General features: G+C 41.9%; 2 protein-coding genes across 13 annotated transcripts; both read left to right on the top strand.

The window, feature by feature from the left end:
* The first annotated feature begins 7,151 nt into the window (after nucleotides 1-7,151).
* LOC110486901 lies at nucleotides 7,152-31,759 on the top strand. 11 transcript variants are annotated; one of them, XR_005035180.1, is made up of 13 exons: nucleotides 7,152-7,472; nucleotides 7,987-8,132; nucleotides 8,302-8,400; nucleotides 8,513-8,682; nucleotides 9,023-9,163; nucleotides 9,775-10,874; nucleotides 15,735-16,260; nucleotides 16,381-16,619; nucleotides 16,957-17,389; nucleotides 17,474-17,632; nucleotides 27,910-28,242; nucleotides 28,957-29,090; nucleotides 30,886-31,759. XR_005035180.1 is itself a non-coding variant. In XM_036938965.1 (4 exons), the coding sequence occupies exons 2-4, from the start codon at nucleotides 27,951-27,953 to the stop codon at nucleotides 30,994-30,996; spliced, it is 537 nt and encodes a 178-aa protein (XP_036794860.1). In that variant the 5' UTR covers nucleotides 17,958-18,423; nucleotides 27,910-27,950; the 3' UTR covers nucleotides 30,997-31,759. The 11 variants fall into 11 exon arrangements, 2 of the variants coding, with proteins under 2 accessions (XP_036794860.1, XP_036794859.1); XR_005035173.1 differs by adding an exon at nucleotides 17,919-18,423 and having other exon boundaries at nucleotides 7,154-7,472; nucleotides 8,051-8,132; nucleotides 8,302-8,682; XR_005035175.1 differs by having other exon boundaries at nucleotides 7,164-7,472; nucleotides 8,051-8,132; nucleotides 8,302-8,682; nucleotides 16,957-17,194; nucleotides 17,299-17,389.
* A 3,818-nt stretch (nucleotides 31,760-35,577) lies between these two features.
* Nucleotides 35,578-51,553, top strand: LOC110486897. Of its 2 annotated transcripts, none has more exons than XM_036938963.1 (5): nucleotides 35,578-35,728; nucleotides 35,813-35,971; nucleotides 47,745-48,077; nucleotides 48,788-48,921; nucleotides 50,681-51,553. In XM_036938963.1, exons 3-5 carry the CDS (start codon nucleotides 47,786-47,788, stop codon nucleotides 50,789-50,791), a joined length of 537 nt encoding a protein of 178 aa, XP_036794858.1. In that variant the 5' UTR covers nucleotides 35,578-35,728; nucleotides 35,813-35,971; nucleotides 47,745-47,785; the 3' UTR covers nucleotides 50,792-51,553. The 2 variants fall into 2 exon arrangements, with proteins under 2 accessions (XP_036794858.1, XP_036794857.1); XM_036938962.1 differs by lacking the exons at nucleotides 35,578-35,728; nucleotides 35,813-35,971 and adding exons at nucleotides 43,634-43,852; nucleotides 46,900-47,210.
* Nucleotides 51,554-60,948: the final 9,395 nt, after the last annotated feature.

Genomic DNA, 60,948 nt, shown 5'->3' with positions numbered 1-60,948 from the left:
TGAGTACTTGGTCTAGGCTAGCCTATATTTAATAAAAATTGCATTAGTCTTGATATATTTCCATGAATACACCTGGATTATTTGCCTGTGTTTAGGTCTGGATATTCATGAATTGCTCGTACTGTTTTCTGTGTTAATAGGCTTCAGGATGTTTACTTAGGCTGCTGTTTACCTAATGACAACACAATCTGGAAATTTGGTTGAGAAGTACCTCCTACATAATGGCCAAAAATCCAGTTGTTTTCAGCTTAACATTGATATAGACCTACATCTTGATCTTGCAGTACTATCTGAATGTTTAATTTAAATGTAATGGCACTATAGTCAATTAAAGCATCACTTATTGGCCATGTCCACGGTTTATGTCCCATTGCCAAAGCTAATGTAAAAGCATTAAAGCAGTCATTCAGCAGGGCCTGATAAACAGATGCAGAGCCATAATAAAGGAGACCTTGTTGAGTCACTGTGCCATTACTTCACAATGCTTTCTCCTCTCACTTCATTAACAAGCAGTGATATATTGACCAAGAATCATCCCTTTGTCTGGCTTTGTTCCTTCTAGTCATAGATGGCAGGTAGACCAATCTGTTGACTTCCCATTGTTTCTACTGTACAGTTGTTGCTCAGTGGGAGTTTGTATGGGACTGTAGCCTAGCTTAAATGTTGGCCAAAATGCCCTTTCGCTGAGTGGGGTATGTGGGTTAGCCTATGAGTTTTGGCTCAGCATTTGTCTGGATTAGCCTACATCCACTGGCTGCTTTGCTGCTTGGTCTGTTGGTATCTGTCTGAGACTGATAGGTAGGCCATCAGATTTGTTTGCATTAGTGGTTTTCCGCATTTTCTCATGTCATCTTGGCAAATAGTTCCTAGCAGCATTATGCTCAGTAAAAACATTGCCATACTGCATGTTAGTCACTCAGTTCCACTAAAACGGGAATGCACCACAAATCAAGATGGTAAAGCAAACTGTTACCAGCCTTCCACACCAGTCTTTAATCCATTTAGACCCATTCAACCAAATTGTAAAATCCGGCCAGTGAATCAATGAAATGTAAAGTGGAAACAACCCGTAAAGAAACTCATGTTTTTATTAGCACTTCTAGCATTGACACTCCATTAACTATCATTAGGCCTAACACTAGTCCCTATCACTGGTCTGCTTTACAGAACTCTAGTAGTGAGGTCATCTCCTCTGACTCATTTGTGAAGTCTGAGTCATCACTTATTAACTGGGTGTTGTTTCTCTCCGTAGGCGGGACGGCCAAGGGTACTCTGTGCGGAGAACCATCCGCCCCCCTTAGACGGTGCCAGCAGCCGCTCCTCTTCCCCAAAAACAATGAGACAGACGAGGTCATCACCTCCATCAACGTTCCTTTAGGGGTAAGGGTGAGGGGTCACTGACATTGACTTATGTCGGCCATTGTTTTATTCATAGATGTAATGTGTGTGTTTTCCACTGGTAAGACACTTGACTTGGTTTCTACAAGTCTGCTGTCATGGATGGTTTTCAGTGATTCTCAGTCCTGTGTTTTTGAACTGACTCAAATGCCATTGATAAAGTAAAATGCTGACTGTTATTATTCTCCATCTGACAGGTTGAGGAGTGCCAGCAGGCAAACAATGGTAAGTATCTCTGATTCCATTTTGAATGGCAGTATTTTAATATATGGTATTTATGTACAGTACCAGTCAAAAGTTTGGACACACCTATTCATTCAAGGGTTTTTCTTTATTTGTACTATTTTCTACATTGTAGAATAATAGGGAACACGTCAAAACTGTGAAATAACACATATGGAAACATGTAGTAACCAAAAATATGTTAAACAAATCCAAATATATTTAATATTTGAGATTCTTCAAAGTAGCCACCCTTTGCCTTGAAAGCTTTGCACACACTTGGCATTCTCTCAATCAGCGTCATGAGGTAGTCACCTGGAATGCATTTCAATTAACAGGTGTATCTTTCTAAAAGTTATTTTGTGGAATTTCTTTCCTTTATGTGTTTGAGCCAATCAGTTGTGTTGTGACAAGGTAGGGGTGGTATACAGAAGATGGCCCTATTTGGTAAAATACCAAGTCCATATTATGACAAGAACAGCTCAAATAAGCAAAGAGAAACGACAGTCCATTACTTTGACTGACCTTCATGTGTTAATCTGGAAAATTAAGAGCTTCTCCGCATGTGTGGTTCACAGCATGAAGCGTGGAGGCGCTTTGCTGCTGACACTGTCTGATTTATTTCAAATTCAAGGCACACTTAATCAGCATGGCTACCACAGAATTCTACAGCAATACGCCATCCCATCTGGTTTGTGCTTAGTGGGACTATCATTTGTTTTTCAACAGGACAATAACCCAACACACCTCCAGGCTGTGTAAGGGCTATTTGACCAAGAAGGAGAGTGATGGAGTGTTGCATCAGATGACCTAGCCTCCACAATCACTTGACCTCAACCCAATTGAGATGGTTTGGGATGAGTTGGACTGCGGAGTGAAGGAAAAGCAGCCAACAAGTGCTGAGCAGATGTGGGAACTCCTTCAAGACTGTTGGGAAAAGCATACCGGGTGAAGCTGGTTGAGAGAACGTCAAGTGTGCAACGCTGTCATCAAGGCAAAGGGTTGCTAATTTGAAGTATCTAAAACTCAGCAAAAAAAGAATTGTCCTCTCACTGTCAACGCATTTTTATTTTCAGCAAGCTTAACATGTAAATATTTGTATGAACATAAGATTCAACAACTGAGACACAAACTGAACAAGTTCCACAGACATGTGACTAACCTAAATTGAATAATGTGTCCCTGAAATAAAGGGGGCGTCAAAATTAACTGTCAGTACCAGCTGCATAAAGTACTGCAGTGCATCTCCTCATGGACTGCATCAGATTTGCCAGTTCTTGCTGTGAGATGTCATAACATGTAAATATTTGTATGAACAAAGATTCAACAACTGAGACACAAACTGAACAAGTTCCACAGACATGTGACTAACCTAAATTGAATAATGTGTCTCTGAAATAAAGTCAGTATCTGGTGTGGCCACCAGCTGCATAAAGTACTGCAGTGCATCTCCTCATGGACTGCATCAGATTTGCCAGTTCTTGCTGTGAGATGTTACCCCACTCTTCCACCAAGGCACCTGCAAGTTCCTGGACATTTCTGGGGGGAATGGCCCTAGCCCTCACCCTCCGATCCAATAGGTCCCAGACGTGCTCAATGGGATTGAGATCCGGGCTCTTCGCTGGCCATGGCAGGACACTAACATTCCGGTCTTGCAGGAAATAACGCACAGAATGAGCAGTATGTCTGGTGGCCTTGTCATGCTGGAGGGTCATGTCAGGATGAGCCTGCAGGAAGGGTACCACGTGAGGGAGGAGGATGTCTTCTCTGTAATGCACAGCGTAGAGATTGCCTGCAATGACGACAAGCTCAGTCCGATGATGCTGTGACACACCGTCCCAGACCATGACGGACTCTCCACCTCCAAATCGATCCCGCTCCAGAGTACAGGCCTCGGTGTAGTGCTCATTCCTTCGACGATAAACGCAAATCCGACCATCACCCCATGTGAGACAAAACCGCAGCTCGTCAGTGAAGAGCGCTTTTTGCCAGTCCTGTCTGGTCCAGCGACGGTGGGTTTGTGCCCATAGGTGACATTGTTGCCGGTGATGTCTGGTGAGGACCTGCCTTACAACAGGCCTACAAGCGCTCAGTCCAGCCTCTCTCAGCCTATTGAGGACAGTTTGAGCACTGATAGAGGGATTGTGCGTTCCTGGTGTAACTCGGGCAGTTGTTGTTGCCATCCTGTACCTGTCCCGCAGGTGTGATGTTCAGATTTACCGATCCTGTGCAGGTGTTGTTACACGTGGTCTGCCACTGCGAGGACGTTCAGCTGTCCGTCCTGTCTCCCTGTCGCGCTGTCTTAGGCGTCACAGTATGGACATTGCAATTTATTGCCCTGGCCACATCTGCAGGCCACATGCCTCCTTGCAGCATGCCTACGGCACTATCACGCAGATGAGCAGTGACCCTGGCCATCTTTCTTTTGGTGTTTTTCCAGAATCAGTAGAAAGGCCTCTTTAGTGTCCTAAGCTTTCATAACTGTGACCTTAATTTTCTTCCGTCTGTAAGCTGTTAGTGTTTTAACAAACGTTCCACAGGTGCATGTTCATGAATTGTTAATGGTTCATTGAACAAGCATGGGAAAGTGTTGTAACCATTTACAATTAAGATCTGTGAAGTTATTTGGATTTTTACAAATTATTTTTGAAAGACAGGGTCCTGAAAAATATACTTTTTAACTACATGATTTCATGTGCCATTTAATAGTTTGTCTTTACCATTACTATTTACTTTACTATAGTGAAAATAAAGGAACCCTTGAATGAGTAGGTGTGTTCAAACCTTTGACTGCTACTAAAATCATTTAGATTCCAATGATGAATCTCATTGAAGTCTTTTGAAGAGACACCACTTAAAAGAAGTCCCTACCAGACTGGAAGGAAAGATTCCACATTCCTCGTTCTCTCAGCTGTCTGTAAACAGCAGTGCATGACTCCCATTAGTTACAAATGGCCACAATGAATGGCATCATGGTCGACCGTGGCAGCTCTGATAATTCCAGCCTTTTTTAAACATGGTCATGTCTCTCCTTTTGTTTTCAACAATGACATTTGTCATACCTGGGAAGTTTGTCCTGACCTTGTTGATCTAACCAGGAGAAACTCTGGTGTCCCAGTTATACATCACATGACTCATAGAGGGCTTTTATTAAGGCTTTTTATTTTTAGGGAACACCTTGTAGTCACAACTCAGATTCTCTTTGATCCAGTTGTGCCCTTTCATAATGTCTGTGGTCAGTCATCTGTTCTGTAATGATATAATGCTGTTCCTATGAGGAGCAAGGATATTTATTAACTTCCAGGTGCTGCAAACATTAGTGATAGTGTGTTCTTTGGATAATGGAGGGTTAAGGCATTCCACTGTTATGGTCTTGTCTAAGCACTGTAGACGGGGGCTTGAAATGGTACTGGACTGGCAGCGGACCCTGGGAGGATCTTGTCTGATCCCTCCAAGTGTTTGACTGACACTGATGTTGTACAATTTTCAGGTGTAAAATGTAATCCAAGCAGTTTTCTGAAGGAAAAAACACAGCTTTATGTTCCTTGATACCAAAATAGGCTTAGAAACACTGTCTTAACACACTTTGCCTACGTGCTGCTGTAAGCCCCTACCGACTCCATACTGTAATGGCTCTCAGGAAATTTGACTTTGAGATTCTACTTCACTAATGGGCAATTGACAGCCTGTTTCTCCACCAGTGTGATTTCATTCCAGATGAGATTTGCCCCATGGAGGACTGTTGAGTTCAATTTATTGCATCTGCTTTGATTTGAGTTATGCTAGTACATTTATGCACATTTTACTGAAAGCAACACATTTTTCTGAATCTATCCCTTGCTATTGTTGATCTATCATTTGGAAAGTGGTAGCAGGACCCATCAGGTTATCCTTGCTACAACCAAAGTGCTACTGTTATCAGACATCCTATCAATTCAAGGTTTGGATGATATTTACACTGAACATAAATATAAACGCAACATGTCAAGTGTTTGTTTCATGACCTGAAATATAAAATCCCAGAAGTGTTCCATATGAAGAAATATCTTCTCTCATTGTGAACAACTTTGTTTACATCCCTTGTGAGCATTTCTCCTTTGACGAGAACCCATCCACCTGACAGGTGTAGCATATCAAGAAGCTGATTTAAACAGCCTGCTCATTACACAGGTGCACCTTGTGCTGGGGACAGTAAAAGGCCAGTTTTGTCACTATGCCTCAGATGTCTCAAGTTGAGGAAATCTCCACGAGCTGTAGCCAGATCATTTAATGGTAATTTCTCTACCATAAGCTGCCTCCAATGTCGTTTTAGGGAATGTGGCAGTGTCCAACCGCTGAGCATGTGTATGGTGTCTTGTGGGCAAGTGGTTTGCTGATGTCAATGTTGTGAACAATGTGCCCCATTTGTGGCGGCGAGGTTATGTTTTAGGCAGATAAGCTAAGGACAACGAACACAATTGTAATGCTTAGATGGCAAGATCCCAAGGCCCATTTCTTTTGAAGGTATCTGTGACCAACAGATGCATATCTGTTTTCCCAGATTAGGGCCTAAATAATATATTTAAATTGACTGATTTTAGGTCATATGAAATGTAACTCAGTATATTCTTTACAATTGTTTCATGCAGCATTTTATATTTTTGTTCAAGATATGTGTTTGTAGTGAGGAAGTGCTGTGCCTCTCTCCAGTCTAGCATGGCTAGATCATAGGCTGTGTTTACACAGGCAGCCCAATACTGATTTTATTCATTTTTTTATTACCACAATTGACCTTTTGGGCAATCAGATCTGCTCTCTTGCCAATAATTGGGCCAAAGATCAGTTCAGCTGCCTGTGTAAACGCAACCTGAGTCATATCATATGGATCAGATCTCTGATCAGTGGGCCAGGTAGTGATGACCCTGATAGTGTCGTCTCCTCTGTGTTGTGTGGTAAAGTTGACTGCCTCGAGGAACCTGAAGAGATGGAGGACCACAGCCCTCTGCCCCCTCGGGAGTTGCCGCCAACGCAGCCGCCCCCTCCGGCCGAAGAAACCCCCCAGGGGGCATGTCCAGCCTCATCCTGGGTTGAGGTCTGGTTTTGTTGGAACGTTTTTATTTTTGAAAGAATTGCCCCCATTTCCCCCTTCCCCACCTCAGTCCCACTGTTCTTCCCCACTGTCTGATACAATCCACCACGTCCCCTCTGAGCCATGGAATTTCCCCCCTACCTGCCAACCCCCTCATGTTTTTACTTTTTTTCTAATTAAAGAGAACCGTTGACAGAAGCACTTTATGTATCTCTTTTTCCCCTCCCCCCATTTCAGTCCATTCTGTAGTGTGCCTATATTTCGCCTGATGGAAAGGGCATGTTGGAAAGGGCACGTCTCATTCTCGCCCTGTTGTAAATTGTAAAGAAAAGTATTCAAAAAAGATTTGATGCGTGAATTTCTAAATACAATAAAGATTGATATGAATTTGTTCATTTTGCTCCTGGTTTAATTTTTATTGGAGGAAATATGTATTTTGTGGCTCTCAAATGTTTTTAGTTATGCATGTTATACCACATGGATAATTTACTGTAAGCCAACTATTTGAAGCCATAAGTGAAAGATCTGAGTAACAATTTGGTCAGCCTGTTTTTTACAGATAAATCCCATTTTACATGTTAAGACACTTCCAAAGCACTTTTATAATAATGTCCACATGGGGGGGCTGATACCGTCTGGAACACATTCGGCGTGGGAATGAGTTGCCCCCTCCTTCCCATTGCTGGGAACAGTCAAAACTAGGCTGAACCACAAAGTGAAAGTATTTTCTTAGCTCGTAAGATTTGCCACGAGGACTGGACTATAGGGAGATTGGAATCAAATTGTAAGTATTTTGTTTATTGCTGCTGTAACTTTTGGTCGTAACTGAACAGTCTAGAAAAACGCATGACACACCCACATGTTTGTAGAGGTGTTGACTAACAGTAAAATCACACTATATGCTCCCAAAAATTGAATGGGCCAACCCAAGAACAATAATTTCTGCAATGCAGTGTTTTTTTTTTTTAAACTCACTGTATTGCCTGTCTTAATTTGTTCTGTAATTTCGTTTTCTGCATTGTTGATTAGTGCCCGTAAGTAAGCGTGTCACTGTTAGTCGACAAGTATTATTTGACAAATAAAATGTGATTTTTGCCAAAACGTTGGTTGTTAGGTTTACTCTTTAAATTGTTGGGAGTGTATATAGTGTGAGACTTTATTTTTTGTACATTGACCCTGCTCGCTTTTAGTAAGCAAAAATAGCATGTTGAGGCAATGCTTGTATTAGTCAATGCATATTATTCAGGCTATCCACTGTTGCTCTCAGATTTTAATTTGGCTCAACCACTGATTGTCAGGTGTGAACCCTTTCCTGTGGAGAGACCACTGTTTCACAGAACCCCTGTTTGTTTTTCTACTAAGGAGAAAGGCCTTAACATGGCGTTGGTCTTCAGCTTGTCCACTCTCATGTTTCTCCTCATCACTGGGATGGAGACATCCAAAAGTAAGTCATTATGCAGGCACAATTTGTAGTACTTCTACCAACATAACTTCCAAAATGCTCACAACGAATGGTCTAGGAGTTTTGTTTTATCCAAACTACACTTGTCAGTTGTAACATTTTCTGTACTACAGTCCTGTTTAATTTTGTTTTCTATCTACTGCTTAAACAGGTCTAAGTCAGGGCCCAGAGTTGAAGCAGGTCGTCCAGGTGGACTCTGGGAAGGATGCAGTCCTAGAGTGCTCTGTGAACATCAGTGAGAAATCCACTGGTAATGTAAACATAGAGAAGGTCGTGTGGTGGAGGCTGGACCAGAATGGTCTTCACAAAGGTGGACCTGTGTTCAAATGCAACATATTCAATCAACAATCCTCCAATCCCAGGTTGCAGCTGAACCCAAAATATCAGCTTCCCATGCCACCTGCCAATGAGAAAGACAAAGTTGTGTCCCTGTTGGTCAAAGAAACCCAGCCTGAAGACGAGGGTCCGTATGAGTGTGTGGTGAACACTGACAGTGGAATCACACATTGTAACTTCATGCTGAAGGTCACAGGTAAGCTCACAGGTAACCTCACAGGTCAGCTCAAAGCTTTTGGACTCAAATGTTTATAGGTAGGGCCCTGAGTATTTCCCAGTCAGGAAAAACTAAGGGCTTTACACAGTTTTGAATTCAAAGTGCCTTCCTCACACCCTAACACTGACCATTTAGTATTCTCCTTTTTGCATCATGATTTCCACTGTGCAGAGGATCCATCAAGAATTCTTGCTTTTCTCACATTAACCTCTGTTAGTATCCAATATAAATTGACATACCCTACAAACATGACCTAATTGATTGCATACCTGAATGTGACGTGATTTTCATTTATAATGATTCTGATTTTGTGTGTTAGTGTTACAGTACGAGCCCAGCACTGAAAAGGAGATTCCAAAGAACAGTTACATGAGTGTGGCTGCTGTATGTGTGGTAGTAGGCTCTCTTGCCATTGGACTGCTGCTTCTCAAGCTGTTTCAAGCCAGAAGACTCAGACAAGGTGAGCACCCAGGGTCATGTCCATTAGGGCACACTGTTGCAAAACGCTTCAAGAAGTTATTAAGATAGTTCCTCCCCATTTCAGACTGCTTCTTTCCAGTTCATGCCTAGTGAACATGACCCTGCTTTTCACAGTCTCCACAGAAAGAATGTGTAGGTCTGGGAAGATTAGTTAAGTGCTTCCTGTCCTAGCTAAATGCCATGATATTTTTATTTGACTAGGCAAGTCAGTTAAGAACAAATTCTAACTGAAATTCTAACAAATAATAACTGAAAGGTTGCAAGATCGAATCCCCAAGCTGACAAGGTACAAATCTGTTGTTCTGCACCTGAACAGACAGTTAACCCACTGTTCCTAGGCCGTTATTGAAAATAAGAATTTGTTGACTTGCCTAGTTAAATAAAGGTTAAACATTTTTAAAATTCCGGGCATTCTCGTGGTTGGCAGGCTGCATCACATCCGGCTGTGATTGGTAGTCCCATAGGGCGGCGCACAATTGGCCCAGCGTCGTCCGGGGTAGGCCATCATTGTAAATACGAATTTGTTCTTAACTGACTTGCCTAGTTAAATTGAAAAAATAACAGTGTTCCTATTGTCCCCTGTGGAACCAGAGCCTCAGGATACAGCAGTCCCAGCAGAGCACAACCCCAGCACCAGGACAGGACCGTTTCCGTAGCGACAGATGTATTATCAGGGGTGCCATGGGCTCTCTTCTCTGTCGATGTCATGTCTGCTCTGTCTCTCACGTCACATCGCTAACTGAATGTGAATGCTTTGCCTGGAGGAGGGAGCAATCTGGCTCAACACTATTCTGTTCCCCCTCTGCAGGAGAAATGGAGTGCACGCATTGTCCTGCTACCAAGCTAATTGTTAGCAGCATTGTCTGTAGTTGTTAATCACACCAGACTATTCTTTCATAATTGTTTTATATATTGTAACTAAAACCTGATATGAAACAAATGCACATATTTAGTGGACATTGATTTGACAGTGAAGACACTAGTGTGATACAGTAGCAGTGTGTGAAATTGATCTTGACAGAACACCTTTACTTTGTGCATCACAATTTGAAGAAGTCATTTATTCAGAAGCCAATATTGTGTTTTAGTTCATTTGAGAGTTGCTTTAGTTGACAAATGCCATGTTTTTTATTGTTACAAAGTGGGATTCAAATTTATTTAATTGTCATTTTTTTGTAAACAATCTACATAAAATACTCTGTCAAAGTGGAAGAAAAAATAACACAAAAATACTGTAGCGACCCAAACAGCTGTGTTATGTATTATGCTGTTGGTTTTGTTGTACTTACCAGTACGCAGTGTTCGCGGGGTCCGACATGCCAGTCAATCTGCTATCTGCCAACCACTGCCTGGAATGTTCTTGTGCCGGGCATCCTGGTGGCTGGTGGAGCAGCAGGGGGGTGGAGCATCGCAGGTTTAAGGCCATGTTTAGCCATTGTTCTCTCTCTTACTTCTGGTCTTCACAAGAGATGTTCACGGTTGTTCATATGGATATCCTTAATTTATTTGGCGTGGGCTATGGCCGAACAGTAGCCTGTGTGGAGTTGGGTTAATAAACCGTGAATTCGTCAACTCAACCCTCTGTCTGGACAATTGTATCTTTATGATCTAGCCAGGTCATTACAATACCTTTAAGTATTCAAACCCCTGAGTCGATACATAGTAGAAACACCAGCTGTGGGTCTTCCTGGGTAAGTAAGAGCTTTGTACACCTGTATTGTGCAATATTATTTCCTTATTATTTTCATAATTTTTCAGGTTTTTGGGATCTTGGCTAAACAGCAATTTTCAAGTCTTGCCATAGATTTTCAAGCAGATTTAAGTACAAAACTGTAACTTGGCCAGTCAGGAACGTTCACTGTCTTCTAGGTAAGCTACTCCAGTGTAGATTTGGCCTTGTGTTTTAGGTTATTGTCCTGCTGAAAGGTGAATTCCTTGACCAGTGTCTGGTGTAAAGCAGACAGGTTTTCCTCCAGGATTGTACCTGTGCCGAGCTCCATCCCGTTTCTTTTTATCCAGTATTTGCCGACGTCAAGCCTACCCGTACCATATTTCATATTTTCGCTGTCAATTAGGTTATTATTTTGGAATCACTTCATCGTTGTCGATCCATCCTCAGTTTTCTCCCATCACAGCCATTGAACTCGGTAGCTGTATTATAAAAACACCAATGGGCTGATGGTATTTGTATTTAATAAAGATTGCCAAGGCAGCAGCTGCTCTTCCTGGGGTCCAGGAACATTAAGGCAGTTATATACCATTTTAAAATATTACATGACATTACATTTCATAACACTTTTCACAACACATTAAGTGTGTTCCCTCAGGCCACTACTCTACTATCACATATCTACAATACAAAATCTATGTGTACTTGTGTGCAGAGTGCGTGTCTTATCATGTGTACAGTATGTGTGTCTGTGCCTGTGTATCTTCACACTCCACTGTTCCATCAGGTGTATTTTTATCTGATTTCTACTGCTTGCATCAGTTACCGGATGTGGAATAGAGTTCCATGTAGTCATGGCTCCATGAAGTACTGTGCGGCTCCCATAGTCTGTTCTGGATTGTAAAAAGACCCTTGGTGGCATGTCTTGTGGGGTATGCATGGGTGTCCGAGCTGTGTCTCAGTACTTTAAACAGACACCTCGGTGCATTCAGCATGTCAACACTTCTTACTGAAACAAGCACAACAAATCTCTCCTCCACTTTGTGCCACGAGAGATTTACATGCATATTGTTGTGTCTTTACTATGAATTATATGATATGACATGCTATTTTATCAAATTAATTCTCTAATTAATATTACCTGATTACCTGTGTACTGTTAGACAGGTAACTCTTTATCCACAATATAGCAAGTGTAAAGCCAGCAGCTGACTATGATCGATAATGTCAAAAGCCGTACTGAAGTCTAGCAAAACAGCTCCCACAATCTTTTTATCATCAATTTCAGTCAGCCAATCGTCAGTCATTTGTGCAAGTGCCGTGCATGTTGAATGCTCTTCCCTATAAGCATGCTGAAAGTCTTTTGTCAATTTGTTAACTGTAAAACAGCATTGTATCTGGTCAAAAACACATGTTTCTAAAAGTTTATTAAGGGTTGTGTTAGCAGTTGATGTTATTCTTTATTAACACAGACCCCAAGTAAATCAGGGGGAGGAAAATAGGTTTATTCGAACAGAACAAATCATACGGGGAGGTAGATGGTCATTCTCCCCTGTCCTCAGTGATGCTCTCCCAGTGATTCTTCCCTGTCCTCAGTGATGCTCTCCCAGTGATTCTCCCCTGTCCTCAGTGATGCTCTCCCAGTGATTCTCCCCTGTCCTCAGTGATGCTCTCCCAGTGATTCTCCCCTGTCCTCAGTGATGCTCTCCCAGTGATTCTCCCCTGTCCTCAGTGATGCTCTCCCAGTGATTCTCCCCTGTCCTCAGTGATGCTCTCCCAGTGATTCTCCCCTGTCCTCAGTGATGCTCTCCCAGTGATTCTCCCCTGTCCTCAGTGATTCTCTCCCAGTGATTCTCCCCTGTCCTCAGTGATGCTCTCCCAGTGATTCTCCCCTGTCCTCAGTGATGCTCTCCCAGTGATTCTCCCCTGTCCTCAGTGATGCTCTCCCAGTGATTCTCCCCTGTCCTCAGTGATGCTCTCCCAGTGATTCTCCCCTGTCCTCAGTGATGCTCTCCCAGTGATTCCCCCTGTCCTCAGTGATGCTCTCCCAGTGATTCTCCCCTGTCCTCAGTGATGCTCTCCCAGTGATTCTCCCCTGTCCTCAGTGATGCTCTCCCAGTGATTCTCTCCTGTGGTTCTCCACAGAACAAAGGGACAGGGTGTAGTTTATAACTCAGCCCTATCCTGTGGTTGACCAATTAGAATTCCTTGCAATAAAACTGTATCCTATTTCAGGTTGGACCAATGGGAACGTGCCACACCGTAAGTTCAGGACTGACATTCCTAACAGATGTTGAACTGAAAACCAACTATTTCCATAGATAATTCCCTATTACAGAAAAACCACTATTTCCATTGATCGTTGTTACTCTATTGACTTCTCGTCCTCTGTCTCTGCATTGTGTATTTATCTTCGAAATATTCTTATTGTTGGTAACAGGCTGATTGGTCAGCTATTTGAGCGGTAAAGAGGGCTTTACTATTCTTGAGTAGGGGAATTACTTTTGCTTCCCTCCAGACCTGAGGGCACACACTTTCTAGTAAGCTTAGATTGAAGATATGACAAATAGGAGTGGCAATATGGTCTGCTATTATTTTCAGTCATTTTCCATCCAAGTTGTCAGACCCCCGTGGCTTGTCACTGTTGATGGTGACATCCCTAAGCAGTTCCCTCCCTATCCTCCAGTTCAGAAGGACGACTGTATCTTTGGTGTGTCTGGGCCAGTAAAGACTGCTGAGGGGACCATGTCTTTGATGTGTTTGATACCATTCCATTTACTCCATTCCAGACATTACTATGAGTCATCCTCCCCTCATCAGCCTCCACTGGTCTGGGTGGTTTAATACATCATCCACAGCATTTATTAACTTGACCATGCTTAACGAGATATTAAACGTCTGATTTGTTATTGTTAGCCATCTACCAATCACTGCCCTTTATGAGGCTTTAGAAACCCTCGTGGTCGTTCTAGTTGAATCTCTGCTTGAAACTCCCTACTTGACTGAGGGATCTTACAGATATGGACAGAGGAAAGGGTAGTCATTCAAACATGATGTCAACCAGTGGAGACCCGTCATTCAGGGCAGGTGGGGCAGGGCCCACACTTTTTTTGGGGGGTGAGGGTCTTGCCTGTTTTGTATGTTATTTGGGCATTAATACGTGACACATATCAGTTTGCAAACAATGTAAAAAAAAAAGTAATTGAGTTAATAAATCCGCATAAAAACATGATCTCTTTTTTGCTTTCTTGAGTAAGGCAGCTCCAAAATGCAGGTGTTTCAGCCTAGCTCAGTGCTTTCTGTGGTGGTGGGGCAGCCAGTGGAAAATACAGAGCGTTGTGCCTGATTGGCTCAGTTTTCTGTCATGATTGGCTCAGTTTTCTGTCACTCAAAGGACAGTACGTCATCCCCAATTCTAAGGCTGGAGCTCCTTGTTACCTCATATCCCAGCGATTATGCCTTGCATTACGCCTGGGAAGAAACATTTGCTCAACTTGCCATTGGTTCAACCATTGGCTCAACTTACCCCATGGCCATTGGCTCAACTTACCCCATGGCCATTGGCTCAACTTACTCAAGGCAAACATGTTGACTAAATTAGCCCACACAGCTACAAGGATGCACTTTCATGCTAGGTTTACGACCTCATATTGAAGCTTATAGAGACCTCAACAGATGTGTAGAACAATCTTAAAATGATCTACTTTGGTTTAGAAACCAGCATCATGAAACCTCTAGTGTTTTAAATGGTATATACGTGTTATCAGAACTATTGCATTTGTGGTTTCTATCTGATTTAACTTGAGATGAATGAAATTATAACTTTACATTCTGACCTGGACACATGGTGGCCTCGCGCTATTAGACTTTTGCGTGCACCAATGACAGTGAGCATTCATGCTGGGATTGTAGGCCAATTTGAAACTCTAGAATGACTTACATTACCAGTCATGCAATTCAATTTAAAACACTCTGTCTGTTTCTGAGAATTTGTAAGATCCTTATTTGCATAAAATAGACAGAGACCAGTCAACCAAAATTAGCCAATAGCGTTTATTCCCGAGAGCTCTGGTCATAATACCATGTACATTGGTTTATGTACCTCACATTTTGTCCAATAGCTTTTTAGATGTCCCTCCTCTTCTCCGACAAAGAAAAAGCAGCTTCAAAAGTCCATTCCAACCCCTTAATGCACATACATTACACACTAAATCTGGATTATCTCCTGAAGTCTCATCACAGTTTATTACCACTTAGCTGACAGTTCCAGTCCCCCCCAGATACGGAAAACCTGGAGGGGTTCTCGCTCTCTTATTTTATATCCACAGAGTTATAGCTGAGTCGGTTCAAACATAGTTTAAGGATCCTCTTTGTTTTTGTTAGGCACACACATGCATTCCTCTCGTCCCCCCTCCAACCCAGTTGGAGCTGTGTTTATTATTTTTAATTACTCCTTGTTCATGCTACATAACCTCTAATCCTAATGGTTAAGTTTCTGGGTAGAATTATTTAATCATTTATCTTAAACCTTGATAAAATATCTTAACAATTATCCAATCTGCTGGCATGGAATTTTGTGATACTGTATCGTATTGCATCTCATAAAGCAAAGAGTTCCAGAGGAGAAGTGCTGATATGAATAAGATTATATGGACTGAACGGCTACTCTTAGACTCTTTGATTGCAAAATTCTGGTAACTTGACCAAATTCTCCAGCTTTTATAGGAATCACAATATGGGCAATGGAAAATGATGGGGACCCCTGTAAATAATTAGCAATGGAGCAAGGTTCGACTTTAGTACATTTCAATAGTCATGGGGTGCTGAATGTTTAATTGCTGAATCATAGAGCTCTAATCTGGCTCACTTTCCTCTATCATAGATCACAGGAGCAGGGACACATCCCATCAAAGCTCGCAGGGACACATCCCATCAGAGCTCGCAGGGACCCATCCTGTCAGAGCTCACAGGGACCCATCCCATCAGAGCTCATAGGAGCAGGAACACGTCCCATCAGAGCTCACAGGAGCAGGAACACTTCCCGTCAGAGCTCACAGGAGCAGGAACACGTCCCATCAGAGCTCACAGGAGCAGGAACACGTCCCGTCAGAGCTCACAGGAGCAGGAACACGTCCCATCAGAGCTCACAGGAGCAGGAACACATCCCGTCAGAGCTCACAGGAGCAGGAACACGTCCCATCAGAGCTCATAGGAGCAGGAACACATCCCGTCAGAGCTCACAGGAGCAGGAACACGTCCCATCAGAGCTCACAGGAGCAGGAACACTTCCCATCAGAGCTCACAGGAGCAGGAACACGTCCCATCAGAGCTCACAGGAGCAGGAACACGTCCCATCAGAGCTCACAGGAGCAGGGACATGTCCCGTCAGTCATGAAGCATCTCACAAGGTAAGGTTTGTCCTTATGAAATTGGAGTTGGGTGAGAAAGAATCCTAAAGATGGTCCAATGGGCATGGTGTGAAGCCTCTCTCTTTGTGTCAGTCTGCTAAATCTCCGGATGTCCTCTAGGGTGAGATTCAGGTCCTGCTGAACAACTTGCAGCAGGAGATGAAGTACATGCAGGGGCAGCTCAATACCAGGATATCATCCCTGCGCAGAGGGTGGGCATCCCTACCACCCTCCCAACAGTCAGCGTCCCTGCGACCAATGCAATGCTCCAACACCATCTCCAATCACCACCATGGTGGGACCAACGTGGAATGATGGAGTGAATACCACATGTGGAGATTTCTACTGCAAGAGAAAGGGTAATTTAAGCTTTCTTTTATGAGTAAGGAAATTGCTACTCCCGAGTGGTGAAGCGGTCTAAGGCACTGCATCTCAGTGCTAGAGGCGTCACTACAGACACCCTGGTTCGAATCCAGGCTGTATCACAACCGGCCGTGATTGGGAGTCCCATAGGGCGGCGCACAATAGTGTCGTCCGGGTTTGGCCGGTGTAGGCCGTCATCGTAAATGAGAATTTGTTCTTAACTGACTTGCCTAGTTAAATAAAGGTTAAATAAAAATACATAAAAAATGTAATTAGTGGTTGTTCTGTATGGTGACATGAGTAGAGTGGACTGACTTCTCCCACTTGTCACAGATACCTGGAGTAGATGTGGTGCATTGTTCCATAATGACCATCACCGAGGCCAACCCTCAGAGCCAGACTGGCAGCCGGCCGGGGGCTGAGCCTGAGACACCTGCTGTAGCGCTTCAGAACAGTGGATGATGGATCTTCAGGAGAGGGAAGTAGATTCATTTATCTGATGAGAAAGACCACTCCTTAAGGAACCTGTTTAAATATTCTTTGTAGACACAAAACTGACCCCAAGGCTGAGGTATTCACTTTAAATCATGTCAGTTAAAAATAGCGCCTGATCATTGTATTTTAACTGTGAGAATGGTACTAATCATTTGGAGAATTTGTTGATGTGGTTTACAGAACAAGCCTGTACCACCACCTCCCCCGATGGGAATGTATCTGGGGAACTCTGGTCTTCCCAAAGGGGGGAATCCTTACTTCAGGAAAGCAGGTGAATATGGTTTAATTGAAATACTGTGCCAGCCAATTATCGCTTTCTCTGGTGATCTCCTGCCTGCTAACATCTTTCCTCTAGTCTAACAGCAGGTCTATGGGAAAAATATCCCAGGATGCTCTACTCTGATGGGACCACCTCAACACCATCAAGCCAGCTCCGTTGACAGTTCCCTGCCCAACACTCCACCTTCGTGGCACAGATGACAGAAACTTGCCCCTGGAACTCTACCCTACTTTGGTATGAATCCTTCCAAAGTTAATTGATTTCATAAACTGAGCTTTTTACAGTTGCATAGCAAGTGGTTGAAGTAGCAGCACTGTTTTTAATTTTGTCTCACAGGCCATTTGCCCAGAGGGACCATATCCATTTTTAATGTACCACCATATACAGCATCTCAATATACAACTTTTATGTATGGGTACCTCACTTGAGATCAGTGATGAACTGTTTTCTAATAGGATATTTCCTAAATCAGGTTTAGCTCCAGTGTTTGGCCCAGAAATATTTCCTTTTGTGTTTCCAGCTCTCTGAGGCCTGGCCCTCAAAAGTACCCAAATTGTTGGCTTTATGCAGACACCTCTCCCCCCCACTAGAGAGAGTTGTTCTCACACCCTGACTTGAGGTTTACCAACAGTAGGTGCTGTGTGCACTGTCTTTAGTTCCAGACCCATTCTAACCTGATTCAATAAGCAATTGACCAGACCCACTCTAACCTGATTCAACAAGCAATTGACCAGACCCACACTAACCTGATTCAACAAACAATTGACCAGACCCACACTAACCTGATTCAACAAGCAATTGACCAGACCCACACTAACCTGATTCAACAAGCAATTGACCAGACCCACACTAACCTGATTCAACAAGCAACTGACCAGACCCACACTAACCTGATTCAACAAGCAATTGACCAGACCCACTCTAACCTGATTCAATAAGCAACTGACCAGACCCACTCTAACCTGATTCAACAAGCAACTGACCAGACCCATGGTCTTCAATTTAGACCATAATTATTGAATCAGGTGTGTATACACACTTCCTCCACAGTGTAGCTTTCTAAGGGAGATGTCATGTTATATAATTTGCTGTTAAATATGTTGTGGTGAGGTTATGTTATGTGGTGAACCATTCACCTCTATGTCTGGGAGTAGAAGATATGTTATGTAGTGAACCATTCACCTCTATGTCTGGGAGTAGAGGATATGTTATGTAGTGAACCATTCACCTCTATCATGTCTGGGAGTAGAGGATATGTTATGTAGTGAACCATTCACCTCTATCATGTCTGAGAGTAGAGGATATGTTATGTAGTGAACCATTCTGAGAGTAGAGGATATGTTATGTAGTGAACCATTCACCTCTATCATGTTTGAGAGTAGAGGATATGTTATGTAGTGAACCATTCACCTCTATCATGTCTGAGAGTAGAGGATATGTTATGTAGTGAACCATTCACCTCTATCATGTCTGAGAGTAGAGGATATGTTATGTAGTGAACCATTCACCTCCACAGTGGTGGAACAAATACCCAACTGTCATACTTGAGTAAAAGTAAAGATACCCTAATAGAAAATGACTCAAGTCAAGGTGAAAGCCAACCAGTAAAATACTATTTGAGTAAAAGTCTAAAAGTATTTTGTTTTAAGTATACTTATTTATCAAAGGTAAATGTAATTGCTAAAATATAAGTAATTTCACATTCCTTATATTAAGCAAACCAGACGGTACGATTTAAGTACTTTTGGGTGTCAGGGAAAATGTATGGAGTAAAAAGTACATTATTTTCTTTAGGAATGTAGTGAAGTAAAAGTAATCAAAAATATAAATAGTAAAGTACAAATAACTAAAAATAACTACTTAAGTACTACTTTAAAGTATGTTTACTTAAGTACTTTACACCACTGGTAGAGAACCATTCACCCCTTTCATGTATGGGACTAGAGGATATGTTATGTAGTGAACCATTCACCTCTATCATGTCTGAGAGTAGAGGATATGTTATGTACTGAACCATTCACCTCTATCATGTCTGAGAGTAGAGGATATGTTATGTAGTGAACCATTCTGAGAGTAGAGGATATGTTATGTAGTGAACCATTCACCTCTATCATGTCTGAGAGTAGAGGATATGTTATGTAGTGAACCATTCACCTCTATCATGTCTGGGAGTAGAGGATATGTTATGTAGTGAACCATTCTGAGAGTAGAGGATATGTTATGTAGTGAACCATTCACCTCTATCATGTCTGGGAGTAGAGGATATGTTATGTAGTGAACCATTCACCTCTATCATGTCTGAGAGTAGAGGATATGTTATGTAGTGAACCATTCACCTCTATCATGTCTGAGAGTAGATGATATGTTATGTAGTGAACCATTCACCTCTATCATGTCTGAGAGTAGAGGATATGTTATGTAGTGAACCATTCACCTCTATCATGTCTGGGAGTAGAGGATATGTTATGTAGTGAACCATTCACCTCTATCATGTCTGAGAGTAGAGGATATGTTATGTAGTGAACCATTCACCTCTATCATGTCTGAGAGTAGAGGATATGTTATGTAGTGAACCATTCACCTCTATCATGTCTGAGAGTAGAGGATATGTTATGTATGTATGTAGTGAACCATTCACCTCTATCATGTCTGGGAGTAGAGGATATGTTATGTATGTATGTAGTGAACCATTCACCTCTATCATGTCTGGGAGTAGAGGATATGTTATGTATGTATGTAGTGAACCATTCACCTCTATCATGTCTGAGAGTAGAGGATATGTTATGTAGTGAACCATTCACCTCTATCATGTCTGAGAGTAGAGGATATGTTATGTAGTGAACCATTCACCTCTATGTCTGAGAGTAGAGGATAGGTTATGTAGTGAACCATTCACCTCTATCATGTCTGAGAGTAGAGGATATGTTATGTAGTGAACCATTCACCTCTATCATGTCTGGGAGTAGAGGATATGTTATGTAGTGAACCATTCACCTCTATCATGTCTGGGAGTAGAGGATATGTTATGTAGTGAACCATTCACCTCTATCATGTCTGAGAGTAGAGGATAGGTTATGTAGTGAACCATTCACCTCTATGTCTGAGAGTAGAAGATATGTTATGTAGTGAACCATTCACCTCTATCATGTCTGAGAGTAGAGGATATGTTATGTAGTGAACCATTCACCTCTATGTCTGAGAGTAGAGGATAGGTTATGTAGTGAACCATTCACCTCTATGTCTGAGAGTAGAAGATATGTTATGTAGTGAACCATTCACCTCTATCATGTCTGAGAGTAGAGGATATGTTATGTAGTGAACCATTCACCTCTATCATGTCTGAGAGTAGAGGATATGTTATGTAGTGAACCATTCACCTCTATCATGTCTGAGAGTAGAGGATATGTTATGTAGTGAACCATTCACCTCTATCATGTCTGAGAGTAGAGGATATGTTATGTAGTGAACCATTCACCTCTATCATGTCTGAGAGTAGAGGATATGTTATGTATGTATGTAGTGAACCATTCACCTCTATCATGTCTGGGAGTAGAGGATATGTTATGTATGTATGTAGTGAACCATTCACCTCTATCATGTCTGGGAGTAGAGGATATGTTATGTAGTGAACCATTCACCTCTATCATGTCTGAGAGTAGAGGATATGTTATGTAGTGAACCATTCACCTCTATCATGTCTGGGAGTAGAGGATATGTTATGTAGTGAACCATTCACCTCTATCATGTCTGAGAGTAGAGGATATGTTATGTAGTGAACCATTCACCTCTATCATGTCTGGGAGTAGAGGATATGTTATGTAGTGAACCATTCACCTCTATCATGTCTGGGAGTAGAGGATATGTTATGTAGTGAACCATTCACCTCTATCATGTCTGAGAGTAGAGGATATGTTATGTAGTGAACCATTCACCTCTATCATGTCTGGGAGTAGAGGATATGTTATGTAGTGAACCATTCACCTCTATCATGTCTGAGAGTAGAGGATATGTTATGTAGTGAACCATTCACCTCTATCATGTCTGGGAGTAGAGGATATGTTATGTAGTGAACCATTCACCTCTATCATGTCTGAGAGTAGAGGATATGTTATGTAGTGAACCATTCACCTCTATCATGTCTGAGAGTAGAGGATATGTTATGTACTGAACCATTCACCTCTATCATGTCTGAGAGTAGAGGATATGTTATGTATGTATGTAGTGAACCATTCACCTCTATCATGTCTGGGAGTAGAGGATATGTTATGTATGTTATGTAGTGAACTATTCACCTCTATCATGTCTGGGAGTAGAGGATATGTTATGTATGTATGTAGTGAACCATTCACCTCTATGTCTGAGAGTAGAAGATATGTTATGTAGTGAACCATTCACCTCTATCATGTCTGAGAGTAGAGGATATGTTATGTAGTGACCCATTCACCTCTATCATGTCTGAGAGTAGAGGATATGTTATGTAGTGAACCATTCACCTCTATCATGTCTGAGAGTAGAGGATATGTTATGTAGTGAACCATTCACCTCTATTATGTCTGAGAGTAGAGGATATGTTATGTAGTGAACCATTCTGAGAGTAGAGGATATGTTATGTAGTGAACCATTCACCTCTATCATGTCTGGGAGTAGAGGATATGTTATGTAGTGAACCATTCTGAGAGTAGAGGATATGTTATGTAGTGAACCATTCACCTCTATCATGTCTGAGAGTAGAGGATATGTTATGTAGTGAACCATTCACCTCTATCATGTCTGAGAGTAGAGGATATGTTATGTAGTGAACCATTCACCTCTATCATGTCTGGGAGTAGAGGATATGTTATGTAGTGAACCATTCACCTCTATCATGTCTGAGAGTAGAGGATATGTTATGTAGTGAACCATTTACCTCTATCATGTCTGAGAGTAGAGGATATGTTATGTAGTGAACCATTCACCTCTATCATGTCTGAGAGTAGAGGATATGTTATGTAGTGAACCATTCACCTCTATCATGTCTGAGAGTAGAGGATATGTTATGTAGTGAACCATTCACCTCTATTATGTCTGAGAGTAGAGGATATGTTATGTAGTGAACCATTCTGAGAGTAGAGGATATGTTATGTAGTGAACCATTCACCTCTATCATGTCTGGGAGTAGAGGATATGTTATGTAGTGAACCATTCTGAGAGTAGAGGATATGTTATGTAGTGAACCATTCACCTCTATCATGTCTGAGAGTAGAGGATATGTTATGTAGTGAACCATTCACCTCTATCATGTCTGAGAGTAGAGGATATGTTATGTACTGAACCATTCACTTCTATCATGTCTGGGAGTAGAAGATATGTTATGTAGTGAACCATTCACCTCCATCATGTCTGGGAGTAGAGGATATGTTATGTAGTGAACCATTCACCTCTATCATGTCTGGGAGTAGAGGATATGTTATGTAGTGAACCATTCACCTCTATCATGTCTGAGAGTAGAGGATATGTTATGTAGTGAACCATTCTGAGAGTAGAGGATATGTTATGTAGTGAACCATTCACCTCTATCATGTCTGAGAGTAGAGGATATGTTATGTAGTGAACCATTCACCTCTATCATGTCTGGGAGTAGAGGATATGTTATGTAGTGAACCATTCACCTCTATCATGTCTGAGAGTAGAGGATATGTTATGTAGTGAACCATTCACCTCTATCATGTCTGGGAGTAGAGGATATGTTATGTAGTGAACCATTCACCTCTATCATGCCTGAGAGTAGAGGATAGGTTATGTAGTGAACCATTCACCTCTATGTCTGAGAGTAGAAGATATGTTATGTAGTGAACCGTTCACCTCTATCATGTCTGGGAGTAGAGAATATGTTATGTAGTGAACCATTCACCTCTATCATGTCTGAGAGTAGAGGATATGTTATGTAGTGAACCATTCACCTCTATCATGTCTGGGAGTAGAGGATATGTTATGTAGTGAACCATTCACCTCTATCATGTCTGGGAGTAGAGGATATGTTATGTAGTGAACCATTCACCTCTATCATGTCTGAGAGTAGAGGATATGTTATGTAGTGAACCATTCACCTCTATCATGTCTGGGAGTAGAGGATATGTTATGTAGTGAACCATTCTGAGAGTAGAGGATATGTTATGTAGTGAACCATTCACCTCTATCATGTCTGAGAGTAGAGGATATGTTATGTAGTGAACCATTCACCTCTATCATGTCTGAGAGTAGAGGATATGTTATGTAGTGAACCATTCACCTCTATCATGTCTGAGAGTAGAGGATATGTTATGTATGTATGTAGTGAACCATTCACCTCTATCATGTCTGAGAGTAGAGGATAGGTTATGTAGTGAACCATTCACCTCTATGTCTGAGAGTAGAGGATAGGTTATGTAGTGAACCATTCACCTCTATGTCTGAGAGTAGAGGATATGTTATGTAGTGAACCATTCACCTCTATGTCTGAGAGTAGAAGATATGTTATGTAGTGAACCATTCACCTCTATCATGTCTGGGAGTAGAGGATATGTTATGTAGTGAACCATTCACCTCTATGTCTGAGAGTAGAGGATAGGTTATGTAGTGAACCATTCACCTCTATGTCTGAGAGTAGAAGATATGTTATGTAGTGAACCATTCACCTCTATCATGTCTGAGAGTAGAGGATAGGTTATGTAGTGAACCATTCACCTCTATCATGTCTGAGAGTAGAGGATAGGTTATGTAGTGAACCATTCACCTCTATCATGTCTGGGACTAGAGGATATGTTATGTAGTGAACCATTCACCTCTATCATGTCTGAGAGTAGAGGATATGTTATGTAGTGAACCATTCACCTCTATCATGTCTGAGAGTAGAGGATAGGTTATGTAGTGAACCATTCACCTCTATCATGTCTGGGACTAGAGGATATGTTATGTAGTGAACCATTCACCTCTATCATGTCTGGGAGTAGAGGATATGTTATGTAGTGAACCATTCACCTCTATCATGTCTGAGAGTAGAGGATAGGTTATGTAGTGAACCATTCTGGGAGTAGAGGATATGTTATGTAGTGAACCATTCACCTCTATGTCTGGGAGTAGAGGATATGTTATGTAGTGAACCATTCACCTCTATCATGTCTGAGAGTAGAGGATATGTTATGTACTGAACCATTCACCTCTATCATGTCTGAGAGTAGAGGATATGTTATGTAGTGAACCATTCACCTCTATCATGTCTGAGAGTAGAGGATATGTTATGTAGTGAACCATTCACCTCTATCATTTCTGAGAGTAGAGGATATGTTATGTAGTGAACCATTCACCTCTATCATGTCTGGGAGTAGAGGATATGTTATGTAGTGAACCATTCACCTCTATCATGTCTGGGAGTAGAGGATATGTTATGTAGTGAACCATTCACCTCTATCATGTCTGAGAGTAGAGGATAGGTTATGTAGTGAACCATTCTGGGAGTAGAGGATATGTTATGTAGTGAACCATTCACCTCTATGTCTGGGAGTAGAGGATATGTTATGTAGTGAACCATTCACCTCTATCATGTCTGAGAGTAGAGGATATGTTATGTACTGAACCATTCACCTCTATCATGTCTGAGAGTAGAGGATATGTTATGTAGTGAACCATTCACCTCTATCATGTCTGAGAGTAGAGGATATGTTATGTAGTGAACCATTCACCTCTATCATTTCTGAGAGTAGAGGATATGTTATGTAGTGAACCATTCACCTCTATCATGTCTGGGAGTAGAGGATATGTTATGTAGTGAACCATTCTGAGAGTAGAGGATATGTTATGTAGTGAACCATTCACCTCTATCATGTCTGGGAGTAGAGGATATGTTATGTAGTGAACCATTCACCTCTATCATGTCTGAGAGTAGAGGATATGTTATGTACTGAACCATTCACCTCTATCATGTCTGGGAGTAGAGGATATGTTATGTAGTGAACCATTCTGAGAGTAGAGGATATGTTATGTAGTGAACCATTCACCTCTATCATGTCTGAGAGTAGAGGATATGTTATGTAGTGAACCATTCACCTCTATCATGTCTGAGAGTAGAGGATATGTTATGTAGTGAACCATTCACCTCTATCATGTCTGAGAGTAGAGGATATGTTATGTACTGAACCATTCACCTCTATCATGTCTGAGAGTAGAGGATATGTTATGTAGTGAACCATTCACCTCTATCATGTCTGAGAGTAGAGGATATGTTATGTAGTGAACCATTCACCTCTATCATGTCTGAGAGTAGAGGATATGTTATGTAGTGAACCATTCACCTCTATCATGTCTGAGAGTAGAGGATATGTTATGTAGTGAACCATTCACCTCTATCATGTCTGGGAGTAGAGGATATGTTATGTAGTGAACCATTCACCTCTATCATGTCTGAGAGTAGAGGATATGTTATGTAGTGAACCATTCACCTCTATCATGTCTGAGAGTAGAGGATATGTTATGTACTGAACCATTCACCTCTATCATGTCTGAGAGTAGAGGATAGGTTATGTAGTGAACCATTCACCTCTATCATGTCTGAGAGTAGAGGATATGTTATGTAGTGAACCATTCACCTCTATCATGTCTGAGAGTAGAGGATATGTTATGTAGTGAACCATTCACCTCTATCATGTCTGAGAGTAGAGGATATGTTATGTAGTGAACCATTCACCTCTATCATGTCTGAGAGTAGAGGATATGTTATGTAGTGAACCATTCACCTCTATCATGTCTGGGAGTAGAGGATATGTTATGTAGTGAACCATTCACCTCTATCATGTCTGGGAGTAGAGGATATGTTATGTAGTGAACCATTCTGAGAGGAGAGGATATGTTATGTACTGAACCATTCACCTCTATCATGTCTGAGAGTAGAGGATAGGTTATGTAGTGAACCATTCACCTCTATCATGTCTGGGAGTAGAGGATATGTTATGTAGTGAACCATTCACCTCTATCATGTCTGAGAGTAGAGGATATGTTATGTAGTGAACCATTCACCTCCATCATGTCTGGGAGTAGAGGATATGTTATGTAGTGAACCATTCACCTCTATCATGTCTGGGAGTAGAGGATATGTTATGTAGTGAACCATTCTGAGAGTAGAGGATATGTTATGCAGTGAACCATTCACCTCTATCATGTCTGAGAGTAGAGGATATGTTATGTACTGAACCATTCACCTCTATCATGTCTGAGAGTAGAGGATATGTTATGTAGTGAACCATTCACCTCTATCATGTCTGAGAGTAGAGGATATGTTATGTAGTGAACCATTCACCTCTATGTCTGGGAGTAGAGGATAGGTTATGTAGTGAACCATTCACCTCTATCATGTCTGAGAGTAGAGGATATGTTATGTATGTATGTAGTGAACCATTCTGGGAGTAGAGGATATGTTATGTAGTGAACCATTCACCTCTATGTCTGGGAGTAGAGGATAGGTTATGTAGTGAACCATTCACCTCTATCATGTCTGAGAGTAGAGGATATGTTATGTATGTATGTAGTGAACCATTCTGGGAGTAGGGAGTCTAGTGTTACGCACATCACCTGAACCCAGGTTGCACATAGAAAGCATCAGTAGAGTTAGAAGTCATTGTTGTCACACACTCTGGTTTGTTATATTTACCTGCCTATAGTCTCCCTAATAACAGGTCACAACAGTGTGGACTAACTTTGAAAAGTTGATGGCGTGTGTCCATTTGAAGTGGTTGTTGTAGCGTACCATTCCAGTTGTACTGGAAGTGACTGTCTTTGAATGACAAACCCACAAATTAATGCTCTGAAAATAATTGTGTTTTGTTGTTTAACCTCATTTATCCCTAACCTATGACTCTATCACACACAAGTAGGCCTACTTCGTGTTCCTATTGGTGGAGAGGTTCTAGAGCAGACACCACTGTGGTAAAGACATACTGTATATTTCCTGTTATTTGAAGGCTCAGTTTAGTTGTGATGTGAAGGTCTTGTATTAGCAGGATGTCTGCACTCTGTCTCTGTTGTGCAATCTTCCTCTGCCTTCTTTGCTGCACCTTGGCTGAGAAAGGTGAGTGGTGTTTATTTTAGTTTTCTATTGGGAGGTGGACATCCTTTTGAGTTCATGGAAAGGGGTGTTTTTTTATTTAACATTTCATCTAGTCAATTTTACATTTAAAATATATTATGTACAGTCGACTCCTGATAAGCGCACTTTCAATAAGTACAATACAGTTTTCCAGTCTCATTTCAATGACATGATTTTTAATAGCTTGCTCCTGATAACTGCATATCTGGCACAACAGTCCCAAGACATTGCCTTTTTCAGGAGTCCACTGTAATCTAGAGTCCACTGTAATCTAGAGTCCACTGTAATCTAAAGTCCACTGTAATCTAGAGTTGCAATATCATAGATATACAGATGCTGTTTTCAAGTCATTTACTTTTCAAGCGTAATATTCATGTTGTGTGTGTTTTTCTTCCATTCTCCCATCTGCTCATGAAAGGGAGCAAGGGACTGCTGGTCCAAAAGCAGGAGGGAGACACTATGACCATCCACTGCAGCACCTCTCTGCCAGACCAAGAAAACCTGAGTGTGTACATGCGCCTAACAAAAGAGATTCTAGTCCTAGACCAGGAAACAGAAAAATTAAGAGGTTTGAACCACGAGAGGTTCAAACTCAGATTGACGACTAACGGAAGACTCAACAAAATGGGCATCACCATCACAAACCTGACCATAGAAGACTCTGGGGCCTACTGGTGTGTGTACAGTGTTTATAAGAAAAACAAGATTGAGAAGACTGAGGGGGAAGGAGCTGTTTTGCTGGTGGTAAATGGTGAGTGTCTCAGCCAGTCCTGATTTGTTCCCTAACATTCCATTTGGCACTTACTGCACCCTTCAATGTTCAAGTTTTTTGTGGTCATATGCTCAAGCACAGTGAAATGCTTAACTTGCCAGCCTTACCCTACAGTGCAGCATTCAATATCAAAATAGTATAACTAATAAGCAATTAAATAGAAAACAACATGAGAAATAAGATATGGAGCTGGATAAATGGATGTGAATGGTTATCAGTAATCCATGAACAGCAGTGTAGTGGTAGTGATACATCTAATACAAAGGGGGAGCAGTAGTTATGAACCATTTAACAGTCTTATGGTCAGGGGACAGAAGCTGTTTAGGAGCCTGTTGGTCTGAGCCTTTATGGACCGGTACCGTCTGCTGGACAGCAATTTTTCTGGCCTTTCACAGCCTGGCATGTATGTCCTGGATACAGATCTGTACGTTGGAAGCTGCTCCACTGGTTATACCTATCCAGATCCTACAGATCTGCAAATATTGAATGTTAATGGGGTCAAGAGGGTTAGGGAATGATTCAGGACCATTGTCTTAATGTGATCTCTGAGCAGCACAGTCTCATAGGAACTAATCCTAATTTGAGCTACCAGGCTGTAACTTCTAAACACGTTCAGACTGGTCAGTTTGTTGAGTTTAATTGGACTGAACTGAATTAAAATGTGTGCTACCCTGGTGTGTTGCTGTGCCACAGATGAGGAGTGTGACCAGAATGACGCATCCTCAGGGCTAGGAATGTCCTGGTATCTAGTCCTGGTCTCAGCTGTCACTGCTGGCTCTGTGCTTCTCCTGAGTCTGCTCATCCTCTTCATCTGGGTCATCCCCAGGGTAAGTACTACAGTAAAGTGTGTGTGCCCACATGAAAAATACTGCAGTTTACTATAGAATACTACAGTAGTGACTATAGAATTCTGTAGTAAATTGTAGTATACTGTACAATACTATACACTGTAGTATCCCTCAATCATGTGTAGTACTTAATGTTGTAGTATACTGCAGTATTATATGAAAAAAACCTGAGTAAATTCTACAGTATTGTCCCCAAAAACACTACAGTCTGCAAAAACACTAGACTTTAATGATAGTAAATACTACAGTATTTAATTGGCATAACCCCTAACCATTCCCCTCCCCATATCCACATTTGTGCTAGGTTAGTTCAGAGCTTCTGCTTTTTTCTATATCTTCTCAGACCCCAGTCCTACCTACCTAACTACAGGTTATGGAAAATGTTCTCTTTTAGTATTTCCCCAGTAGGTTTCCTCAAGGAAAAAGCCTCCACTTCTATGTCAAAGATAATAAAACTAAAATACTATAGTAAATACTACAGTAATGTCCGCAATGGCACAACAGTAAATACTACAGTATATTACAGTCCGCAAAAACACGACAGTAAATACTACGGTATACAATCCGCAAGCACACTGCAGTAAATACTACAGTATACTACAGTAAATACTACACTCTGCAAAAACACTTAATTAAATACTTTATTATATAATACAGTTAATTTACATCATTATTTTTACTATAGTTAACTGTAGATACTAAAGTATAATACAGTAAATACTACTTTAGTACGCAGAAACACTACTGTATATACTACAGTATATTACAGTCCGCAAAAACACTACAGTAAATACTATAGTATAAAATACAGTTTTCTTTTACCACAGTATTTATACTATAGTTAACTGTAAATACTACAGTAAATACTACTTTACTCCACAAAAACACTACAGTGAATACCACAGTATTTATATCATAGTATACTATAGTATTTTTTTTTGTGTGTGTGTGTGTGTGTGTAGGTGTTTAAGCTTGTGAATCTGTGTGTAGGTGTTTAAGCTTGTGAATCTGTGTGTAGGTGTTTAAACTTGTGAATCTGTGTGTAGATGTTTGAGTGTGTGTGTCGGGTGGCAAGATTGCCACCTCAGCACTGTCTCCACTGACCTGTCTTTGGTAGGGAAATGCACAGTTTTTAACTTCAGCCTTTTGCTTTGACTGATGTAATCTGTTGGGGAAGTTCTATTATCAGTACTGTCACAACATATTTGACAGGATATAGCTCCGTATACTAGACATGTTCAGTGATATTGTTTGATTTCATCTACATTGATCGTATTTCATGAGTTATGACCTGCTTCTGGGGAATTGCGCAAATTCTGCCCCTGCATATTCCGTCTCATCTATCTCGCGTGTGCGTGTGTGTGTGTGCGTGCGTGCGTGCGTGCGTGAGTGCGTCATCCCTCACCCTACATGCACATTTTTGACATTTGCAATGTGTTGATGATAATGTTAGTTCAATTAATTTCAATTCCATACATAAGGTATTTACTGAAACACAAGACCCCTTCTGACCCCCCCCCCCCCCCCCCCCCCCCCCCCTTCTAAAGACACGGCGACAGGAAGCCTAGAGGTTAAGAGCGTTGAGCCAGTAACAGAAAAGGCACTGGTTAGAATCCCCGAGCAGACTTGGTGAAAAATGTGTTGCTGTGCTTTTGAGCAAGGCACTTAACCCTAATTGCTCCTGTAAGTCGCTCTGGATAAGAGTGTCAGTTAAATGTTAATAACATAGCGTACTAATAGTACCTTTTCTGACCAAGATCTCTTGTCTTCACAGTTAAAGGCATGGCGTGCAACGATTAGACCAACACAGAGCAAGAGTAGCGATGTCTATGAAGACATGCGCACCACCATTAGACGTGCACACCCCCCCCAGATGGGTTATTAGTGATGTTGCACGGCAGCCATCTTTACTTTGGGCACCAACCTAAGACAGGTTGCTACGGGTGTTGCACAGCAGCCATCTTTACTTTGGGCACGACCTTCGGACAGCTTGTTACTGATGATGTACGGCAGCCATCTTTAATTTGGGTCCAAATGGAAGCTCATGTCAGCTGACTAAGAGACAATTATGTAAACATACTGTAATACATGATGTCAACGAAGGACTTTGAAAGATATATTCTCAGGTTGTGTTAAGTAGCAAGGGTTTGCATCAATGATGTACTCTTATGTCAGTCATTCAACCTCAAGGTAAGCTACCTATATACTGTAGCTACTTAAGTACACAGCATTGTATGTGACTGACATCACACATTGTAAATGGTTGTTCATACAGAGGTTCGTTATAGTCCTTGACCCTGACGTAGCAGGGAGAATTTGAGTCTTGTAATTACAACCACAATTTAACTTGAAAATAGCACTGATTGCTGTGCATGGAATTTCATTGTCTTTAGCTGTACATTCTATTTTTCTTTATAGATTGACAATATATATTTTTTAACAACTTTTAAATGTTGAATTGATTCTCTATTGTATATATATGTTTTTACATATTTGATGGCATTGGGCCTATGCCTATTTTTCAGGCGCCAGGCAACTTTTACTGCTATTTTATTGTAATACTTTTGCATTCTTTAGTTCCTGTACTGATCATGTTGTTCCTGTAATGATAGTCTATTTTTTATAATAAATGAGTCATAAGACTTCCAGTTCCGTTTCTGTGGTCATTGTGCCATCTCATGTTTTTCACAACAGTTTTGTGATGTTTTTATTTGAAGAACCCACATCAGCAGGGCTCGTCTCTCTAAAGGAAAAGGAGTGTATTTTTTATATTTGCTGGACAGGCTGGGGTTGGTCGGTTCTGCTGTCACCTTACAGCACTTACTGTATGGCCCACTAACTAGCTGGGATCCAATCACAGGTCTACTGTGTTCCCCTTCCATTTACTCCTGTCTCTCTCATTAAATCACCTGCTGTCACCTTACAGCACTTACTGTATGGCCCACTAACTAGCTGGGATCCAATCACAGGTCTACTGTGTTCCCCTTCCATTTACTCCTGTCTCTCTCATTAAATCACCTGCTGTCACCTTACAGCACTTACTGTATGGCCCACTAACTAGCTGGGATCCAATCACAGGTCTACTGCTTTACTGAATACTGTGTTCCCCTTCCATTTACTCCTGTCTCTCTCATTAAATCACACAAATATGAAAAGGAGTGGAAACACACTCTCCTTAAAAAAACAGTATTCTGAAAGCCTGAAGGACTATCAGTTAATAAGTCCACCTACTGACTCATTTACACAAGTGTTATACTGCATTCCGATTATACTAATGTGTGTTGATGCAGAATCATTTTCCAGTGGAGTGTCATTCTACAACAACTTAATAGCTGTGTTCAGGGTTTCCAATAGAGCAGTGGTCCTCAACCCCTGGTCTGTGGACCACCACTGTTCCCTGAGATGTTAGTGACTGGTCCCTCAGATGGTTGGCTGACACAAATTAAGTTTGACCTAGTTTGTGTTAATCAAAGCATTTTTGGATGGGGATAGGAGCCATTGCTTGCTCAGTCTCTGAGGCAAAAAGGTTCAGAATCGTTACATCTAGAGATTCGTTATATCTAAAGCCTTGCAAGGCAGTCTTTCCATGAGTCAAAAGGCAAGGGCCTAAATGTCACACTGTTTGTCACTAAAGCATGCACAACACCAGACCACAGTGGAGGTGCATGTTGTTTTCATTGCACACATCACTTACGTGTGGTGAAAGTTTGGTTAAAGCTGACTTTCTTCTCCCGCTGTGGACCCGGGTATTTTTATATAGTGCAGCAAGGGTACAGTGTATGTACAGAGGTGTGTGTGTCTTTGTGTGATGGTAGTGTTGTGTTTGTGTGTGTGTGTGTGCCTTTGTGTGATGGTAGTGGTATGTGTGTGTTTGTGTGTGTGTTTGTGTGGTGGTATGCGTGTGTGTGTGTGTGTCTTTGTGTGATGGTAGTGGTATGTGTGTGTTTGTGTGCGCATGGAGATGGCTTAGAGACGAGACTAAGACTTCCTGTCTTTGTGCACGTGTGTTGGTGCAGCGGGTGGTGGAAACTGCAAGCAGAGAGGAAGTCAAGACCCCCATTTACAGGAATACAACATGGGTTACGCTTACTTACCCACACAACCATGATGTTGACTAGCTTGATTAAAGGTCAATAGTCATAACCTTCACCACTAACTGGCCAAGTAGTTTTCACTCAGTCCCTGCTGATGTTTACAGTGATTTCAATCCATCACATTTCTCAGGACATTTTCACATACTTCAATTTCTGAAAAAACAAACATACTTTATGTTATGTGTTACACTCACAGCCAGCCATTTCCTGTTTAGCTGCAACATTGCTGATTCTGAAGTATGGGCCTGTACGTCAATTCAAAAGAAGTTCCATATGACTTCAATCACTTTCTGCCTGCACTCCTTTCATTTGAACACAACTTTCCATGTTTGCCCATAGAGTAAGGGCTCAGAAAGGGACTTTTTGGACCTGAATGCCAAAACATTAAAAGTTGACCCATGTTGCATTCCCACACCCTACCATGAGACATCCATGTCTTCATCACTGAACGGTTGAGTTTGACATCATTTGAAAGCTTACGAACAGGCTTGTCAAACTGTAAAAAAATGGGTCTACTTTGAGCACCTCTATCATGAATGTTTTGGCATTCAGGTCCAAACTGTCCCATTCTGACCACTTCCACCATGGCCAAACATGTATGAAACGTTGTGTTCAAAGGGGTGCAGACAGAAAGGGATTGAAATCATATGGAACGACCTAGAAGACTTTCTCAGGAGGACAAAACACGGGTGTGCGAGATACTGTGAAATAAGAACGTGCTTTGTCGAGAGATTGTCACAGCTCATCGTGGAAACGTTGTTTCAACGAGGCTGCAGCACCCACAACATTTCACCTACTTTCTTGTGATGTCTCATAGAACCTTAACCCTGGACTGATGGAAGAAAAGTCCCAAAGATTCCTCAATGTAAAGTACTCTACATTATTATTACACTGTAGTTGTCCTCCAATGAGTCAAAATGACCTTCAATGATACCTTCCGATATCTGGTCTGGGTCTCAACATGGCCATTATGTAATGTTTTTCTCCTTTCTCCTGTCCATTGGCTCTCTTGGGGTCCACATTGAACTGGCACATACAGAATGAATAGCTTGGCTGATAACACTAGTCAGTTGATGTGTCAGTCTGACACTGAAAGGGGGAAGGCTGAGCTGAACTACTGTATACTGAACAAAAATATAAACGCAACATGTAAAGTGTTGGTCCTGTTTTTCATGACCTGAAATAAAAAAGGAGTATATCTGTCTGTAGTAAAGCCCTTTTGTGGGGAAAAACTCATTCTGATTGGCTGTGCCTGGCTCCCCAGTGGGTGGGCCTATGCTCTCCCATGCCCACTCATGGCTGCACCTCTGCCCAGTCATGTGAAATCCATAGATTAGGGCATTATTTATTTATTTAAATTGACTGATTTACTTACATGAAGTGTAACTCAGTAACATCTTTGAAATGTGTGCATGTTGCGTTCATATTTTGAATCAGTATACATGGTGCTGCATCTGACTGAGAGGATGTGGTCATAACAGCCTACATTTCATACTAGATGCAGTAACCTACATACAGTCATTTCAAAACATAGATAAGAAAGAATTGATAGGATCATCAGTTAAGTTTGCAACTGATTGTTTTGTATTGAAAGTACTGATCATGGCTGAGCAGGCAGGTCTCCCCTGATACAAGTCAGTATTCAACATCCATCTATGTCTGAGAACTTCGGGAGCTGAGCTGGAGCGAGGAGCAGAGCTGGAGCGAGGAGCTGAGCTGGAGCGAGGAGCTGAGCTGGAGCGAGGAGCTGAGCTGGAGCGAGGAGCTGAGCTGGAGCGAGGAGCTGAGCTGGAGCGAGGAGCTGAGCTGGAGCGAGGAGCTGAGCTGGAGCGAGGAGCAGAGCTGGAGCGAGGAGCAGAGCTGGAGCGAGGAGCAGAGCTGGAGCGAGGAGCTGAGCTGGAGCTAGGAGCTGAGCTGGAGCGAGGAGCTGAGCTGGAGCGAGGAGCTGAGCTGGAGCGAGGAGCTGAGCTGGAGCGAGGAGCTGAGCGTGCCCAATTTGACTGGAGCGTAGAGCAGAGCTGGAGCGAGGAGCTGAGCGTGCCCAATTTGACTGGAGCGTGGAGCTGAGCGTGCCCAATTTGACTGGAGCGAGGAGCTGAGCGTGCCCAATTTGACTGGAGCGAGGAGCTGAGCGTGCCCAATTTGACTGGAGCGTAGAGCAGAGCTGGAGCGAGGAGCTGAGCGTGCCCAATTTGACTGGAGCGAGGAGCTGAGCGTGCCCAATTTGACTGGAGCGAGGAGCTGAGCGTGCCCAATTTGACTGTAGCGTGGAGCAACTTTCCCAAAGGCTGGAGCATCGGCTGCTTCTCGCTGCTCCAATTTCACTCCAGTAGCGCTCACTTCACCAGCTCAGGGCCCGGACCAGCATGCATCTGTAGTCTACTTGTGTGCTGCTATAGCTCCTTGCTTTAGCGACTCATCTACTATGCTACATTTTTCACAAAGAAACTGATAAAACACACAGGTGAAAAATAAAGGTGACTTACAAAGATGAGGACCATAATCCTTACTTCAGGAAAGCAGGTGAATATGGTTTAATTGAAATACTGTGCCAGCCAATTATCGCTTTCTCTGATGATCTCCTGCCTGCTAACATCTTTCCTCTAGTCTAACAGCAGGTCTATGGGAAAAATATCCCAGGATGCTCTACTCTGATGGGACCACCTCAACACCATCAAGCCAGCTCCGTTGACAGTTCCCTGCCCAACACTCCACCTTCGTGGCACAGATGACAGAAACTTGCCCCTGGAACTCTACCCTACTTTGGTATGAATCCTTCCAAAGTTAATTGATTTCATAAACTGAGCTTTTTACAGTTGCATAGCAAGTGGTTGAAGTAGCAGCACTGTTTTTCATTTTGTCTCACAGGCCATTTGCCCAGAGGGACCATATCCACACATTAATATTTCAGACTTCAGCATAGAAAAACGACTGAAAAAAGTATCCCTCTCTACTTCATGTCTTGATGTTCACATTAATTTAATATGCTGTATGTTCTATCATCATTTATAGTTGCTATATGTTGCATACTGTACAGATGTACAATATGTAAATCAATATTTTATTAATATATGAACGTGCATTACAAAAAATATAGAAAAGCATTTTTAATGTACCACCATATACAGTATCTCAATATACAACTTTTATGTATGGGTACCTCACTTGAGATCAGTGATGAACTGTTTTCTAATAGGATATTTCCTGTATCAGGTTTAGCTCCAGTGTTTGGCCCAGAAATGTTTCCTTTTGTGTTTCCAGCTCTCTGAGGCCTGGCCCTCAAAAGTACCCAAATTGTTGGCTTTATGCAGACACCTCTCCCCCCCACTAGAGAGAGTTGTTCTCACACCCTGACTTGAAGTTTACCAACAGTAGGTGCTGTGTGCACTGTCTTTAGTTCCAGACCCATTCTAACCTGATTCAATAAGCAATTGACCAGACCCACTCTAACCTGATTCAATATGCAACTGACCAGATACACTCTAACCTGATTCAATAAGCAATTGACCAGACCCACTCCAACCTGATTCAACAAGCAATTGACCAGACCCACACTAACCTGATTCAACAAGCAATTGACCAGACCCACACTAACCTGATTCAACAAGCAACTGACCAGACCCACACTAACCTGAATCAACAAGCAACTGACCAGACCCACTCTAACCTGATTCAACAAGCAACTGACCAGACCCACTCTAACCTGATTCAACAAGCAACTGACCAGACCCACACTAACCTGATTCAACAAGCAACTGACCAGACCCACTCTAACCTGATTCAATAAGCAATTGACCAGACCCACTCTAACCTGATTCAACAAGCAACTGACCAGACCCACTCTAACCTGATTCAACAAGCAACTGACCAGACCCACTCTAACCTGATTCAACAAGCAACTGACCAGACACACTCTAACCTCATTCAACAAGCAACTGACCAGACCCACTCTAACCTGATTCAATAAGCAATTGACCAGACCCACTCTAACCTGATTCAATAAGCAAATGACCAGACCCACTCTAACCTGATTCAACAAGCAATTGACCAGACCCCCTCTAACCTGATTCAATAAGCAATTGACCAGACCCACTCTAACCTGATTCAATAAGCAATTTACCATGGTCTTCAATTTAGACCATAATTATTGAATCAGGTGTGTATACACACTTCCTCCACAGTGTAGCTTTCTAAGGGAGATGTCATGTTATATAATTTGCTGTTAAATATGTTGTGGTGAGGTTATGTTATGTGGTGAACCATTCACCTCTATGTCTGGGAGTAGAGGATATGTTATGTGGTGAACCATTCACCTCTATGTCTGGGAGTAGAGGATATGTTATGTAGTGAACAGTGGTGGAACAAATACCCAACTGTCATACTTGAGTAAAAGTAAAGATACCCTAATAGAAAATGACTCAAGTCAAGGTGAAAGCCAACCAGTAAAATACTATTTGAGTAAAAGTCTAAAAGTATTTTGTTTTAAGTATACTTATTTATCAAAGGTAAATGTAATTGCTAAAATATAAGTAATTTCACATTCCTTATATTAAGAAAACCAGACGGTACAATTGAAGTACTTTTGGGTGTCAGGGAAAATGTATGGAGTAAAAAGTACATTATTTTCTTTAGGAATGTAGTGAAGTAAAAGTAATCAAAAATATAAAGAGTAAAGTACAAATAACTAAAAATAACTACTTAAGTAGTACTTTAAAGTATGTTTACTTAAGCACTTTACACCACTGGTAGAGAACCATTAAAAAAAACATTAAAAAAACAAGAAAATGGTGCCATCTGGTTTGCTTAATATAAGGAATTTTAAATGATTTCTACTTTTATTTTTCATACTTAAGTATATTTTAAACCAAATACTTTTAGACTTTTATTAAAGTAGAACTTTACTGGGTGACTACTTTTACTTGAGTCATTTTCTATTAAGGTATCTTTACTTTTACTCAAGTATGACAGTTGGGTACTTTTTCCGCCACTGTATGTTGTGAACCGTTCACCTCTATCATGTCTGAGAGTAGAGGATATGTTATGTACTGAACCATTCACCTCTATCATGTCTGAGAGTAGAGGATATGTTATGTAGTGAACCATTCACCTCTATTATGTCTGAGAGTAGAGGATATGTTATGTAGTGAACCATTCACCTCTATCATGTCTGAGAGTAGAGGATATGTTATGTAGTGAACCATTCACCTCTATCATGTCTGAGAGTAGAGGATATGTTATGTACTGAACCATTCACCTCTATCATGTCTGAGAGTAGAGGATATGTTATGTAGTGAACCATTCACCTCTATCATATATGGGACTAGAGGATATGTTATGTAGTGAACCATTCACCTCTATGTCTGGGAGTAGAGGATATGTTATGTAGTGAACCATTCACCTCTATCATGTCTGAGAGTAGAGGATATGTTATGTAGTGAACCATTCACCTCTATCATGTCTGAGAGTAGAGGATATGTTATGTACTGAACCATTCACCTCTATCATGTCTGGGAGTAGAGGATATGTTATGTAGTGAACCATTCACCTCTATCATGTCTGGGAGTAGAGGATATGTTATGTATGTATGTAGTGAACCATTCACCTCTATCATGTCTGAGAGTAGAGGATATGTTATGTAGTGAACCATTCACCTCTATCATGTCTGAGAGTAGAGGATATGTTATGTACTGAACCATTCACCTCTATCATGTCTGAGAGTAGAAGATATGTTATGTAGTGAACCATTCACCTCTATCATGTCTGAGAGTAGAGAATATGTTATGTACTGAACCATTCACCTCTATCATGTCTGAGAGTAGAGGATATGTTATGTAGTGAACCATTCACCTCTATCATGTCTGAGAGTAGAGGATATGTTATGTAGTGAACCATTCACCTCTATGTCTGAGAGTAGAGGATATGTTATGTAGTGAACCATTCACCTCTATTATGTCTGAGAGTAGAGGATATGTTATGTAGTGAACCATTCACCTCTATCATGTCTGAGAGTAGAGGATATGTTATGTAGTGAACCATTCACCTCTATCATGTCTGAGAGTAGAGGATATGTTATGTATGTATGTAGTGAACCATTCACCTCTATCATGTCTGAGAGTAGAGGATATGTTATGTAGTGAACCATTCACCTCTATCATGTCTGAGAGTAGAGGATATGTTATGTATGTATGTAGTGAACCATTCACCTCTATCATGTCTGAGAGTAGAGGATATGTTATGTAGTGAAACATTCACCTCTATCATGTCTGAGAGTAGAGGATATGTTATGTAGTGAACCATTCACCTCTATCATGTCTGGGAGTAGAGGATATGTTATGTAGTGAACCATTCACCTCTATCATGTCTGAGAGTAGAGGATATGTTATGTAGTGAACCATTCACCTCTATCATGTCTGGGAGTAGAGGATATGTTATGTACTGAACCATTCACCTCTATCATGTCTGGGAGTAGAGGATATGTTATGTAGTGAACCATTCACCTCTATCATGTCTGGGAGTAGAGGATATGTTATGTAGTGAACCATTCACCTCTATCATGTCTGAGAGTAGAGGATATGTTATGTATGTATGTAGTGAACCATTCACCTCTATCATGTCTGGGAGTAGAGGATATGTTATGTAGTGAAACATTCACCTCTATCATGTCTGAGAGTAGAGGATATGTTATGTAGTGAACCATTCACCTCTATCATGTCTGAGAGTAGAGGATATGTTATGTAGTGAACCATTCACCTCTATCATGTCTGAGAGTAGAGGATATGTTATGTAGTGAACCATTCACCTCTATCATGTCTGAGAGTAGAGGATATGTTATGTAGTGAACCATTCACCTCTATCATGTCTGGGACTAGAGGATATGTTATGTAGTGAACCATTCACCTCTATCATGTCTGAGAGTAGAGGATATGTTATGTAGTGAACCATTCACCTCTATCATGTCTGGGAGTAGAGGATATGTTATGTACTGAACCATTCACCTCTATCATGTCTGGGAGTAGAGGATATGTTATGTAGTGAACCATTCACCTCTATCATGTCTGGGAGTAGAGGATATGTTATGTAGTGAACCATTCACCTCTATCATGTCTGAGAGTAGAGGATATGTTATGTATGTATGTAGTGAACCATTCACCTCTATCATGTCTGGGAGTAGAGGATATGTTATGTAGTGAAACATTCACCTCTATCATGTCTGAGAGTAGAGGATATGTTATGTAGTGAACCATTCACCTCTATCATGTCTGAGAGTAGAGGATATGTTATGTAGTGAACCATTCACCTCTATCATGTCTGAGAGTAGAGGATATGTTATGTAGTGAACCATTCACCTCTATCATGTCTGAGAGTAGAGGATATGTTATGTAGTGAACCATTCACCTCTATCATGTCTGGGACTAGAGGATATGTTATGTAGTGAACCATTCACCTCTATCATGTCTGAGAGTAGAGGATATGTTATGTAGTGAACCATTCACCTCTATTATGTCTGAGAGTAGAGGATATGTTATGTAGTGAACCATTCAAAATCAAATCAAATCAAATCAAATTTTATTTGTCACATACACATGGTTAGCAGATGTTAATGCGAGTGTAGCGAAATGCTTGTGCTTCTAGTTCCGACAATGCAGTAATAACAAGTAATCTAACTAACAATTCCAAAACTACTGTCTTGTACACAGTGTAAGGGGATAAAGAATATGTACATAAGGATATATGAATGAGTGATGGTACAGAGCAGCATAGGCAAGATACAGTAGATGGTATCAAGTACAGTATGTACAAATGAGATGAGTATGTAAACAAAGTGGCATAGTTTAAAGTGGCTAGTGATACATGTATTACATAGGGATACAGTCGATGATATAGAGTACAGTATATACGTATGCATATGAGATTAATAATGTAGGGTAAGTAACATTATATAAGGTAGCATTGTTTAAAGTGGCTAGTGATATATTTACATAATTTCCCATCAATTCCCATTATTAAAGTGGCTGGAGTTGAGTCAGTGTCAGTGTGTTGGCAGCAGCCACTCAGTGTTAGTGGTGGCTGTTTAACAGTCTGATGGCCTTGAGATAGAAGCTGTTTTTCAGTCTCTCGGTCCCAGCTTTGATGCACCTGTACTGACCTCGCCTTCTGGATGATAGCGGGGTGAACAGGCAGTGGCTCGGGTGGTTGATGTCCTTGATGATCTTTATGGCCTTCCTGTGACATCGGGTGGTGTAGGTGTCCTGGAGGGCAGGTAGTTTGCCCCAGGTGATGCGTTGTGCAGACCTCACTACCCTCTGGAGAGCCTTACGGTTGAGGGCGGTGCAGTTGCCATACCAGGCGGTGATACAGCCCGCCAGGATGCTCTCGATTGTGCATCTGTAGAAGTTTGTGAGTGCTTTTGGTGACAAGCTGAATTTCTTCAGCCTCCTGAGGTTGAAGAGGCGCTGCTGCGCCTTCTTCACGATGCTGTCTGTGTGAGTGGACCAATTCAGTTTGTCTGTGATGTGTATGCGAGGAACTTAAAACTTGCTACCCTCTCCACTACTGTTCCATCGATGTGGATAGGGGGGTGTTCCCTCTGCTGTTTCCTGAAGTCCACAATCATCTCCTTAGTTTTGTTGACGTTGAGTGTGAGGTTATTTTCCTGACACCACACTCCGAGGGCCCTCACCTCCTCCCTGTAGGCCGTCTCGTCGTTGTTGGTAATCAAGCCTACCACTGTTGTGTCGTCCGCAAACTTGATGATTGAGTTGGAGGCGTGCGTGGCCACGCAGTCGTGGGTGAACAGGGAGTACAGGAGAGGGCTCAGAACGCACCCTTGTGGGGCCCCAGTGTTGAGGATCAGCGGGGAGGAGATGTTGTTGCCTACCCTCACCACCTGGGGGCGGCCTGTCAGGAAGTCCAGTACCCAGTTGCACAGGGCGGGGTCGAGACCCAGGGTCTCGAGCTTGATGACGAGCTTGGAGGGTACTATGGTGTTGAATGCCGAGCTGTAGTCGATGAACAGCATTCTCACATAGGTATTCCTCTTGTCCAGATGGGTTAAGGCAGTGTGCAGTGTGGTTGAGATTGCATCGTCTGTGGACCTATTTGGGCGGTAAGCAAATTGGAGTGGGTCTAGGGTGTCAGGTAGGGTGGAGGTGATATGGTCCTTGACTAGTCTCTCAAAGCACTTCATGATGACGGATGTGAGTGCTACGGGGCGGTAGTCGTTTAGCTCAGTTACCTTAGCTTTCTTGGGAACAGGAACAATGGTGGCCCTCTTGAAGCATGTGGGAACAGCAGACTGGTATAGGGATTGATTGAATATGTCCGTAAACACACCGGCCAGCTGGTCTGCGCATGCTCTGAGGGCGCGGCTGGGGATGCCGTCTGGGCCTGCAGCCTTGCGAGGGTTAACACGTTTAAATGTCTTACTCACCTCGGCTGCAGTGAAGGAGAGACCGCATGTTTTCGTTGCAGGCCGTGTCAGTGGCACTGTATTGTCCTCAAAGCGGGCAAAAAAGTTATTTAGTCTGCCTGGGAGCAAGACATCCTGGTCCGTGACTGGGCTGGATTTCTTCCTGTAGTCCGTGATTGACTGTAGACCCTGCCACATGCCTCTTGTGTCTGAGCCGTTGAATTGAGATTCTACTTTGTCTCTGTACTGGCGCTTAGCTTGTTTGATAGCCTTGCGGAGGGAATAGCTCAATAGCTTCAGTTTCACACGAATGCTGCCATCAATCCACGGTTTCTGGTTAGGGAATGTTTTAATCGTTGCTATGGGAACGACATCTTCAACGCACGTTCTAATGAACTCGCACACCGAATCAGCGTATTCGTCAATGTTGTTATCTGACGCAATACGAAACATCTCCCAGTCCACGTGATGGAAGCAGTCTTGGAGTGTGGAGTCAGCTTGGTCGGACCAGCGTTGGACAGACCTCAGCGTGGGAGCCTCTTGTTTTAGTTTCTGTCTGTAGGCAGGGATCAACAAAATGGAGTCGTGGTCAGCTTTTCCGAAAGGGGGGCGGGGCAGGGCCTTATATGCGTCGCGGAAGTTAGAGTAACAATGATACAAGGTCTTTCCACCCCTGGTTGCGCAATCGATATGCTGATAAAATTTGGGGAGTCTTGTTTTCAGATTAGCCTTGTTAAAATCCCCAGCTACAATGAATGCAGCCTCCGGATAAATCGTTTCCAGTTTGCAGAGAGTTAAATAAAGTTCGTTCAGAGCCATCGATGTGTCTGCTTGGGGGGGATATATACGGCTGTGATTATAATCGAAGAGAATTCTCTTGGTAGATAATGCGGTCTACATTTGATTGTGAGGAATTCTAAATCAGGTGAACAGAAGGATTTGAGCCTCTATAGATAGGATTTCACCTCTATCATGTCTGAGAGTAGAGGATATGTTATGTATGTATGTAGTGAACCATTCTGGGAGTAGGGAGTCTAGTGTTACGCACATCACCTGAACCCAGGTTGCACATAGAAAGCATCAGTAGAGTTAGAAGTCATTGTTGTCACACACTCTGGTTTGTTATATTTACCTGCCTATAGTCTCCCTAATAACAGGTCACAACAGTGTGGACTAACTTTGAAAAGTTGATGGTGTGTGTCCATTTGAAGTGGTTGTTGTAGCGTTCCATTCCAGTTGTTTTTTTTTATTATTTTTTTTATTTCACCATTATTTAACCAGGTAGGCTAGTTGAGAACAAGTTCTCATTTGCAACTGCGACCTGGCCAAGATAAGGCATAGCAGTGTGAACAGACAACACAGAGTTACACATGGAGTAAACAATTAACAAGTCAATAACACAGTAGAAAAAAGGGGAGTCTATATATACATTGTGTGCAAAAGGCATGAGAAGGGAGGCAAATAATTTCAATTATGCAGATTAACACTGGAGTGATAAATGATCAGGTGGTTATGTACAGGTAGAGATATTGGTGTGCAAAAGAGCAGAAAAATAAATAAATAAAAACAGTATGGGGATGAGGTAGGTGAAAATGGGTGGGCTATTTACCAATAGACTATGTACAGCTGCAGCGATCGGTTAGCTGCTCAGATAGCAGATGTTTGAAGTTGGTGAGGGAGATAAAAGTCTCCAACTTGAGCGATTTTTGCAATTCGTTCCAGTCACAGGCAGCAGAGAACTGGAACGAAAGGCGGCCAAATGAGGTGTTGGCTTTAGGGATGATCAGTGAGATACACCTGCTGGAGCGCGTGCTACGGATGGGTGTTGCCATCGTAACCAGTGAACTGAGATAAGGCGGAGCTTTACCTAGCATGGACTTGTAGATGACCTGGAGCCAGTGGGTCTGGCGACAAATATGTAGCGAGGGCCAGCCGACTAGAGCATACAAGTCGCAGTGGTGGGTGGTATAAGGTGCTTTAGTGACAAAACGGATGGCACTGTGATAAACTGCATCCAGTTTGCTGAGTAGAGTGTTGGAAGCAATTTTGTAGATGACATCGCCGAAGTCGAGGATCGGTAGGATAGTCAGTTTTACTAGGGTAAGTTTGGCGGCGTGAGTGAAGGAGGCTTTGTTGCGGAATAGAAAGCCGACTCTTGATTTGATTTTCGATTGGAGATGTTTGATATGGGTCTGGAAGGAGAGTTTAGAGTCTAGCCAGACACCTAGGTACTTATAGATGTCCACATATTCAAGGTCGGAACCATCCAGGGTGGTGATGCTGGTCAGGCGTGCGGGTGCAGGCAGCGAACGGTTGAAAAGCATGCATTTGGTTTTACTAGCGTTTAAGAGCAGTTGGAGGCCACGGAAGGAGTGCTGTATGGCATTGAAGCTCGTTTGGAGGTTAGATAGCACAGTGTCCAAGGACGGGCCGGAAGTATATAGAATGGTGTCGTCTGCGTAGAGGTGGATCAGGGAATCGCCCGCAGCATGAGAAACATCATTGATATATACAGAGAAAAGAGTCGGCCCGAGAATTGAACCCTGTGGCACCCCCATAGAGACTGCCAGAGGACCGGACAGCATGCCCTCCGATTTGACACACTGAACTCTGTCTGCAAAGTAATTGGTGAACCAGGCAAGGCAGTCATCCGAAAAACCGAGGCTACTGAGTCTGCCGATAAGAATACGGTGATTGACAGAGTCGAAAGCCTTGGCAAGGTCTATGAAGACGGCTGCACAGTACTGTCTTTTATCGATGGCGGTTATGATATCGTTTAGTACCTTGAGCGTGGCTGAGGTACACCCGTGACCGGCTCGGAAACCAGATTGCACAGCGGAGAAGGTACGGTGGGATTCAAGATGGTCAGTGACCTGTTTGTTGACTTGGCTTTCGAAGACCTTAGATAGGCAGGGCAGGATGGATATAGGTCTGTAACAGTTTGGGTCCAGGGTGTCGCCCCCTTTGAAGAGGGGGATGACTGCGGCAGCTTTCCAATCCTTGGGGATCTCAGACGATATGAAAGAGAGGTTGAACAGGCTGGTAATAGGGGTTGCGACAATGGCGGCGGATAGTTTCAGGAATAGAGGGTCCAGATTGTCAAGCCCAGCTGATTTGTACGGGTCCAGGTTTTGCAGCTCTTTCAGAACATCTGCTATCTGGATTTGGGTAAAGGAGAACCTGGAGAGGCTTGGGCGAGTAGCTGCGGGGGGGGGGGGAGCTGTTGGCCGAGGTTGGAGTAGCCAGGCGGAAGGCATGGCCAGCCGTTGAGAAATGCTTGTTGAAGTTTTCGATAATCATGGATTTATCGGTGGTGACCGTGTTACCTAGCCTCAATGCAGTGGGCAGCTGGGAGGAGGTGCTCTTGTTCTCCATGGACTTCACAGTGTCCCAGAACTTTTTGGAGTTGGAGCTACAGGATGCAAACTTCTGCCTGAAGAAGTTGACTTTAGCTTTCCTGACTGACTGTGTGTATTGGTTCCTGACTTCCCTGAACAGTTGCATATCGCGGGGACTATTCGATGTTAGTGCAGTCCGCCACAGGATGTTTTTGTGCTGGTCGAGGGCAGTCAGGTCTGGAGTGAACCAGGGGCTATATCTGTTCTTAGTTCTGCATTTTTTGAACGGAGCATGCTTATCTAAAATGGTGAGGAAGTTACTTTTAAAGAAAGACCAGGCATCCTCAACTGACGGGATGAGGTCAATGTCCTTCCAGGATACCCGGGCCAGGTCGATTAGAAAGGCCTGCTCACAGAAGTGTTTTAGGGAGCGTTTGACAGTGATGAGGGGTGGTCGTTTGACTGCGGCTCCGTAGCGAATACAGGCAATGAGGCAGTGATCGCTGAGATCCTGGTTGTAGACAGCGGAGGTGTATTTGGAGGGCCAGTTGGTCAGGATGACGTCAATGAGGGTGCCCTTGTTTACAGAGTTAGGGTTGTACCTGGTGGGTTCCTTGATGATTTGAGTGAGATTGAGGGCATCTAGCTTAGATTGTAGGACTGCCGGGGTGTTAAGCATATCCCAGTTTAGGTCACCTAACAGAACAAACTCTGAAGCTAGATGGGGGGTGATCAATTCACAAATGGTGTCCAGGGCACAGCTGGGAGCTGAGGGGGGTCGGTAGCAGGCGGCAACAGTGAGAGACTTATTTCTGGAGAGAGTAATTTTCAAAATTAGTAGTTCGAACTGTTTGGGTATGGACCTGGAAAGTATGACATTACTTTGCAGGCTATCTCTGCAGTAGACTGCAACTCCTCCCCCTTTGGCAGTTCTATCTTGACGGAAGATACTTGAAGTGACTGTCTTTGAATGACAAACCCACAAATTAATGCTCTGAAAATAATTGTGTTTTGTTGTTTAACCTCATTTATCCCTAACCTATGACTGTATCACACACAAGTAGGCCTACTTCGTGTTCCTATTGGTGGAGAGGTTCTAGAGCAGACACCACTGTGGTAAAGACATTCTGTATATTTCCTGTTATTTGAAGGCTCAGTTTAGTTGTGATGTGTAGGTCTTGTATTAGCAGGATGTCTGCATTCTCTCTGTGTTGTTCAATCTTCCTCTGCCTTCTTTGCTGCACCTTGGCTGAGAAAGGTGAGTGGTATTTATTTTAGTTTTCTATTGGGAGGTGGACATCCTTTTGAGTTCATGGAAAGGGGCGGTTTTTTGTACAGTCGACTCCTGATAAGCGCACTTTGAATAAGTACAATACAGTTTCCAGTCTCATTTCAATGACATGATTTTTAATAGCTTGCTCCTGATAACTGCATATCTGGCACAACAGTCCCAAGACATTGCCTTTTTCAGGAGTCCACTGTAATCTAGAGTCCACTGTAATCTAGAGTCCACTGTAATCTAGAGTCCACTGTAATCTAGAGTTGCAATATCATAGATATACAGATGCTGTTTTCAAGTCATTTACTTTTCAAGCGTAATATTCAAATGAGAGTAGTATATGGTTCCTTGTATTCATAATCCATTTCCAAAAATAGACCCAGACTTGTGTGAAACTAGTTTTGGGTAGTAAAGATCTCCTTAACTGGTTGGTATTGGCTTATCCTTAAAACAAAAGATCTGACACATATGTTGTGTGTGTTTTTCTTCCATTCTCCCATCTGCTCATGAAAGGGAGCAAGGGACTGCTGGTCCGAAAGCAGGAGGGAGACACTATGACCATCCACTGCAGCACCTCTCTGCCAGACCAAGAAAACCTGGGTGTGTACATGCGCCTGACAAAAGAGATTCCAGTCCTCTACTTTCACCAGGAAACAAAAAAATTAACCCTCCACGAGAGGTTCAAACTCAGATTGACGACTAACGGAAGACTCAACAAAATGGACATCACCATCACAAACCTGACCATAGAAGACTCTGGGGCCTTCTGGTGTGTGTACGATGTTTATAAGAAAAACAAGATTGAGAAGACTGAGGGGGAAGGAGCTGTTTTGCTGGTGGTGAATGGTGAGTGTCTCAGCCAGTCCTGATTCGTTCCCTAACATTCCATTTGGCACTTACTGCACCCTTCAATGTTCAAGTTTTTGTGGTCATATGCTCAAGCACAGTGAAATGCTTAACTTGCCAGCCTTACCCTACAGTGCAGCATTCAATATCAAAATAGTATAACTAATAAGCAATTAAATAGAAAACAACATGAGAAATAAGATAAGGAGCTGAATAAATGGATGTGAATGGTTATCAGTAATCCATGAACAGCAGTGTAGTGGTAGTGATACATCTAATACAATGGGGGAGCAGTAGTTATGAACCATTTAACAGTCTTATGGTCAGGGGACAGAAGCTGTTTAGGAGCCTGTTGGTCTGAGCCTTTATGGACCGGTACCGTCTGCTGGACAGCAATTTTTCTGGCCTTTCACAGCCTGGCATGTATGTCCTGGATACAGATCTGTACGTTGGAAGCTGCTCCACTGGTTATACCTATCCAGATCCTACAGATCTGCAAATATTGAATGTTAATGGGGTCAAGAGGAGGGTTAGGGAATGATTCAGGACCATTGTCTTAATGTGATCTCTGAGCAGCACAGTCTCATAGGAACTAATCCTAATTTGAGCTACCTAACTTCTAAAAAAGTTCAGACTGGTCAGTTTGTTGAGTTTAATTGGACTGAACTGAATTAAAACGTGTGCTACCCTGGTGTGTTGCTGTGCCACAGATGAGGAGTGTGACCAGAATGACGCATCCTCAGGGCTAGGAATGTCCTGGTATCTAGTCCTGGTCTCAGCTGTCACTGCTGGCTCTGTGCTTCTCCTGAGTCTGCTCATCCTCTTCATCTGGGTCATCCCCAGGGTAAGTACTACAGTAAAGTGTGTGTGCCTACATGAAAAATACTGCAGTTTACTATAGAATACTACAGTAGTGACTATAGAATTCTGTAGTAAATTGTAGTATACTGTACAATACTATACACTGTAGTATCCCTCAATCATGTGTAGTACTTAATGTTGTAGTATACTGCAGTATTATATGAAAAAAACCTGAGTAAATTCTACAGTATTGTCCCCAAAAACACTACAGTCTGCAAAAACACTAGACTTTAATGATAGTAAATACTACAGTATTTAATTTGCATAACCCCTAACCATTCCCCTCCCCATATCCACATTTGTGCTAGGTTAGTTCAGAGCTTCTGCTTTTTTCTATATCTTCTCAGACCCCAGTCCTACCTACCTAACTACAGGTTATGGAAAATGTTCTCTTTTAGTATTTCCCCAGTAGGTTTCCTCAAGGAAAAAGCCTCCACTTCTATGTCAAAGATAATAAAACTAAAATACTATAGTAAATACTACAGTAATGTCCGCAATGGCACAACAGTAAATACTACAGTATATTACAGTCCGCAAAAACACGACAGTAAATACTACAGTATACAATCCGCAAGCACACTGCAGTAAATACTACAGTATACTACAGTAAATACTACACTCTGCAAAAACACTTAATTAAATACTTGATTATATAATACAGTTAATTTACATCATTATTTTTACTATAGTTAACTGCAGATACTAAAGTATAATACAGTAAATACTACTTTAGTACGCAGAAACACTACTGTATATACTACAGTATATTACAGTCCGCAAAAACACTACAGTAAATACTATAGTATAAAATACAGTTTTCTTTTACTACAGTATTTATACTATAGTTAACTGTAAATACTACAGTAAATACTACTTTACTCCACAAAAACACTACAGTGAATACCACAGTATTTATATCATAGTATACTATAGTATTTTTTGTGTGTGTGTGTGTGTAGGTGTTGAAGCTTGTGAATCTGCGTGTAGGTGTTTAAGCTTGTGAATCTGTGTGTAGGTGTTTAAACTTGTGAATCTGTGTGTAGATGTTTGAGTGTGTGTGTCGGGTGGCAAGATTGCCACCTCAGCACTGTCTCCACTGACCTGTCTTTGGTAGGGAAATGCACAGTTTTTAACTTCAGCCTTTTGCTTTGACTGATGGAATCTGTTGGGGAAGTTCTATTATCAGTACTGTCACAACATATTTGACAGGATATAGCTCCGTATACTAGACATGTTCAGTGGTATTGTTTGATTTCATCTACATTGATCGTATTTCATGAGTTATGACCTGCTTCTGGGGAATTGCGCAAATTCTGCCCCTGCATATTCCGTCTCATCTATCTCGCGTGTGTGTGTGTGTGTGTGTGTGTGCGTGTGTGTGTGTATAGTATACATGCACATTTTTGACATTTGCAATGTGTTGATGATAATGTTAGTTCAATTAATTTCAATTCCATACACAAGGTATTTACTGAAACACACGACCCCTTCTGATCCCCCCCCCCCCTTCTAAAGACACGGCGACAGGAAGCCTAGAGGTTAAGAGCGTTGAGCCAGTAACAGAAAAGGCGCTGGTTAGAATCCCCGAGCACACTTGGTGAAAAATGTGTTGCTGTGCTTTTGAGCAAGGCACTTAACCCTAATTGCTCCTGTAAGTCGCTCTGGATAAGAGTGTCAGTTAAATGTTAATAACATAGCGTACTAATAGTACCTTTTCTGACCAAGATCTCTTGTCTTCCCAGTTAAAGGCATGGCGTGCAACGATTAGACCAACACAGAGCAAGAGTAGCGATGTCTATGAAGACATGCGCACCACCATTAGACGTGCACACCCCCCCCAGATGGGTTATTAGTGATGTTGCACGGCAGCCATCTTTACTTTGGGCACTAACCTAAGACAGGTTGCTACGGGTGTTGCACAGCAGCCATCTTTACTTTGGGCACGACCTTCGGACAGCTTGTTACTGATGATGTACGGCAGCCATCTTTAATTTGGGTCCAAATGGAAGCTCATGTCAGCTGACTAAGAGACAATTATGTAAACATACTGTAATACATGATGTCAACGAAGGACTTTGAAAGATATATTCTCAGGTTGTGTTAAGTAGCAAGGGTTTGCATCAATGATGTACTCTTATGTCAGTCATTCAACCTCAAGGTAAGCTACCTATATACTGTAGCTACTTAAGTACACAGCATTGTATGTGACTGACATCACACATTGTAAATGGTTTTTCATACAGAGGTTTGTTATAGTCCTTGACCCTGACGTATCAGGGAGAATTTGAGTCTTGTAATTACAACCACAATTTAACTTGAAAATAGCACTGATTGCTGTGCATTGAATTTCATTGTCTTTAGCTGTACATTCTATTTTTCTTTATAGATTGACAATATATATTTTTGAACAACTTTTAAATGTTGAATTGATTCTCTATTGTATATATTGTTTTTACATATTTGATGGCATTGGGCCTATGCCTATTTTTCAGGCGCCAGGCAACTTTTACTGCTATTTTATTGTAATACTTTTGCATTCTTAAGTTCCTGTACTGATCATGTTGTTCCTGTAATGATAGTCTATTTTTTATAATAAATGAGTCATAAGACTTCCAGTTCCGTTTCTGTGGTCATTGTGCCATCTCATGTTTTTCACAACAGTTTTGTGATGTTTTTATTTGAAGAACCCACATCAGCAGGGCTCGTCTCTCTAAAGGAAAACTAGTGTATTTTTTATATTTGCTGGACAGGCTGGGGTTGGTCGGTCCTGCTGTCACCTTACAGCACTTACTGTATGGCCCACTAACTAGCTGGGATCCAATCACAGGTCTACTGTGTTCCCCTTCCATTTACTCCTGTCTCTCTCATTAAATCACCTGCTGTCACCTTACAGCACTTACTGTATGGCCCACTAACTAGCTGGGATCCAATCACAGGTCTACTGTGTTCCCCTTCCATTTACTCCTGTCTCTCTCATTAAATCACCTGCTGTCACCTTACAGCACTTACTGTATGGCCCACTAACTAGCTGGGATCCAATCACAGGTCTACTGCTTTACTGAATACTGTGTTCCCCTTCCATTTACTCCTGTCTCTCTCATTAAATCACACAAATATGAAAAGGAGTGGAAACACACTCTCCTTAAAAAAACAGTATTCTGAAAGCCTGAAGGACTATCAGTTAATAAGTCCACCTACTGACTCATTAATACAAGTGTTATACTGCATTCCGATTACACTAATGTGTGTTATTGCAGAATCATTTTCCAGTGGAGTGTCATTCTACAACAACTTAATAGCTGTGTTCAGGGTTTCCAATAGAGCAGTGGTCCTCGACCCCTGGTCTGTGGACCACCACTGTTCCCTGAGATGTTAGTGACTGGTCCCTCAGATGGTTGGCTGACACAAATTAAGTTTGACCTAGTTTGTGTTAATCAAAGCATTTTTGGATGGGGAGAGGAGCCATTGCTTGCTCAGTCTCTGAGGCAAAAAGGTTCAGAATCGTTACATCTAGAGATTCGTTATATCTAAAGCCTTGCAAGGCAGTCTTTCCATGAGTCAAAAGGCAAGGGCCTAAATGTCACACTGTTTGTCACTAAAGCATGCACAACACCAGACCACAGTGGAGGTGCATGTTGTTTTCATTGCACACATCACTTACGTGTGGTGAAAGTTTGGTTAAAGCTGTGACTTTCTTCTCCCGCTGTGGACCCGGGTATTTTTATATAGTGCAGCAAGGGTACAGTGTATGTACAGAGGTGTGTGTGTCTTTGTGTGATGGTAGTGTTGTGTTTGTGTGTGTGTGTGTGTGTGTGTGCCTTTGTGTGATGGTAGTGGTATGGGTGTGTTTGTGTGTGTGTATGTGTGTGTGTGTGTGTGTGTCTTTGTGTGATGGTAGTGGTATGTGTGTGTGTGTGTTTGTGTGGTGGTATGTGTGTGTGTGTGTCTTTGTGTGATGGTAGTGGTATGGGTGTGTTTGTGTGTGTGTGTGTGTCTTTGTGTGATGGTAGTGGTATGTGTGTGTGTGTTTGTGTGGTGGTATGTGTGTGTGTGTGTGTGTGTCTTTGTGTGATGGTAGTGGTATGTGTGTGTGTCTTTGTGTGATGGTAGTGGTGTGTGTGTGTGTGTCTTTGTGTGATGCTAGTGATATGTGTGTGTTTGTGTGCGCATTGAGATGGCATAGAGACGAGACTAAGACTTCCTGTCTTTGTGCACGTGTGTTGGTGCAGCGGGTGGTCGAAACTGCAAGCAGAGAGGAAGTCAAGACCCCCGTTTACAGGAATACAACATGGGTTACGCTTACTTACCCACACAACCATGATGTTGACTAGCTTGATTAAAGGTCAATAGTCATAACCTTCACCACAAACTGGCCAAGTAGTTTTCACTCAGTCCCTGCTGATGTTTACAGTGATTTCAATCCATCACATTTCTCAGGACATTTTCACATACTTCAATTTCTGAAAAAACAAACATACTTTATGTTATGTGTTACACTCACAGCCAGTCATTTCCTGTTTAGCTGTAACATTGCTGATTCTGAAGTATGGGCCTGTACGTCAATTCAAAAGAAGTTCCATATGACTTCAATCACTTTCTGCCTGCACTCCTTTCATTTGAACACAACTTTCCATGTTTGCCCATAGAGTAAGGGCTCAGAAAGGGACTTTTTGGACCTGAATGCCAAAACATTAAAAGTTGACCCATTTTGCATTCCCACACCCTACCATGAGACATCCATGTCTTCATCACTGAACGGTTGAGTTTGACATCATTTGAAAGCTTACGAACAGGCTTGTCAAACTGTAAAAAAATGGGTCTACTTTGAGCACCTCTATCATGAATGTTTTGGCATTCAGGTCCAAACTGTCCCATTCTGACCACTTCCACCATGGCCAAACATGTATGAAACGTTGTGTTCAAAGGGGTGCAGACAGAAAGGGATTGAAATCATATGGAACGACCTAGAAGACTTTCTCAGGAGGACAAAACACGGGTGTGCGAGATACTGTGAAATAAGAACGTGCTTTGTCGAGACATTGTCACAGCTCATCGTGGAAACGTTGTTTCAACGAGGCTGCAGCACCCACAACATTTCACCTACTTTCTTGTGATGTCTCATAGAACCTTAACCCTGGACTGATGGAAGAAAAGTCCCAAAGATTCCTCAATGTAAAGTACTCTACATTATTATTACACTGTAGTTGTCCTCCAATGAGTCAAGATGACCTTCAATGATACCTTCCGATATCTGGTCTGGGTCTCAACATGGCCATTATGTAATGTTTTTCTCCTTTCTCCTGTCCATTGGCTCTCTTGGGGTCCACATTGAACTGGCACATACAGAATGAATAGCTTGGCTGACAACACTAGTCAGTTGATGTGTCAGTCTGACACTGAAAGGGGGAAGGCTGAGCTGAACTACTGTATACTGAACAAAAATATAAACGCAACATGTAAAGTGTTGGTCCTGTTTTTCATGACCTGAAATAAAAAAGGAGTATATCTGTCTGTAGTAAAGCCCTTTTGTGGGGAAAAACTCATTCTGATTGGCTGTGCCTGGCTCCCCAGTGGGTGGGCCTATGCCCTCCCATGCCCACTCATGGCTGCACCCCTGCCCAGTCATGTCAAATCCATAGATTAGGGCATTATTTATTTATTTAAATTGACTGATTTACTTACATGAAGTGTAACTCAGTAACATCTTTGAAATGTGTGCATGTTGCGTTCATATTTTGAATCAGTATACATGGTGCTGCATCTGACTGAGAGGATGTGGTCATAACAGCCTACATTTCATACTAGATGCAGTAACCTACATACAGTCATTTCAAAACATAGATAAGAAAGAATTGATAGGATCATCAGTTAAGTTTGTAACTGATTGTTTTGTATTGAAAGTACTGATCATGGCTGAGCAGGCAGGTCTCCCCTGATACAAGTCAGTATTCAACATCCATCTATGTCTGAGAACTTCGGGAGCTGAGCTGGAGCGAGGAGCTGAGCTGGAGCGAGGAGCTGAGCTGGAACGAGGAGCAGAGCTGGAGCGAGGAGCTGAGCTGGAGCGAGGAGCAGAGCTGGAGCGAGGAGCAGAGCTGGAACGAGGAGCAGAGCTGGAGCGAGGAGCTGAGCTGGAGCGAGGAGCTGAGCGTGCCCAATTTGACTACAGCGTAGAGCAGAGCTGGAGCGAGGAGCTGAGCGTGCCCAATTTGACTGGAGCGTGGAGCAACTTTCCCAAAGGCTGGAGCATCGGCTGCTTCTCGCTGCTCCAATTTCACTCCAGTAGCGCTCACTTCACCAGCTCAGGGCCCGGACCAGCATGCATCTGTAGTCTACTTGTGTGCTGCTATAGCTCCTTGCTTTAGCGACTCATCTACTATGCTACATTTTTCACAAAGAAACTGATAAAACACACAGGTGAAAAATAAAGGTGACTTACAAAGATGAGGACCAATAGCCAGAGAGGGAGTGCAGTGATGTAGTGTCCACAACTAAAGAATCATTGTGGAATCTGAAAAGACAGGTATCCCTAAAGCATGATGGTGTACTTAATACGTGCACATGCTAACAGAAAGGAACGAGGTGGGTAGCTAGCTAAGTGTGTCATTGTAGCAAAGCATTCACAAACCAAAAATATCTGATCTCTTAAAGGTTCTGTCCATTTTTGTTCTATTTTCTATCTATTTTCTGAGCTATCTTTTTTGCAGGTGCATAGTAACGGTTGAATAAAATGAGAAAAAATAAGAAACCCGCACACCGCTCTTGATGGTATCGCTGTTCTTTAATAACCTTTATATATCGGCCACACGGCCTTAAACTTAAGCACGTTTTCTCAGAAGACTGTTTCGGGTCTAGAAACCCAACCAAGACCTGGTACCCGTTTTAAGCCCAATAGCAAATTCTGTCCTATAGTTAACAACTCGATTATTACCTATTGTAGATTAGTCGGACAAGAAGCCATGTCAGCATATAGGAGAAAAACAAACCACGTTCAGAAAAACCTCACAAGACCAGAAGAACAGGCACTTAACGAACTAATGAAAGACTAATCTTTGGTTATCAAACCTGTAGACAAGGGCTGTGGTGCTGTGGTCATTTTAGACTATGGAAAAATACAAAGAGATTCAGAGACAACTCAGTAATGAACGTTTCTATAGAAAATGGATTGTTGATCCCACACAGGTGTTCCAAAGGGATATACACTCTAATCTGGAGCCCTATTAAATAACCTTATCTCAAAACCTGAATATGAATACCTTTGCTGCAAATGTGCCATATGTGCATGCCTGTACATTTTGCCAAAATTACACAAACCTAAAACAAGGCAATTATCCAGGTAGACCAGTGGTTGCAAGAATAGGCTAAATGCTAGAGCCATTTTCGACCTTCGTAGACTCTTATTAAATCTCATGCACAAGCATTACCATCATAAGTGAAAGATACAAAACTTCATAAACAAGATCTCACCAATAACAGGATTAACATAAAACTGCATTTTGGTCACATTAGATGTTGAGAATCTATATACCAGCATTTCCCCATATGGGGGCTGACAGCCCGAGCTCACTATTTGAGAGACAGAGATACTAACGAATATCCACCGACAAACTTTATTCTAGAGCTGACTGAATATGTTTTGACATATATTTCAAGTTTGATGACGAATACTACCTCCAAGCGAATGGAACATCGATTGGCTCCACTTTCGCTCCAAACTATGTTAATTAACCTTTATGTGGGTCTTTTTGAAGAACGTTTTGTTAACAATGAAAACAAAATAAAAAAATATATAAAATCCTGAAGGGGTATCGATATATTGACAAAGTTTTGCATATGAGGAGGAATGGGAGAAGATCTGTCAGACTTTGTTACCCGGAATGGAACAGGGGAACCCAAGAGCAGACTCAGGTGAGGAGACTGGGATGAAGTAACCAAGGTATTTATTGAAACACAGGGGGAAGATGGAGTGCAGGTCAGGGGAAGCTCGGGCGGGTTGCAGGAAACCCGTTGTGGAGGCTGAGGCTGGAGCAACAGGGGTTGGGACTGGGTAAGCAGGCCGAGAGAGGAATCCAAGGGAGTAGTTGAGTGGGAACTCCAGAACAGAGTAGCAGGATGATGAGACGTGTTACTAGAGTCAGAGCGGGCAGAACTGTAGCGGAGAGGAAAACAGAGTCAGGCAAGGAAAACAGGCATAACAGGATCTAAACAGTAACAAACGGCTAGAACTGTAGACTGACTGAGCAGAGATTACGATCTGGCAGCGTGGAAGTGGCAGGGCTGAGTATTTGTAGAGGTCTTGATTATGGAACAGGTTGTAGCTGGTGGGGATCTGCTCTGACTCCAGCACACCTGTCTCCGCCCACACCATCACACACACACAGAGAGAGAGAGTGGGAAAGAGCACTGGGGGAATGGTGACAGGTCAAGGAGACACAGGATGAGCAGTAGAGGGCGTGGCAGGAGCAGATGTGACATTTATGGCATTACTCAATGACATTGAATGGGTTCTCAAATGCACTGTTGAATATGACATTAAACATGTTCATTACCTCAATATGTGGATTGAGAAATCAAATGGAACCCTGTTTACAACTCTGTACAGAAAATAAACTGACATAAGTACTCTGTTAAAGGGGGACAGCTTCCACCCTGAGCCATTAAAAAGAGGACTTCCAAGAAGCCAGTTATTCAGACTGCGCAGTATATGCCACTCCACAGAGGACTATCTAGAAAAAGCAGCAAAGATACGCAATAGGTTTCTAACAGGCTACTCTCCACAATGTGTGGATGAAGCTCTTGATATGGCATTGGGGGAAACACAAAATGAACTGCTACAAAAAAGACCCACTAGAGTTAAAGAACACTCTGTAATGTTCACCACCACATATACGTTGAACTTGCGAAAATTGGAAGATGCTGTCAAGAAACACTATAATGTTTTATCATCGGAACCAGCTCTGCCAGCTGAATTTAAGAATCCACCACTTATTGTATGTAGGAGAGGTTGCAATGTACGCGATAAATTGGCCCGTGCCAACTGCCAGCCACAAAAGAAAACAAGGCTTTTTTACGCCCCCTATCGAACGGTAGCTATAAATGCAGAGGTGGCGCACAGTGCAATAATATGATGAAGTGTGAATATTTCTGCCACCCACATAAAGGAAAACGGTTACCAAATAAATGACATTATTACGTTTAAGCCTCTCGTTCTCTCAAACAGAATGTGTGCACATAAAAGTTCAATCAGGAGAAAGGACGAGGATTATCCAGTCGCAGTACATTATAATGACCTAAAACATGACATCTCTACATTTAGATTTTGTGGCATTGAGAAAGTGAAGATATCAGACAGGAGAGGTTATATAAATAATACTCTGAGCATAAGAGAATGTTTTTGGATTTTCACACTCCAGACATTATTCCCAAGAGGTTTTAATAATGAAATGCCCATGCATGTTATGTTATAAATGTGAACATGAATTATGCCCCCTTTTCAGATGACTCGGTGACGTTTTTCTTGTGCTGTACCCAAGGATTTATGAAAACTTGCTTGGTAGGTCGATGTGGTTTTACAGACGTGTTTAATACGTTTTATGTACGCACTTTATTCTAATATTTAGGAAATGCACATTGTTATATTTGGTAGAACTTGTTTGTTTTCTCTTGACTCCAACCCCATTCGATGCGTGGAACGGATCTGGGTGGGGCTATGTCTACACAAGGGCGCTATTAAAAAAAAGTGTCCCGAAGGGTGTTTAGCATCCCCATTGACTCTACAAGCGCAGAGAGTGTATTCTCCGCCGCTGGCCTGCTCTCAAGGCACCATCGCATGAACCTGAAGCCACAGACTGGCAAACTCATGTTTCTAAAAACGAATTCAAAGGCACTGTAGATGGAGCGTAATAAGGCATATTTCGTTTATTTTGTATTTGGTTCTTAGTAAGTCATGTGTGCAATTTGTAGACTATAATGATTTAATACAAATAAATGTTGTTTAAATCCTGAGTGCTTAATGTCACTGTCTGGCACTTGCTTCACATTTGTTTATTTATAGGCTATAGCCTTGACATATTTGAAATAATATAGCCCAAATAATTCATGTTCGTTCCCTGTCTGGATTTGGACCTATTTAGTGTTTACTGTACATGCTGTTGATACGACATGCAGTCTAATATTTTGTATTATTATTTTTTAAATTAATTTCAAATCAATACATAAAGCACATGAGGGAACACAAACATACATAGATTACAAACAATAGACAATCGAGCTAGGGGGTACAATATCACATTACAATTACACAAGGACCGTAAGGGACATGCATATACTTACAATTCTAACAGCTTTTTTGTTAGCAGAGCATTTAACTGTCTTAAAATACAGTTCAACATGCAGCCTAATTTAAATGATGAGCGCTTCTTATAGTGACGTTTTACAGTTGTTTATTAAAATACTTTCCATTCAAATCATATGGTTTGGTTTCAATACTAAAAAAACAAATGGTAGGCCCAGGTAGTCACACAAAAAAATAGATGGTGGTTGTGATTTTAATGAATGGAGCGAATTTGGAGCGGTGTTTTTTATTCTTTGAGCGAGGAGTGTTTTTTAGTGGAGCGGTTGTAAAGGACATTGAGTGATGAGCGGGATTTCAGAACGCTCAACTCCGCCCACATACTCTAGTCGGGAGACGACGTTTATACCAGCCACTAGGGGCAATTATGAGTACTGTTACCTTCAAGTAGGTTCTGTTTTTGCTAGGGTGTTGTGGAAGCATCTGAATCTAATGCTAAAGGTTGCATGTTCGAATCCAGCGACAAAAGTTGTTTTTGATATTTTGGTTTTAAGCCTATCCCAAACCTTAACCCTTACCTTAACCATTTTGAGTTAATGCCTAACCTTAAGAATTCAGAATTAATGCCTAAACTTAACCCTTACCTTAACCATTTTGAGTTAATGCCTAACCTAAAGAATTCAGAATTAATGCCTAAACTTAACCCTTACCTTAACCATTTTGAGTTAATGCCTAACCTAAAGAATTCAGAATTAATGCCTAAACTTAACCCTTACCTTAACCATTTTGAGTTAATGCCTAAACTTAACCGTAACTTAAAAAATTCGGAGTTCATGTCTAAACTTTTATTGTGTTCTTTTAAATGTATTTTAGGGGGTAGATCAGCGTTAATATTGCGAATAGGTTGTATATATAAAGTACCAGTCAAAAGTTTGGACACACCTACTCATTCAAGTGTTTTTCTTTATTTGTACTATTTTCTACATTGTAGAATAGTGAAGACATCAAAACTATGAAATAACACACATGGAATAATGTAGTAACCAAAAAAGTGTAACCAAAAAAGTCAAAATATATTTTAGATTTGAGATTCTTCAAAGTAAACACCCTTTGCCTTGATGACAGCTTTCCACACGCTTGGCATTCTCTCAACCAGCTTCACCTGGAATTATTTTCCAAAAGTCTTGAAGGAGTACCTACATATGCTGAGCACTTGTTGGGTGCTTTTCCTTCACTCTGTGGTCCAACTCATCCCAAACTATCTCAATTGGGTTGAGGTCGGGTGATTGTGGAGGCCAGGTCATCTGATGCAGCACTCCATTACTCTCCTTGGTCAAATAGCCCTTAAACAGCCTGGAGGTGTGTTGGGTCATTGACCAATGAAAACAAATTATAGTCCCCCTAAGCGCAAACCAGATGGGATGACGTATCGCTTCAGAATGATGTGGTAGCCATGCTGGTTAAGTGTGCCTCGAATTATAAATAAATCACTGACCTAAATCACCTCTCACAGACACGGAGGTTCGAACCAAAAATCTCAAATTTGGACTCATCAGACCAAAGGACAGATTTCCACTGGTCTAATGTCCATTGTTTCTTGGCCTAAGCAAGTATCTTATTCTCTTATTCGTATTTATGTCCTTTAGTAGTGGTTTCTTTGCAGCAATTCGACCATGAAGGCCTGATTCACGCTGTCTCCGCTGAACGGTTGATGTTGAG

The sequence above is a fragment of the Oncorhynchus mykiss genome, chromosome 12 (genome assembly GCF_013265735.2).
Source record: "Oncorhynchus mykiss isolate Arlee chromosome 12, USDA_OmykA_1.1, whole genome shotgun sequence".
Classification (NCBI taxonomy): domain Eukaryota; kingdom Metazoa; phylum Chordata; class Actinopteri; order Salmoniformes; family Salmonidae; genus Oncorhynchus; species Oncorhynchus mykiss.
Note: the sequence above shows the minus strand (reverse complement) of the source record. Positions and strands in the feature narration are given on the sequence as shown.

Coding starts and splice junctions, on each gene's coding strand:
- LOC110486901 (XM_036938964.1), top strand. CDS start 27,407: ATGTCTGCACTCTGTCTCTGTTGTGCAATCTTCCTCTGCCTTCTTTGC. Junction 27,474..27,909: donor CTGCACCTTGGCTGAGAAAG/GTGAGTGGTGTT, acceptor TGCTCATGAAAG/GGAGCAAGGGACTGCTGGTC. Junction 28,243..28,956: donor TGTTTTGCTGGTGGTAAATG/GTGAGTGTCTCA, acceptor GCTGTGCCACAG/ATGAGGAGTGTGACCAGAAT.
- LOC110486897 (XM_036938962.1), top strand. CDS start 47,120: ATGTGTAGGTCTTGTATTAGCAGGATGTCTGCATTCTCTCTGTGTTGT. Junction 48,078..48,787: donor TGTTTTGCTGGTGGTGAATG/GTGAGTGTCTCA, acceptor GCTGTGCCACAG/ATGAGGAGTGTGACCAGAAT. Junction 48,922..50,680: donor TCATCTGGGTCATCCCCAGG/GTAAGTACTACA, acceptor TTGTCTTCCCAG/TTAAAGGCATGGCGTGCAAC.